Source organism: Fundulus heteroclitus, chromosome 5 (genome assembly GCF_011125445.2).
Source record: "Fundulus heteroclitus isolate FHET01 chromosome 5, MU-UCD_Fhet_4.1, whole genome shotgun sequence".
Classification (NCBI taxonomy): Eukaryota; Metazoa; Chordata; class Actinopteri; order Cyprinodontiformes; family Fundulidae; genus Fundulus; species Fundulus heteroclitus.
In genome coordinates this window covers 40,428,440-40,500,528 of record NC_046365.1, presented here as the reverse complement: position 1 = coordinate 40,500,528, position 72,089 = coordinate 40,428,440, and the positions used below count along the sequence as shown (strand labels likewise).

The following is a 72,089-nucleotide window of genomic DNA, read 5'->3' as shown; positions in this document are numbered from 1 at the left end:
CTTTGAAGTGGCCGGGAAGGGAGTGTGCAAAGCCCAAACCATGAGCAACAGCGGAATCAAATGAAATACCAGAGCTGCCTGCAATAGCTCGGTGTTTACTCTGCGCTCGTCTCCGCTGATGACCGCAGATGGTGATGAATGAGAGGAAATGCTTTAAAGATGTTTAATAAAGCATTTGGATTAGCCGTGGTGTGTTTGTGCGTCCCAAGAATCTGTCCCGTCGCTGTCACCTCCAAACTGCATCCAGTCATGGCCCATAAAGTGTAATCAGGACAGCAGCGTCTGTGCAGAGCGTCTTCCCTCCCATCAGCCTGATTGGCCTTTGATCTGCGGCCTGTAACTCTAAAGGACTTAATAGAAGAGACTGGAGAAACGTCTCTGGGCTATTGGCAGAGATTAGTTACATGGCTCTGCGTTGCATCTCTTCAATTTCCTCTCGTGCCATAATTGTTACAATACTCAGCCACGCTGGGAGGAGAGCGCTTCGTACTGTGATAACAGATGGGGTACGCCTCTCCTTGGTAATAACAGCTTTATAAAGCACTTTTACACTAATTGGAGGATAAAACAATACAATTTAAAGACATAAAAACAGAAACAATATAACTTTTGTTGTAGAGTTCAGGTGTAAAAGTGAACAATTGGATCTTTAGGTTAAACACCACAAACTTCTCACTTTCCAACCTGGGATTCTGACTGACCTTTTTTTTTTTTTTTTTTTTTCTACTTTTGAGAATAAAATGGGACACATAATTAAACTTTATAAATCAAGCTGTGCCAGCAGATACTAAGTCGGCCTTTCTAGTGTTGCGGGCCCAACGTCCTGGAGGTACTGTCCATTCTGCCACTGCACCCCACCCAGGACCCCCTCATGCTGCTACAACAGTAATTAACCAACTAATGTTTAGCTAACTATAGATATGGTGAAACCTTAGCTTGGCTAATTTAGAAACATCCTGCAAATTGGTTGATGGAGCTAAAACTAGACTGTGACAAGGTGTCTGTATTAGAAAATAACCACAGAGCTGTTCTCTGTTCAGGAAGCCGTGCAGCATAAGGACACAGGAATGACGGTTTGAGCTTTATGCTTAACTTTTTTAAGGGAAAAAACCACTGGGAAAAAAAGGCCTTTATGTGTAGGCATGTTTACATCTAATTCCAGTATAAATAAAAAGGCTTTCCTAGCTCAGACACAAGGAGCAGAAATGATACAAATATCTTTGAGTTCTGGCTGTGAAAATCTTCTTTGTATGAAATTAACTGGAGAATTTGTCTTTGGTTTCTTAGAGCTCCCGGCCAGCAGGGGGCCCTAAGGAGCTGTAGAGTCTGCGTTTACGTCAATCTGAACCCAGAACCATTATACCTCCTGAAGCTTTAGGCATGCATTAAACCCTCAGGGAACTATAATGACCCCCTTTAAAGATCTCAACTAGAACCTACAACAACTGTCCACATTTTTAGCATTATTTATAGGGACTTAGCTGGGGGGAAATACGTAAGCCACAATCTCAAGAAAATAAACAACTGTAAAATAAATGCTTGGATCAGCTTGTGATAGTTTAAATTTCCTTGAATGCTTCTTTTACTGAGTATTTTTTTCGCTTGATGCCGTCACTCAGACTGCTGCTGCCCACCTGCAGAAGTTTCTTCTCAACGGTCAGGTAAGCTACTGCCTGCTCAGGAATAGCCCACACAACCCCAGCAGAAAGGGAACAATGTACCTGCTTTAACTACCCCTCTGCAATCCTCCACAAGTTCAACGTCTTATTTGGGTTTACACAACATAGACACTTCCCTAAGTGAGACTAAAACATTCAGTCGCATGAACTGACTTGTTGTTTTTGGGGGTTTCTTCAACCACATGAAGTGTTGCAATACGGCGGAGAGTTTACTGCACAATGTTTAGATCCGGACCGAAAATTCAACTCAGAACTGTTTGGACTCATAAATCCTCCTCATGCCGCCCATACATGATTATTGGATTTCCTTTTTTTGTTTTTGGTGGTTCTGAGCAACCATGATGTATTCGGTCTTTAATTATATAATTTGGAAAGGAAAAAATAAATTTTGACAGCCATGTGTAAAAGTTCAACTTCAGGAAAAACCCAACAACTCTGTGATGTGACAGAACAAAAAAAAACACATAAAAGCATGATTTGGTAACAAAAGCTGAGACAGATTTTATTTATTATTCACTAAATATTGGGGTTGAACCTCCACAGCACTAGAAAATTACATGTATTCAATGATTAATGTGTAATTTCCATTTCTGACATGAAAATGTTCAAAATAAAGCTAAATTCGACATGTAAGAACATCTGGGATAAAAGTTTAAATCTTATTTGGACAATATGAGTTTCCTCTTCATATTGGTGTAAATAAAATGTTTCCTGATTAAGTACAGATCCTTGGATGTGTGTGGGGATCTGTCAGATTGATGAATATGTTGCTTTTCCTCATAGTTTTCCCCTAAAATAATGTTGGGCTGTTTTGTAGATACGACCTTAATCTCACAGGATCATCAGAAATGTTGGACACAATGCCATGATATCTAATATATAAAATGCTAAACCAGTTGCCCTGGTTGAGTGCCTATTTAAGGCAAGTTTATTTGTAATGCACATTTTACTAACAGGACAATCCAAAGTGCTGCACATGAACAGAACATTACGAGGGAAATCACATTGCAGTAGGATAGTAGCAGCAGGTCAAGATATAAGACAAGTTGGATGGCAAACTAAAACATTAAAGCTATAGTTGGTAATCCTGTTCAGAAACACTTTGTGTTATACTGGGTAAAATCGTCTTTCCATCCAGAAAGTAATCAATACATTGGCTCAACCCTAATACCCTTATAGAGCAAAGACTCTAACCAAAGTGGAAGAGTGTGAGCGGTCGCCATAATAAGGGCCGTCTGAATACGTCATTCCTTATATGACGTCAAACTAGTATGGCCATTTTGTGGTCATACTAGCAGAGGAGTAGCGCTTGAATAGTTGTTTGTGTCAAATAGTGAACCGAAGGTGTTTAATTGTTGAAACCCAGCTTTTTCAATAATCTTACTGATAAAGAGGAGGTTGGACAGTAGCAGCTTGTCATAGTAGCTACATCGAAAACACAGAAACATAAAGTTAAAAGTTGAAATAATAGAAAATTGGAGAGTAGTAGGAGACTGTAGAGCAGAGATGGGGAAATTTGTCTTGATGTCCTCCAGTAGCCTAAGCCTATAGCAGCATAACTACAGATAGCTCAGGGTAACATGAGCCACTGTAACTATAAACTTTATCAAAGCGGAAAGTCTAACGCCTGGTCTCGGAAGTAGACGGGGTGTCTGCCTCACAGACTTCAACTGGGAATTGATTCCACAGGAGAGGAGCCTGATACCTAAAAGATCTCTCCAGTATATCTACAAGCAGTTACTGTTTTTTTCCCCTTTGAACTTTGGCTGTTTCTTCAAACCAGTACCTGAACATTTTTAAAATACTCTATAGTATGAAAAAAACATTTTGCTTTTGAATTGCGGTGTAGAGAACCCACAACTTCCCTTGAATCTCTCAGCATTCAGCCTATATGTGCAATTTGGAGGTGGGTGCGCATATAACCCAGTATGAGTCCCAGTCCACAGGGGGTGCAGCATATACATATATCTTTATGTGCAATGAGATTTTTTGTTCTTCTTTGTTTTATTTCGCTTTGGAGATTGTAATTTTCTTTTGTTTCAGCCTCTTGGTGAGATCTGTTTGTTGCAGGTAGAATAGGAAGCCATGTAAAACATAGGTAGAAGTGGTATAAAAAGTCTTGCATTGAAGAACTTGGAGACCTTCCAGCCTGGTGTGGACATGGTTAGGTTGGTGTCCAGCATGTCCTGTCCTCCTTCAGATTCCCTGATAATGAACCATAACAGTTTCACCACAGAGGTTTTCTCACACTGTCACGCTCCATCAGGCGTCCTGGATTGTACCTCACATTCTGTCCGGCCCAGAAGACCTCTCCAAGACCCTGCAGAGACCAACCACATCGTGACTGATTTCTAAAGATGTGGCACAGTGAGGACAGACCAAAGAAAAGAAAAACCTTTTAATTTAATCTTTAGGTTCTTTTTTTCAGCATTTGTCCTCAAAGACGGCTTTTGTTGGTAATTATTTTGTGAAATGTATAAAGACAATACAGCTCATCTAATCATGGGACAGGGTTTTAGCTCCAATCGGGTGATTCCAAAGAGCAAATCTGGGATGCATTAAACACTCAGCAGAAGCAAAACTTTTTTTTTCTTGTTTCTAAATGCCATGCCTTTGATACACAGTTCTTATGCTGCAGTCTGTAATCATGGCTGGCATTTCTAACCCAGCTCTCTTCGCTTCCACTTTCCTTTCCTCAAGCACAAAACATGGTGTCCTGTTCAGTGACAAGACTGGGCTGTGGGACTGGTGGCCCAGTGGTTAGAGCCGGGTTCTTTGGTGCAAATCCCACAGACTTCCACTCTGGGTTCCTGAGCAAGACCCTTAGCCCCCTTATGGCAGCCGACATTCAATGACAACTAAAGATAAAAAAATATTATTAAATTAGTGGAAAAGTCAGCCAAAAATGTAGGAAAAACTACGAAAAAAAAACCCTGGACATCTACTGACCAGGGTCACTGCAGAAGATCTCACCTTGGATTTAGCAGCAGACAGTGAAGAAAGTTAGTATGAATTCACCCAAATAAACATCTCCGTGATGAACATGTTTGCCGGACTGAACAAATGAGAATAATTAGAAGAACAGCTTTGTTGGTAGACGGCCTGATCACGCTGAGGGATGAAACCCCCGCTGATGCGCGCTGAGAGAAAGATGAGCCTCTGCAGACACATTTTGGCTGCATTTGAAAGAGAAGTTCTTGCATGCTCCTCGCTGCGGTTTGACGCTTCAGAGACGTTCACGATGAACAAATTATCTAAGCTTCTTCTTCAACTGAAGGAAATCTGTTATCCAAGTGATGAGCTCCGGCAGACATGTTAAAGTTCTGGTTACACACATAAAACACGTTGCTGTAGCCCAAACAAACCAAGTATTTTATAGTAATTCAAGGCGCTGAAACGCTGTTAGACAAACACAGAGGCAGGGTTAGGGTCTGTCTTGGTTTGGCAGCATTACTGTGAGCTGCTATTAGCCATCTGGGAAACATGCGTTCACTGGTCTGACTTAAAGCAACTGATCAGGCCGTTTTATCTGGAATCAGTAAGAAATATTCAAGCATGTTAAATTTGCGTTAACAGAGCTGACCGAACCGTTCCAGCATCTTTTTTCTGAATGGAGAAATAACATGGTGTTTGGTTACCTATCAAAATGTTTTGCTTCATTAAAAAGAAAAGCGATAACATTTGTCCAGATAACACATGATATTCTAAAAACTGTCATGGTTTTCAGATGACGAGCCCACATGCAGATACGAACGGGAGGCAATGCACAGTTTTAAGATTTTTATTAAAGGAAAACAGGCAGGTCTATGGACGGAACTACAGGTGACTCGGCTGGGTCAGAACGTCACGGCTGGAGAGTCTGTAAGAAAGAGCAAGTGAGTTCTTCTGAAATAAGAGCCAGGAAACTTGCTAGGAGTTGCGCTGCTTACCATTAGGCTGGGCGGACCTAACCGGGAAGAAGTAGCGTCAGGAGAACTCTATGTGACTACTCAGATGGAGATAGGTGGCTAGTGGCTGAGGGCGGCAGATGTAGCTGGCGAGGAATCCGAGGCGACCTCATCGGCAGCGGTTGACAGATGGATTGACCAGAGTGAGCACAGAACCAACAGAACCCGGGAAAGGGGATCTCAGGCCTCGCTGGGTAACTTCCAGGAAGTATGAGGGGAGCGCCAGAGCAAAATCTGAGCAGACAGGTCTGCTGGTCTGTTTCTTCGGACGGGACGTCAAGACAGGTGAGTGCATCCAAGCACCAAAATCTGGAGCAACAGAGAGGTACAAAAAATTACTCAAAAACGAAGAGTAACAAAAAAACTCACAAGCTGGTTTCCGAGAGTTGGGACAGAGGCCACGTCGTACCACGACTGGTTAAGGCTCCGGCGTCTTCCATCTGCCAGTGCTCTGCTTAAGAAGCCAGAGGAAGCCGCCTGCAACGAGCTGCAGGTGTGGACCACGCCTCCTCAGCCAACTAGACACACCTGAGGAGTAGAGTTAGAGCAGCCAACACAGAGAACCCTGACAAAAACCAATTTTATATTTTTGAACATTTTTGAATTACATGTTCAGTTATGGCTTTCCTCCCAGACATCACCAAATTGTAAACCTAACAAGACCCGTTGCTTTGACACAATTTGCCGTATGTGAGGATAACTCCAATAACCTGAAACCATTGGTATTTAAAATAAAAAATATCTTCATGTTTTTTTTAAGGACAGGTAGGTAAAATAAACACAGATCATTACTTCAAAACAATACTAGGATGACATTTAACGGCTTAAGAAGTAAAAATGAACAGTTGAAAGTGATATATAGGTTGAAGGCTGTCTGTCCAAAGGCCTTCCCGCGGTATTTTACACTCATGATTTGTGGACTTTCTAGTGATTTCATTGCTTTTCTGTCTCTTAACAAATGTAGATAGTGGCTCAGGTACTAAATGACTGGTGCATTTATGGATAAATTAAAGCCCACAGAAATTGATGAAGTTATCAAAGCTCATTAGATTATGTTTCTAATGAGATGGTACTATAATGGCGATTTGTTTTTTTTTTATCCATAATTGTATGCATTGCAGGGCTGCCTGGTTTGGTCTGTAGTTTTCTGATTAGTTTAAAACAAGTAATATAACTTTGCATTGGTTTTGATATTGTCTTTATATGTTTATCAAATTTAAGTGGAAGATCTAACACCAATCCAAGATACTTCCATTCCATAACTGAGTGACTTTCTTTTTCATTTTGTAAATGAATATTACATTTTTATTTTAAATAACCTTTCCTTTTAGAAAAGTACATAGAGACTGTTTTCTAAAGAACTAACTGGTTTTGGAAGAGCTGCTGGACCTCGGACATAAAGCTTTTTCAGGTGACTTAGTGGGGACATAAAGAACTGCATCGTCTGCATAGAGCACATAGCTAGCACCTGAGCAGTGCAGAGGTAAGTCATTTATGAAGACAGTGATCTACTATAAATTGCCCTCTAGACTGAAGATAAAATGTAAACCAGCTTGGTGCCTCAGCTGAGAAATTAAAACCTGACATTTTAGATAAAAGCAAACTATGGTTAACTATATTGAATGCCTTTTTAAAGTTGATAAATACCGCTCCCATCACATTATCCCACACAGTCTTATCTGTTCCCCTTCTCCACCTGATTGTCCATGCATGTTTAGCTATGCCTTTCTCCACACCTCCCTCTGCATATAAGCTCTCTGGCTGTCATTGCTCCCTGCTGGTTTCTTCCGTTGGACTGCCTAATGTTTTATTGCTTCGGTCCTCTGCCTATTGCTGCCTGTGTTCCTAGACCTGTTCACCTTGCAATCCTGCTGTAAGTTATCTTTGTTATTAAATGAAACTATGTTTTCTATTCAGTCTGCACTTGGGTTCTCACAAACTGATTCAACATGACACTTGGTGTCCCTGAATTTGTGGTCAGTGTCTAAAGATGCGATTACTGATCTGAAAATTGAGGGAAGAGCAGCCAAAGTCCAGAAAAAGTCAACGATTTTTTTCTGGAAATGTAAGTAAGAAATTCTCAAGTCCCTTTTTGAATGACTGCGCATATACAAGGACGTCTTACCTCCTCTTCCACTCCTCAGTGGGATCTCCTAAATCCATTCTGGTATTATTTCTTTCTACTGAGGTCTTCCTCTTCTTCTCATAAACGTATAAGATAGTTTTCTTCTTGCGACTCTCAGCCATTTTCAAAGTATACGGGAAGAGCAGAGCTACAATGAATGGCTAACACCGAAGCTAACCGCTAAGCTAACCGGATACATAAAGAATAGAAGTGCACATGTGCAGCCAGCAAACGGAAATTAGCAAGGAACGAGCCCGCACACTGACGTAACGTTAGCGTGTCACATTTATTGGCATGTGGGACAGCCAATAGACGAGGCGATATCCCCGGAACATGGGCAGGATGAGACATGAAGGCATCTGATTGGTTCTTTCTATAGGGGCCGAATAAAGTTTTTACTAACTTGCGGCTTTCACAGAGATCTAATTTTTTAATCTCCTTTTTCTGCATACATAATGTATGAACTACTGTCAGGATGGAAGGACCATTTCATCCAATATAACAAAAAGTCTTTCTGAACAAGATTACCAACAACCGTTTTAAAGAGCTTCAGAAACTCTGGGGAACCATCAAACAACACCTATTCATAGATTTTCAAAGTAGACTGGCACTTCAGTGACTCAAGAGTTTGCACAAACCAATCGGCCCAACATCACACAGCTGACACCGCTGAACAGAGAATCCTGATGTCCCCAGATACCAATTGACATTTACTGTTTAGTCCACAGGAAGGCAGAACAAATGCAAAGACTGGGCTCTGTTCAGTAAACAGGTAAATGCACTTTATCAAACTGATCTTCAACACAAACTGCCTTATCTTAAATGTATTTTCCGAGTAACATGAAGGTCAGTATAAGGTAGCAGGAGGAAAGAAAACTGCAGCGACTTGTAAGGCGATGCAGGGAAGGACGAAGTATTATATGATTGACTAATTATCCTTCTGAACAAGATGCTTTGTTTATTCTCATCGGATCTATTTGTGATGCTGATCCATACGAAGTCAGTCCATCTCGCCGTCCATTCCTTATCGATGAGCTAAGTGATGAAAGCCTGCACTGGAAACAGAAATCTAAGTTTCCATCAGAACCAAGTAAATAAGGATGTGGTTAGTCTCACTAATTACTGGACCTGTTGCCAGAGAAAGGAAGAGAACTCAGAAAGCTGCTGAGACATGTGTTTTTAGTTGCAACCTTACTCCCCTCATTTGTCTTAGGAGATGACTCAGAAACAAGAAGTCAGAAGGTTAGACCTGCAGCACTGGTCGGGGATCAGCTCGGTCTTATATTTGGCTTAAAATAAAGCCCCTTGCTCATAAATGACCCCCTAAACCAGCATCTGCGGAAAAGAAAAGCCTGTGTTTGTTTTCCAGATGGGGTCATTCGTCTCTCGACGACCTGCAGGGACACTCCAACGCAGATAAGACTCCTAAAAGAGAGAGTTTGACACAGCTTAGACTCGTCCTCGTGCCTCCCTGAGACCTCATGGAGGAGTTAGGGGGCGGGAAGTTCCCAGCGGGAAACTTTTGAGGTGAGCGCCATAATTACAATCAAACAAGGACACTGCTGTCCCTTGTTTTCAAAAATGAAATCCAAGCTTACAATGAGCCTAGGTGGGATTGGGAGCCTGCAGATGAGACCCTTACCTGTTTTGGTTTTCTGATTTGTCTGCGACTTGCCAGGGTGATGGGTTCATCGGCTGGATGGTTGATGACAGCTAGAAGTGTGCGGTAAGGGTAATTTTATACCCACCAAGCCGGTGAAAGCTGTTATTTGATTTACAGAGAGAGAATTGGACACAAGGAGCTCTTGTTTTGCTGTGGTTGTTGTCTTATCATGCAGAGAATCAGTTTACCTGCCAGGGACGAGTCCAATTCACGTAACAGCTGATGGCAATGAAAAGTGGCCTATTACCATATGGGAACAAGTGATCCAGTGATGTTGGTTAAAGGTAGCATGTAATTCAATGTTGGCTTGAATAACATGAGGTGCACTGAGCGGAACATCTGTTTTAGGTATAAACATGGAGACAGGCCTCGCTGGTGCCCACAGTCCTCGGTGCAGCTGCTACATTACAGATAATGTTCCTGTTGTTTGTTCCTGATGATTCGATTTATTCGCCCGTAGCATTTGGGGAAAATCCCTCATTAATGGACAGAAAGGGAAGTGCTGATGCAGGACTTTCACATCCTCATGCTGAATCACTAAATAACCACACATGTGCACAAACACACAATAAACCAGAATAAATATTCTGGCATGTCCTACCACACCATCCAGGCGCTTTTGCAGGTCTCCTCCAGGTGCTGCAAAATGCCGGAAATTTTATGGCATGTTTTCTGCTCACTTGCTTTAAATAATTTTGAGGAAAAAAAAAATTTAAATTAAGTTTTCATCTCAATAAAGTATCTGCATTTCACTCTGCAACATGCATACTTGGTTAAAACCAGATATTTACATAGACTGTTTGAAAATACATATAAATTTTTTTAACACTTCCACAACTCACAAAAAACATCTTATAAATAATATGTATATGGAAATATGTCCAGCAAAGTATAAAATGACTGCTGTAAGAAAGCTTTTGTCTTCTGGACTTCCAGTGGTTTAGTTTCTAAACCAACAAAATGCAGTGGGGGTAGAACCCTCAGCATCATCTTTCAGAATAGAATAAACACTAAAATGATATTGTTTAAATAAATATATTATGTATGTCTAAAACACAAAAAGCAGAAGAGAAACATTTTTGAAACAATGTCGTTTTCACTTTTCATTCTCACATCACTAAACATAATGCTGGTTCTTTATAGCTAATTTACACGTTATTTCAGGTAATGAAAGGGAAAATCCTGATTTTGCACATGTATTCATCACATAAAAAAAGAATATTTATCACCACCAGAGCCTAGAAAAAAAGGCCCAAAACGGTTTGAATTTACAAATGCGCGCGTTTGTCAAAGAAGCCTGGTTAAAATAAAAATAAAAAAGAAGCCTGGTTAAATAAGACGACTCTGAATTCATATCGGTGGAAAAGCCTGAACAACACAAAAAAGCAGCGATCAGTGCGTAACTTTCACAGATGTGAATAATGGCGCAGCTTGCAGAGAAACAGACATCAGACAATGGAAACACTGAGTGTAAATGACTTCAGGGTTTCCTAACAGTCGGCTGAACTTACAGCTCACAGCCGCCGTCACCTGAGTTAGCAGCTGACTAACGCCTCTGGATCCCGGCTGGAGCCGTGACTCAGCGCCGTTAGGACAGAGAGGATGGAGGCTGTGGCAAACCTCTCAGCTGCATCCCATCCCTGCTGTCCCAGATGATGCTAACTCAAACGCGCCGTAGCGGTGATCCTCGTCTTGGATGTTCATGTCTGCTTTACTGAATGCGAGTCCAGCAAAAAGGCTTAAATGAAAGTCATGAACAAAGATGGATTTGCTGGGGAATTATTTGGTTTTCCAGATCTTTGTGTCATGTTGCTTTTTTCTTGGACTCCAAACACTAAGAAATGTTTTTCTTAAACCATGTGATGACAGACTTTTCTCTTTTTCTCTGTTAAAGAAAACGATGATGTCACTCTCATTATTATACAGAGGTTTTATGTTTTAATACTTGTTTATATTGATTCCCATTAACCCTACCCATAACCGATGAGTGGCGTCTTTACACTTGACGGCAATAACTTTAATCTTTGTGGATGAACTGCACTACACTGCAAAAACTTAACTTAAAATAAGTAAAATGTTCTTAAAATTAGTGTATTTGTCCCTGATTTGAGCAGGTAAATAAGATGATTTGCCAATGGAATAAGAGTTTTGCACTTAAAATAGCAGCAACTTATCTCCATCATCTTGTTTCAAGTGCAGGATGTCTAATTATCTTATTTTAGGGGTCAAAATACTCATTCCATTGGCAAATAATCTTATTTACCTGCTCAAATCAAGGACAAATGCACTCACTTTAAGAACATTTTACTTATTTTAGATCCGTTTTTGCAGTGTAATATCCAGATGCATCAAACCTCTGTTTTTATTTCTCAGAAATTGTGTTTTTCTGTGATGAGAAACTTCTGACCCAAAGCTCTGATCCCACGTATCTGCAAAAAGCTTCAGCTCTGGATGGCCGACAGAACGATGGCGTGTTTCACGGTGCTTAACCCCCAAGTTACGTGATGTAGAGTAGCTAAAATGAATCCGCACGTTATCTTAATCTGTTTTTTGCATGTAATCGGCCTTGATTACAGATAACTGCCGGATGTTGTCCTGGAGAACAATGCAGGCACTGCAGTCTAGTTGTTGAATGCAGCCAGACTTCCAGCAAACGTCCTGCTGAGTGGGATGAATCACAGGCTGGCGTTCACCACCAGGGCCTTTTTTCTTTCTCTTTTACACCGTTGTGTCATTAAAAGGACAGGAAACGGAATATTTCAAAAAGAAATTCTTGTTTTTGGAGAGACACCTTTTCCTATCAGAAAGTATTTCCCCTCATTTAAGGGTTTAACTCCTTTCTCTCCGCTCTGTATCAATTCTAGCCAAACCAAAGAGGAACTGATCCATCGGTTTTCTTCATATTTGATGTACTGAGCTCGTTGGAGGCATCTTAGGCGTTCCTAATAAAAGATGTGATACAATCTCTTCAACAAGTCCTGGGTCTTCTGAGAGGCCTTCTTCTCTCTGGTATACGGCTAAAACATCTCACTGGAAGTTATCCAGAGGGCAACTTTACCAGAAGCTCAAACCCTTTCAGTACAGAAGAGCAACAGCTTTGAGCTCCTCAGCCCATCCCTAAGGAAGAGTTCAGCCACCCAACATAGAGGTGAGAAAACCGCCACATTTTTGTGGTAGGTGGATTTCTGTGTCCCAAGGACCTCAGAAGGATATTTAGAGTCCTGAATGGACCGTATAAATCCTCCCTGGAGACACCGCCTTCAGGAGGCGCTGTGAGGGACCGGTGCATGGTACGCTGGGAAACAGCCGGAGGCGGAGGTCTTCTTGGTTTGATCCGTTGCTGAAACTGGCTGTCAGGAACATGGAGGTCATTTTACAACAAGTTCAAAGCTGAAGTCTTAGTTCAGTTCTCAGGACTGAGGACTCTTAGCTTCGTACCGGTGGATTCAGCGAGAAAAACAGGAAAAAGAGAGAAGAACGAGGAAACCCTGACTCTGGAGACAGAGCTGTTGGGTGCAATTAATGACACTTTCAACAACTTCACAGGTAAAAATAAAGTGAAGAAGTTTTTTGTTTTTTTCATAGACCTCAGACCAGAAATCTGCCTGAGTTTAATAACTGTAATACTTTTAATAATAACTTGTTTCTAAGGAGCTGATTTACAGATATGTTTAGTATTTAAGAATATAAAGATTGCCCTTTCACTCATCTGAACTCACAGGCCTCTAATCACGTTGCAGGAGTAAAACAAGATTATAGAGACCAATTTATCCACATAGTTTAAATAAATACACATTATCTCAGCGGACCAGGAGCATCTACTAACAGGCGGCGATTAAATGTTTTTTAAAATCAGTGGAGGAGATTTAAACAGAAACTAAATGCAAGAGAAAAAAATCCCACCTTGACATAAAAGGATTGGGATCATTTCATGTAAATGCTGATTATTATATTAAGTTTACTTTGGATCTACCTTGTTTATTATTGTGTACGGGTTTCTATGTAAATGAGAGGCGTGCTGAGCACCTGGCGGTAGTGTGAGAAGATGGATTGCATGGGAATTCAGAGTGTGCACTGAAGAGTGGCATCAGTCGGTCCCGTGGAGACGCTTGGATAAACGCACAGCTAAAAAAAGACAGAGTCAAGTTGCACCATGAGGCATTGGTGAGAGAAAGGAGGAGTGAAAAGCATTGTGAAAGCATTGTAGTCGCTCTATTTTCTCTCCCCCCTAACTTTGTCTCCCCCTTCTCTGCAGACCGGACGCCCATCATTTTCAAACAAACACAAAACAGCCTGGAAACAAAGGCCTGGAGACCCGATCTAATAATTTGAGTTGGGAAAGGGTGGTGGGTCTCAGGAGTCGATTATGACCCGAGGAAACAGCCGGACCGAAGGGGGCTTTGACCAGGTTGATGCTCCGAAACAATGAAGCGGTAGAGAAACTCGGCGCTGCTGTCATGGGAGGACCCAGCGGACAGAGGAGGCGCCCCTGAATGATGGTTTATTGTTTAAAGCACAGTTTTTCACCTGGGCTATTTCAGATATGTTGGATAAGAAATAAATAATGTTTCTTTCTAAATGCAAATGACCGAAGTCGGGTTAAAGTGTCCTGCAAAAGTATCTATGCGCCTTGAAGTTTCTCATGCTTTATTCTTTTCCAACTACAAAGTTCAATGGGTTTTATTGGGCTTTAGTCGTAATAGCAAAAGTGCAGCATTATTTGTGGAAGGAAAATGATACAAAATTAAAAAAAATGGCCAACTTAAAGTTGGGCCCTTTTTACTTCGACACACCTAAATAAAATCTAGTTCTTCTAATTCCTTTTGGAAGTCAGAGGTTTCTTAGAGATCAAACAGTATTGTGCAGACCAGGGAACCCAGCAGATGGGTCAGGGAGGAAATTCTGGTCCAGTTTACAGTCGGGCAGGTTGTGCAATCAATTCATCATCTGTACATGGAGCTCTGACGGACCACCTGCAGACCTACCAGGACATGGACGTCCACCTGGACTGACAGGACAGCATTATTCAGAGAAGCAGCCAGGAGGATGATGGTAGCTCTGCAGGAGCTGCACTAATCCACAGCTCAGGTGGGAAAAATATCTTAAACAGAACACCAGCAGTCTTGAAGAAGACAGACATCACAGAAAGAAAATCACAAGTGTCATGTTATGGTTGCAAGGACTCAAATGCAGAGCAGGACTGAAAGTCAGTTTTAATGGTAAAAGCAAGAAAACTTACAATTATAACTTACTTATAATTTAAAAAACAAGCAATCAACCAAGGAATCTAATCTACAGTGAATTATTAAAAACGGCAGCAATAAGGGAACACAGGCAACAGAAAAGAAACAGAAAATGAAACTAAGAAGATCTGGCAAGGAAATTAAATATATGGCAAAACTCAAATGGCAAAAATAACATATGCCAATATCTTTAGGAACATAAAAACATGCTGAAAACATTAAGACAAATTAAAACCACAGCATTACACCTCAGTTTCATGACAATAAGAGTTTAAAGCTACAAGTCATGTAGGGGACTGCAAACACAAGTACGAAGCTGTTCTGGTCATTTCTGGGCTACATGCAACATTAGATACCCTGCAAAAAGGGAACTAAAGTAACTAAAATATTATTGAAATTAGTGTATTTGGCCTAGATTTGAGGAGGTAAATAAAATGACCTGCCAATGGAATAAGATTTTTACACTTAAAATAGGAACAATTCATCTCCATCATCTTATTTCAAGTGCACTAAAGCTAATTATCTTATTTTAGGGGTAAAAATACTCATTCCATTGGCAAATAGTCTTATTTACCTGCTCAAACCCAGGGAAAATGCACTTATTTAAAGGAAATTATATTTACTTTTAGTTCTTTTTTTGCACTGTAGTCTCTAAATAAAACCTGTTCATAAACTCAGCACCTTAACTTTCAAAGATTAAATTAAATAGACAAGGAATACCTGAAAAAAATCAAATACTCTACTGTGGTTTACAAAAAACTTTAAAAACTAAAACTGTTAATGAGTTGTTCTATTTGCAACCAGAGTGGATGTAAGTAAGTATCTTTGTTTTTCACTGTTATTGACCCGGTTTCTTTATTCGAGAGGGACCAGTCTTACGAATAATGCAAAAGAAGAAAGAAGTTTAACATTAACGATATGTATTCCATAGTAGGCAAAATACACAATGTGAATAATACAGAGCATCACCATCCCTTGTGAGATCATGGCGCTGGCAGCATCATGCTGTGGAGCTGCGTTTCTCCAGGTGAAACAGGGAAGCTGGTCGGCACTGATGGGAAACGTAAAATATCTGAGACGGGGGCAGAAGTTCACCATCCAGCCGGACAACGATCCTAAACCTGCAGCCAGAGGTACAACTGAACGGTTCAGATCCGAACAGAATCGTTATTTAGAATGGCCTAGTCAAAGTCCAGATCTAAATCTAATGTCCTGAGCTATTTTGCAAAGAATAATGGGCAGAGCTAGCCCCAAGGGCTGTGAATCCTGAAGGCACTGAAGTATTTGTTTGATAAATTAAAAACAAAGGCTAATTTCTTTAAACCAATGCTGGAGTTTCGTGATGAAACGGAAGTCTTAGCACATTCAGAGTAAAATGTTTCTTCGAGTTCTTTGACAGTAATTGGATTTCTGAGACAAAGGAATAGAAAGTGTCCCTTTGGCTCAAAAACTCAGTAATAAAGTTCAAAGATGCAGCAGAACGAAGCTTCCCATGCAGCTCTTGTTCTCTCCAAACAAAATATGAGGTTTAAGCATTTCAGCCTGAGCGAAGAGGATTGGTGAAACCTCATCCACCAGTTTCAAAACTTTGTGCTCCACTCACACGCTGTCGTGTTAGCAGTTACAGACTGCATGTCTCTCGGTGGATGTCGTCGATTTTTTGAATATTAATTTGCTTTGACAGTGCCGGATTTAGTTTCTGATAAAAGATCAGAATTTCCCCGCCAAGTAACACAAGACTCGTGCAGCGGTACCTCCTGCTTGGCCGCGCTCGGTCAACAGAACCGTGTTATTTCTGGTTCACATTTACAAGGTGTCAAAATGAGAACTTTTCAATTAGAGGTGTCAAGCTGCGTCCCGGAACCTTTTAGACGTGTACCTGGTCCAACACACCTGAATCAAACGGCCAAATTACCTCCTCAGTATGCAGGCACGTTGTCCAGAGTCCTGCTAATGACCTGATCATTTGAAGCAGGTCTGAGGTTTGACTCCTCTGTTTCAAATAGATGTTCAGTTGTTGGGTCATAAAGCTCACAAGGCAGGTTGGAGGATTAAAAGGAATTAGTCTTCATTTACATGTTTAAATGAAAATGAAGCAAGCCTTAACAATAAGGCAGATCAGGCCATTAGATGAGCTCTATTAGGAGCAACATCTCGTGCATGTCAGACATCTGTGGTTAGTTCAACCACAATCAACCACCCAGTGGCCAACGTTTCAAATGAGCAGGAATCAGCTGTTCCTGGGGAGTGCCAGAATCTCCGATAAAAGAACAAAACATGATAATATTTCCTCAAAAGCAAAAAGAACAAAAGAAGAACCGCTGCGTCACACAAAACGAGGACTACAAGGAGCAGATCTTAAATGTAGTGTCTGCGGCGTACATGCACCACCATTAATCTCTTCTTTGATGTTGGCTGTTTTATTTGTGTATACCAGCTGCGTATATGAAAAACACATGTCCGACAGAGACACTAATCCGAACTTTTCAAGAAGACATTTTCCATTCATGGACATACGGGGTCATTAATGGTAAATAAACATGGTGGTGGCACCGAAGCGGCGGCTAGATGACATAACCTTCACGGTTTTGTGAGGATAAAAAGAAAAAAACCTCCCAGTGAGCTGCTCATAAAGGGCGACTTATGTTGCAGCAGATTGTTTTCAGACACAAAACAAGGAAATTCAAGGTCGATGTGAGGATGTTGGTGGTGCCAAGAGTCTCCTGTTTGTTGTGTTTGTGAGTTTAAAGACTCCATATGGAGGAATATTCTTCTGCTGCATCCGTTCTTGTCTTCAAAGTTCCTCAAGGACGCATTCTGGGCCTCGTCTTGTTTTAAAACCTGTTAAGCCGGTCAGTACCGGTATGAGCAGAGTGGTGCCCATTTTCATCAAAATTTAAAGGCAGGTCAGAAGGTTTTTTTTTGTTTTGTTTTTTTGCTTAATCTCTCAAAAGAAGAGGCTTTCAAGTTTCTAAAACAAGTTGGCAATTCTTTTTTTCACAAACCCTTTTGGTTTTGCAGCTCTTTAAACACACTAGATGCCATTTAAATGTCTATCAAGCATTGCTGACTTGCTGGGAAAAAATACTTTGCTGCACAGACATGCTTAGCTCCCTCCCAAGATGGTCAGTGTCGTTGGAAACTAAAGAGTCTTACCTTTCCAACGAGATATGGCACGCTTTGTCCGACATGTACCGGTGAAGTAATGTCCATGCGTAACAAAACTTGCAAAACTGCCAGTAACTGCTGCTTTGTGCATGGGTTGCTTTACCCAGCGGGGATTTTGATGAAGAGGAAGATGGAAACAGCTTATTTTGGACCTGGTTCATGAGTAAGTAAGAGTTACTTGTCATTTCCAGCTTCCTTACATTGCATGTTGGCTGTTTCAAAGAAATAGAATGGGTCAGTTAAAGCTTCTATGAAGCTATTATATCATTTATACTTATATATATATATATATATATATTAGGGCTGGGCAAGTTAACGCGTTAATTTCGCGTTAACTCATTAGACTATTAACGGCGATATTTTCTTTAACGCGCGTTAACGCATGTTGGTCACATGCTTTTATTTTGTGAAGGTCTGTTGCTGCGGTGTAGGGGTTTGAATCAGAACAGTAGGTGGCGATAATGCGCCAATAACCTCGCTGTCAGCCCAGCCTCAGATTCAAAGAGGAAGAAAGGTGCTGGCCGGAAAAAAACACTGGCTGGAAGGCGGTGTTTCCCGCAGGTACCGCGAGCGAGCTTAGGCGAGGCGAGGCGGTGAGTTGGCGGCCGGAACAAGTTTTGTGCGGAGCGGAGCGGGGGGGGTCTGCATCGACGCCGTCGGTGAAGTCGCTTCTCGTTTCAAAGTATCCATGTATTTTTGCCTGTTTTTCCCCTGCCATTCACTATTTGCGCGCGAGAAAGCAACAACAAAAAACCGCGTGTCAACGTCAAATAAACGCAAGCATATCGAGTTAGCAAGCATTTCAGTTTAAAGTTCTTCCAGCATGGAATATGACAGAAACAAGTTAGTTGGAACCACTGCCAAGTTAAACTTTGGTATTGAACATAAAATGGTAATGCTGCTCCCTGCTGTTACCTCAGAAATTGCCTGTTTTTGGTAGATTTTTTCCCCATAAAGAGAATTCCCTGTCAGTGGCAATAAGCTTTAATTTATTATTATTGCTATTTTTTGTTTTACATGTTTAAGTTGAGCTTTACACTAAATATGTGTTACTGATAAGTGCTACAAATGTTACAACACTTTTGTTCATATGGCAGCAGAACATTAAAATAAAAGTGCTCTTTACACTACTTTTGAATTCATTCTTGGAGTTTGTAAATACAATGCGATTAATCGCGATTAATCGCGATTAATCAGTGCGATTAATCGCGATTAAATATTTTAATCGTTGCCCAGCCCTAATATATATATATATATATATATATATATATATATATATATATATATATATATATATATATATATATATATATATATATACAACCACTTTTTTACAACACTGTTGTTATTATGTACATTTTGTTCATGTTGATTTTGATTTTTCAAGGCTTGCTTATAATTTTAGAAATGGTTGATAACAGTGCTATATAAGATAAGATAAGATAAGATAAGATAGTCTTTATTGATCTCACAATGGAGAAATTCACTCGTCACATCGGCTCATACAAGAAGGTGCAGAGTAGGGAAGGTGCATTCAGTTATATACAGTGAATCTTCATATATACAATGGATCAGAAAGAATACCAAAAAATACAAAAAAGGAAATAGGAATGGGCATATGATGTCTCATTTACATTCTTAGTGGTCTATATATATATATATATATATATATATATATATATATATATATATATATATATATATATATATATATATATATATATATATATAAACATATCTATATACTTAAATATATACATATATCTATGCGCCTACTTACATACGCACCTACGCGTATGTATGTGCATATACATTGTATACATTTGTACATACATACATACATGTGGGCTGACTTATGTTCAGGTGGTGATAGCAGCAGAAGTCACTACATCAGGATTATTGCACGGGTTGTAGGACAGTGTATTAAATAGATTATTGCACCTTGGTTATTGCACATTAATTATTACAGTTATGGTCACAGTTGCAGTTACAGTGCAGCATTGTAAAGTCTGATAGCAGCAGGAATAAATGACCTGCGGTAGCGCTCCTTTTTACAGACAGGATGTCTAAGCCTGTCACTAAAGGAGCTGCTCAGCTCCTCTACAGTCTGGTGCAGCGGGTGGAAGGTGTTGTCCATGATGGATGTGAACTTGGACAACACCCTCCTCTCAGCCACTTCCTCCACAGAGTCCAGAGAGCAGCCTAGGACAGAAGTGGCCTTCCTCACCAGCTTGTTCAGTCTCTTTCTGTCCCTCTCTGTGCTGCCAGGAGCCCAGCAGACGACAGCGTAGAGGAGGGTTGAGGCCACCACAGAGTCATAGAAAGTTTTTAGCAGAGGCCGGCTCACTCCAAAGGACCTCAGCCTCCTCAGGAGGTGGAGCCGGCTCTGGCCCTTCTTATACAGAGCGCCAGTGTTATGAGTCCAGTCCAGTTTATTGTTGACGTGAACACCCAGGTATTTGAAACTCTCCACAGTTTCTATGTCCTGCCCCTGGATGTTCACAGGTGAGTGAGGTGGGGGTCTTCTCCTGAAGTCCATCACTTCAGGAGACACTATATACTTTATATAGGCAGGTTTGGTCCTACAGTAACAAATGTTTATTGGTCATAAATAAATTGTGTCATGCTTTACAATACAGCTCCCTATAATATTTATACATGTTTATTAGTCCAATGCAACCTGCCCATCGGATACCGACTGCCTCAAGGCCTGTGAACCGTAAGGTACATCATAGTTGTTCTGTTGGGGATTGGTTTTGCAAATTTGGTTACTTATTGTTTTTTTGATAAGCCTCTTTATCAATGAAGTTCCTGTCGGTGGATACAAACGGACATAATTCAGCTCATTTACGCTTCATTTTATTGATTTTATGCTGTACACAATGGTATATTTTGATGATACACAGGAAATATGTCTTGAACAAAGGCTATAACATATCCAAGAGGTGGAAATGGACCCTTTATGTGACCAAAGTCCCTTTTACCCGGTGAAAAACACATTTAAAACTAATTCTGTAAAACTGACCCATCAGAGGTCATCAAAGCCGTTAAGATCTGGACTTTTGTAAATTATTTCAGAGGGAAGTGAACTTTGTGTATGAAGGTTTTATTTATTGCTCTTGTTTTTGCGTGGTTATTTTGCTCACTCTGCGATCACCTGGTGCAGCTTTTCTTTGTGTGCAAAGGGTTTTATGTAGAAAACCGGCGTTTGACAGTGTGCTTCGTTTGTGCTGAAGCAGAGACATGGGTGGGGAGGGGGATCTGTCTTTTTAAATGAGCAGAGAGAAGAAGGATGTCTCCAACTTTGACTGTGGCGTCCCTTTGTTGTTCCTAAAAACAAAGCAAAAAGAGGAAGAGGACAAGAGGGGGGTGGGGGCTGAAGACAACAATGAAGTCTTCTCTGGAACAGAGACATGATGTCACGTTCGTGGAGTCCAAACGGTGGGGGTAGGAGATAGTTTGGCTGGGTGGAGTCATACCCCTGTCCTCCTCTCCCCCCCAACCCCCCACCCCTCGCTTTTAGTGAATGAAGCTTGGGAAACATAATGAGCCGGGCTCGCAGCTCCACTTCCGCACATCCGTCAATTGAAACAGTGAGATTTCCAGGTCATTCATTCATGTTCTGGTCCCAGCTGAGCTCTGCTCGGAGAGAGTGAGGGAAGCCTGGTAAGCGATCGCCCCCCAGGGACCGCCTGGGAGTCTGAGTGTGTGCGGGAGGGGTCACAGGTGGGGAAAACATGGGAGGAGGAAGAGGATTTGTGAATGAACGCATGAAAACAAATTGCTCACATTACACGTGGAAAAATCGGCCAAGTTGAAGGAAACAATTTTGGCCACTTTCGTCATTCTGACAGTGAAGATTTCTAATTTAGCTCAAAGTCAGAAACTCTAACTTTAGCTGAAAATATAACTTTCTGTGTTCTGGTAAAAAAAAACCTTGTTGTTCTGACAGACGGTTGCCTTTCCTCAGGAATCTGCTGTAGTCAGAGTAAAAACTAAATCTGTTTCCTTAACTCCTAAACTTCTAAATTAAAACTGTGTGGGCTGGGGATACGTTGCTGCCCCAAAGTGTCTCCTGTTGTTGTTTTCACTGCTTTCCAAAACTATTCACACCCTTCTCAGCTTTCTCATTTTGTCACATCACAACCACAGCCAGGGTTTTATGTAACAGACCAGCACAAAGTAGTAAATCTGTTTGAATTAGAAGGAAAATCATAAACGGGTTTTACATTTTTACAAATAAAAATCTGAATAGTGTGGTGTGATGTGAGTTTAGACCTCTTTACTCAAAGTCCCCTAATAAAATCTGATTGTCTTCACAGCTCATCTAATTGGTAAAACTACCTGAGCCTCATGAATCCCATTGTTCTGCTTCTGGCCTCAGAGGTTTGTTGGAGAACATCCGAGAACAACCAGCATCATGAAGACCAAGAACCACAGCGGACTGGTCAGGAACAAGGTTCTGGTTCAGTTTAAAGTAGAGTTGGGTTCTGCAACAACATCCCAAGCTGTGAACACCGCCCAGAGTGCGCTGTCTGATCCATCATCTGGACCTGGAGAGAGGATGGACCACCTGCAGACCACCATGGACCTCCATTCTTCAGAGATGCAGCCAACAGGCTCAAGGGAACTCTGGAGGAATGTCAGAGATCCACTGCTCAGGTGGAGAATATGTTAACAGGACACTGTGTTTACACCCCATACCTGAAGAATATTAGGAGGAAAGAAACTCCTGAACATAAACCAGTTTGCTTGTCCCCCTGTGGGCCTGAAGCAGTATGAGAGAACAAGCAAGCACAGGGAAGTAGGAGCTCAGGTCAGATGAGCCTAAAATATAGCTTTTTGGTCTATGTGTGAAATGCTTTAGATGGCTGAAAAGTACAGCTGCATATCACCCTGAACGCACCATCCCCACAATCAAGGCTTGAAACTGGGGTTTATGCTTTAAAATAGAGCTGGGTGTCATCTAGAATGAGCCGATTCCATACGATTCTCAATACATAGCTCAGCCTGATTTTATTTGACCCTTATATTGTTATTTATTACTTTCAAATTAATGCTCAAAGTCATTTAATCAACAAAACCAGCCAAATAATATATATATATATATATATATATATATATATATATATATATATATATATATATATACAAAATATTATATTAGTTTTTACTGAACACTGATATAAACACTGAAAATAAAGTGCATTTGGTTCAATGCATTTAACGTATCATAGAAACCAAAAATGTTAGATTAGATTAGATTAGATTGGATTAGATTCAACTTTATTGTCATTACACAGGTACAAAAATGTGCCCAAACGTCTGATTTTAGAGACGAAGGCGCTTCTAAAATCCTCTCGGCTGTTCCGCAAATTCGTCTCACTTGCTCTTCCTCATGTGAACAATAATGGCGCATTGTAATAACGCCCCCCAGGGGCTGGGAGGCATATTGATACTGAAAGCCAGTATATCGATATTAAATCGCTTTTAAAAACATCAATATTAATCTTTGTATCGATTTGTTATGCACAGCCCCACTTTAAAATTAACGTTTTTCTGTAAAAGCTGACTGCAGATGATCTCTCTTACTGGAGAATGGGGATTTTTTTCAGTCTCTACATTAAGTTCTACTAAAATGGTTGAAGTTAGTGGTCTTAAGTTGAATAAATGTGGAGTAAAAATCTTTGCAAGGCACCATAAATATCATGTATACTCATCTACCTTTTTTCACGCCTACCATTTGCATCCTTTTCTCATGAGTCAGCAGCCTGACCCTAAATATTTCCAACACTGACTTGAACTCATGAGTTATCATCTAATAAAGTGCAACCACTCCTCATCCTGAGCTACGTCATGATTTTTAGCAGCTCTCTGAACTGCTGCATTTATTCCCTCTTTCGCCGTTCAACATAACATTTTTAACCGGCAAAGGAAGTCCACCTTTGCCATGCGGGGTTGTTGTATTTGCTTTAATTTGGATGCTGTGTGTTTTCAGGCTTTTGGATCGTTGTTCTGCCATTTCCTCTCCCACAGACACCTCCAGCTTGGCTGAGGAAATATCTCGCCTTAATCAGCAAACCTGCACAGATTCAAACAGTCCAAAGTCACACGGAGTTTGTGTAAAAGCACCTGGGCTCGGCTGTAGGAGCAGAGGAAATAGGAATTAGCTCGCAGGACTGCAGTTCTATTAATAGCCCAAATTAGCTGCAGTACATGATCAGGCCCAGACGGGAATCTGAATCCCAAAAGCTTCTCAGACTAATTTGGAGCAGGCGGCCGGAGAGAGAGAGCGCAGCGGAGCCTTGATGTGATGCGAACCACCCATCGAGCAGCCGTCTGTAAATGCACAACAGCCTCCCTTTTCAGGGGGAATCAGCCCCGGAACAGCGTTGGTTATGTTCGCCGTTCCCATCGTGCCTTTTCCAATTGGCGAAACAGAACAGAGCTCATGGCAGCTTCCATCGCTGCTTTACAGCAGCGCCCAAACTGTAACGTCAACACTGTGCTCAATTAGGTCTACATGGAGTGAAGGCGCTGTTTAGCGGAGGCCGGCCGGGGGATGTCTTGGTGTAAATAAATAGTTTGCGAGTAAGAGCTTGCATGACTTTGGGATTTTTTTTTTTGCATGTGTTTGTCTCATTTTCCTGATTGCTTGCAGAGTCAACTGGCTCCTGCCATCGCTTGGAATATTCCACTACCTTCATCGCCAAGGAGGAGGAGGAGGAGGGAGCCCCTGATTGATTGCTGCTGGTTTTGAACAATAGCGAGACACTTGGACAGAGAGGCAGGAGATTATGGACAGAAGGACGGACAAATAGAGAAAGGATTCTTACATCCGTCATGGGAAGGCCCCAGTGATTGTTGGACTTTATTATCAAGCTGCAGGAAATTGTACCCTTTGCCACCCACAGGCACTCAATAGTAACTATCAAGTTAAACTGCCAAAGTGCAAGGTTGTGACAAAGCCTCCTTTTAGAGATGAGGGATGACAGAGACGGGGCCGGGCGGGGGGTTAAGGCCCGTCCTCTGGGAGTAGGAGGGGCGGTGTCGGCGTTTGGAGCTGCTGAAAGGAGCACAATGAGGCCCGGCATCGGGTTGGCCTGTCTGACAAATGGATCTCCTGCTGCGGTCGTGGCGAGCGTAAGAGCTCTTATCTGCCGCAGCGAGGACAGGGAGAAATGCCGAGCACGCTGACGGGGATCCTCGCAGAATACGTAACCAAAGCGTTTAAGGCTCCGCGCCGTGAGAAAAAGGTTTGAAGCACCTCAAAATGATCTTTGTGTTTTCCCTCCAGGAAGAGAAGCTTCTTTTCCGTCAGTATTCCCCGTCAGACTTTGGCAACTTTTTGACTTTCCAGACACAGGTGACAAGAAGGGAAGCCGTATCACGTGTCCTTATATAATCTGAGGAAGCTGAACAAGTGGCGGTAGGAGGAGGGTGAGGAAATGCATTTCCAACGCCTGAACACTCTGAGAGCCCTGTCATTGGCCCCTAATGGGATCCTGAGTCATTGTTCTGTTATCTTTGGAGATCCTGCAGACTGCATGGGAACAGATCGTCTTTGTGACAGGCGGCTGGTGGCAAAGTGTCCAAAGGTCAAATTCAGAGCTGGCTCTTTGCTCTCTTTTCTGTTATGTGTCAACACAGCACTGGGTTTCCCCTTGAGCCTGGCAGCGGGTTGCGGGGCTGAAACTGAGCCGAGAAGCAGCCGAAGTCCAAAGAGAGAAGTCTGAAAGGCCTTCAGGAGGCCTGGGGAGCAGTTATCCTGGATCCGTTCAGGAGATCCCAGGAATGTAAAACATCAATAAAACTGGACGATTAAATTATTTATTGCATAATATAATTACCCAATTTCTAGTTGAGAAACTACAAAACCCACCAGCCACTTGTCTGTGCTCGTGGTGACTGAGCTGCTAAATGAATACATGAATGAAAACCCTCATTGACTTTCAGAGGGGCCTTGGCAAAGCAAACCCAAACCTTTTTTTGTTTGCATTCAATCAGACTCAATGTTCCAACTCATACTGATGTGAATTAAAGTAGTCATCACCTCAGGAGGTTCCACCCTGACGCCAGCGAGCAGTCACGAGACATTATTGGGGTAAATTGGCTTAAAAATGTGAAAATCCTCCTTTTTTATTTTTCAAACTTAAACAGAAACTGTTAAGGAAGCAGGCGATCAACAGCTGTGGTTGTGTCTTTTCCGCTGTGCCGCGATGAGACTGGAGCAAAGTGTCCAGACCTCACAGCGTGTTCGCTGCAGCTTTGGTCGCGTACAAAGAAGCGACGCCTCGCCACACACAGGCACACTTTATTTAACGTCCGACCTGTTTTGACAAATCCGACCATGAAGCGAGCGCGGCCCCTCGGCGGTCGACGAAGACACACCCTTTGAACTGCAGAACCACCGTCCCTGACTTACTCTCACCAATAAAACCGCTCACAAATCTTCAGTCCAGGCCTGTAAATCAGGGCGAGCGCTGATCAAAGCGTGACTGTGAATCTTACATGACATACGCTGCATTCCTCCCTAAACACATTCACATGCCCGACTCCTAAGGGCAGCACTTGTTTGTTGCCCCCCCCCCCCCCTCGCCTGAAGCGCACACATCTGTCAGAATGTAGAGACATACCCTAAAAGACGTGCAAAAGCTGGTTCCACAATGCATTGACTTAAGGGGGCGAATACTTTTGCACAACGCCCTTTCCAGTTTTTAATTTGTAAAAAAAAATAATAAGAGGAAATCATGTATAATTTTCTTTCAACTTCATAATTGTATATCACTTTTTTATGTCTTTTGCACAAGATTCCAATAAAATATCTTTATGTTTGTGGTCATAATGTGACAAAATATGGAAAGGTTCAAGTGGTGGGTATACTTGATGATTTTGTTCATTAAAGTAAAAAGCCGTTTCTGATCCAGTGCTAACTACTAATTCTGACCCGCTCTTTTAGGCAGAACTGATTTAATTTAGCCATAAAAGATGTCCAGACTTTGACTAGGCCACTCTGAAACATTTAATTTGCATATATCTATCCCTGCTGGCATGATCAGATTATAGTCTTGCTGCATAAAAAATGCACTTGAGCTTAACGGTCTTATCTCGCATCTACAAAGAGAACCTCTACGCTGCTCTCAGGAGATCACATGAGAAGGTCCAGCTGTACCTGCATGACCCACATCACTGGAAAACGGTTGGGTTGACTGTTTTATTCATCAATGTGATTAAAAAAATAAGATAATAAATAGAAATATTCAACTTCCATTGTCCAAACCTTTAAAATTTAAATATCTGTGTTTTTGATTCCTGTTTATTTATCTTTGTGTTGTGGTGCTAAAAATAAATCCCCTCAAAAAAGTGAACAACTTTATGTTAGCATTTCATTTTATGTTAACACATAAAAAAAAGTGTTGGCTTACATGTAACATATGTAGTGTTTAGTAGAAAAACATAAATTTAACTCAAAAATCTTCTCTGCTCTGGTTGATCGTTTGGAGTAAATGAAATGTTAACAGTATATGCCGTCTTCTCTAACTGGGGTTAGAGAAGACGGCATATACTGAGCCTGGTTCTGGTTCTGCTGGTGGTTTTTCATCCTGTTAAAGGGGAGTTTTCCTCTCCACTGTCACTACATGCATGCTCAGTATGGGGGATTGCTGCAAAGTCAACCGCACAATGCAGACGACTGTCCCTTGTTGCTATGCGCTCATTTCATTATTATTCAGGATAATAATGTCCAGTTTATCTATATAGCACCAATTGGCAACATGTCGTCTCAAAACACTCTACGGCAGAATTACCCATAATGCAGCAGCCCTTTTCTGCAACCACAACATTCAGGATACCTACGGAGATTGCTGTTGCTTGGTGCCTTGGAAAATTAAGAAAGCACATGTGATTTTTTAGACAAAAGCGGCAAAAATCAATGGCATCTCATGTTTCACAGACTACAAATCCCAAAAACAGAGGGCGTTGCTTGTTTTTGTTTTTCGTCACATCCGTGGTCATCTGACTGGTTCTAACCTGCTGACGCTGACCCTGTTAGTCCTTTGAAATCAGGCTCTACCCGCTCCTTTCCAGACGGAGCCGCCGTAATTCACTCCTCCTGGATGCATCCACAGTGGACAGTCGTCTGCATTGCTGATGGCTTTGCAGAAGTCCCTCATACCGAGCATGCATATAGCGACAGTGGAGAGGAAAACTCCCCTTTAACAGGGAGGAGAACCTCCAGCAGAACAAGAACCAGGCTCGGTGTGAATCTGCAACACCCTACAGAGCTCAAAGGTTTTCTTCTGGAAATGCAGATCCCATTAAAAGATGAAATAAAATGTTTTTTATTTTAAATGTGCGAATGGTTACAATAAAGCCTTTTAACGTTTCTGAGGTATGTTTTACAAAGCCAGAACCTTCAGCTGCTATTTGACCGGTTTGTGTCACATCTGTGATTTTTTTTTTTCCTCTTTCGCCACAAATTACAACAGGAGTCTGATCCTCCTGTGGGAGTTATTATTAACCGTGGTTGCCAGGGGTTGTAAAATGATAATTTAATAAAGAACGGGTAATGTTTGTGTTGGAACCAGAGATAGGTTGACCTCAGCCTGACTCAGAAACATAGGCGGTCTCAGCTTGTAAACTCTTCTGTTCTCTGTTGTGAAATGTAACAGAAACCCAATTGATCTCCTCTAAACATAGCCTTGGCAGAAACATTAAAACATGATTACTAATTAGGAACAGTGTCCAACATTAAACTTGTTATATTTGAATCAAACTGACTTGTTTTGATCACTCCCCTGATTGTTTTCTGCTCTCTGTCTCGTCTAACTTCCACTGCTCACATCTGAAGCTTTTTGCCGTTGTGTGCCCTTTGTCTTCTCATTACTCTCTCTTTCCTCTCGCTTTTATTCTTGTGTGGTTTCTGGAAACCAAAATCAGCGTGTATACCTACAATACGCTCTCTGCGGGCGTCTGACATATTTTAACACTCCACAGTTTGGCAGAGGCGAGGAGTCCGTGGAGGCCCGACCAGATGTTCCAAGACTGGAGCGGGAGAACAAAACCACCAGGCTGAACGTAGATTTTAGATCAGACTCAGGCAGGTGGAAATTATTTTATCATATGGATGGAAACTATGTAGAGAAACCAGTGTCTGAAACAAACGTAGGTTTAACAGATTTGGTTAATAAGAATGAAGCTTTCTCTCCTTCCATGTGAAGTTCTTCACTCATAAAAATCCTAAAAAGTCAAATCGACGTCCTAAGCTCAGTTCTAAAACTAGTTTTTTTTTATTTTCCTGCTGTTTTTATGCACAAATATACATAAACATCTTGTACTTTTTTAAATTATCCTACTCGGTACCACATTGCCTTGAATCTGAGGGTGCTATTTATTATAACTACTGTATTGTTTTTACTACATCTGCATTTCACTTTGCTGCTGCTACACATAAGTTTATCCACTGGGGGACAATAACAGTTTTATTCTGTTCTTTTTTAATCAGTGGTGAGAGGATAAAACCGGAATTTTATGTTTTTCAGGTTGTTCCAGAAAGAAGCCTCACTTTGTCTGGAGCTAATCTGAGTCGTTTAAAAGAAAAGAAGCAAAAACCGCTACAGTAATCTGAACAAGAGGACAGACAATCTGTTTTCTGACCTTTGACTAGACCGTTTTATTCATCTTTTCTTTTTCAGCCCTCCTGACGCAGACCATCGACGGCGCTGCTGTGGAAATGATGAGCAGCACCAGGTTTTTGGGAGTCCACATTTCCAAGGAGCTCACCACTTTGTCTGGTTTTTTGTTTTCATTTTAATTGTTTATATTTAAATTGTTCCGTTGCTGACCCAGTTTGGACCAAGCTTCAGCAGACAGACGGACAGAAAGCCTCACGCTTCAGGCTTGAAAACTGCAGCATCCAGATCAGTTTGTGGTCGACTTAAAGACTCAAAGTTTTAATGTTGTCTGGCTGCAAACAGCTCCAATCATCAGTCCTCCACTCCATCATTTCCCCCCCTGATGGCCTGGCATTTCTAATTTCATTATTAATATGTTTATTTGATAGGGACAGAACAAAAATAAAAACATTGTGCAACGGATGCTATGTTCATTGGTCATCTGGCTAATAGCTAATTTGCAGACCAGGTCCCTAAGACCAAACAAATAAAAGCATGAAAAACATACAGAAGATGTAATACAGACTGTATACAAACGTTGCTGTAATGTTCACAGGTCTGAGTGGATTTGAGCCTTTGTTTTATTTTGTTGTTGAGCTGTTTCAGGTCTGTGAGGGTTTTTAATTGGGCAGGTATGGTGTTCCAGATCTGAGGCCCTTTTACTGTGAATGAGCTCTGTGCAAATGTGGTTCTACGTCTGGCTGCCCTGCAGCCATCGCTGGCAGCGCCTCTGGTAGTGACACCTCAGTGCTTACAGCACAGAGTTTCAGGAGCAAAGTTATTAACACAACTAATTTTAAGAAAGAATATTTTTATAGTTGGTGCTTTTCTTGAATTCTGCAGGAGTGCCGTCGTATGGCCTTTTGGTCCAACACTTTTAAAGCTTGTTTAGAAAAAGAGACAAGATTTTATTTGCTGACTGGTTAGCCTGGGCCCAGACTTTATCATAGAAATCCTCTGTTTTGTTTGCAGCTTTGCTAATCCAAGCCAAGCTGCTGTATTTCCTGATGAGGCATACTCCTACAGCGTTCTTCTTCTTTTATTGTCATAAAACGCAACAGTGAACCTGAAACCTGGGGCCAGCAGTGTCTGCGATGGTCTCTGAGCTTCCCGCTCTGACATTGGGCTGAATCCGCTGGGACGTCCCCGCCTGGGGAGATGTTCTCCGGGTGGGAATAATCTCTCTCACAGTAGAAGGAAGAACTTCAGAGAGGCTGGAGATGGCCTCAGATCCCATCCTCAGATCGATGGGCAGCAGCAGCTGCTTCACAAAGGTCGTTGCTCTCACCTTTCCATTTTGTCACTGCACAAACCTGAAGTCATGATGAGGATGATTAGTTATAAAGTCCGTTTAATCAGCAACTCATGGATGCTTCTTTTCCTTTTTAACGCGGTGAAGATGTACTTAGCTTAGCCCACGATCGTCGCCACTGAAAGCTGAATGTGAGCAGCAGCTGGAGGCTGATTAAATGCCTCGTTGAGCTTAATGGATGATTCTAACCTGTTGCCAGAAGGGCTGCAGAGTTTCCTCCTAAAATAACCATGAGTGCTATGAGCAACTTTGATTTGCAACGACCCGCTCCTTCCGGGTCAAGTGGGCACAATCACAGAACGGCCGGATCTCCCGACCTCAGGGGTAATAATTCAGGACATTGCTTTAATTTATCCCTCTCATCTGCTTCAGAACCGGCTGGGTTCTGATGCAGATGTGAGGCCCTGGAAAACAGGAATCATCGGAGCACATGTTGTTAATTCATGCCTTATCTATGACATAACTGCATGTATTATCTGGAAGTCCTGCTAAATGTCTTCAGGAACTGTGCATCTGAAGACACGCGTTGACAGTCGCTCTGATGTTCTTGGTTAGTTTTGGACTCTCTCATAATGTTTCATTACCTTGACGTATCGAAAGGGAATTAAAAAAAATAAAATTAAAGACGAAGTAAATACGAAAATGAACTGTTCTGAGGTTCTGGCGCGCCGGCCAGCATTCCTGCCTCCGCTGCTCAACCTGTTTCTGATGGGAAACGTCTCTTATGTTATCTTCCTGGGCCGGCTGAGTCTTCCCAGACCCACAAGTGTTGGACTTTTAAATGAGTTTTAAAACAAATATCAAACTGGCTCAGGTTTTAAAGTGATTTACTGAGAAATCTGTCAACCAGATGATTTGTGACAACATTCGTAGGAATAAAAAAAAGCTCCTAAAATCTTAAAATTAACATTCATGGGCTTTTGAAAGAGGCAGGGCGGCTTTAATTATGGGTAATAGCGTGTGACCAAGTTTTTAAATTATATTAAATTAGATTATGTATAAAAACACAACGGGAGTACAAAGAGGGACGTTTTGCAGGAACAGAACTGAGGCATTAAAATGACCGTGATCCACGTTTATGGAATGTCTGTAAAAGAAACGTCTGCCGAGAAGTGTCTGGTTTACCGTTACGTTTCAGTGTTTGTTTATATAAGCCAACATTTATCGGATCAAAAGCAGCTTGGAGGCTCGGTCACGCTCTAACGCACAAGTTAGTACGACGTGGAAACACGAAGCCTGCAGACACACAGCGGCGGCCAGGGGGGAAAAACTCCCCAGCATCTTGCATCATTTCGTTTGCACATTTATTGGCTCTTAGTTTGCTTTCAAGAACGTGTTGGTAGTTCGTACAATCATGTGTTTCATCAGACGGACTTTAAAAGAAAACATATCTAATTCCATATTTACAGGAGCCTGTCTACGACAGAAAGCAGACTCTAAGTAATGAGATGAAAGCAGTAGGCAATGATTCCCCCTAAAAAAAAACTAAAAATTTCATTAAATCTCCTAAATTTCTTTCCTTTTCCACTGTCTAATCAAGTGTTATTAATTACTGGTAACTGTGAGCTCTTTAAAGCATGCGAGTTACTCCCAAAGCATCACAGATGTGTGTGTATCTTATCAGATATAATGTATATCACATATCTGATCCCAGTTTTTATGGTTTTTAAATTTCAGCTGTCTTTAGACGGATAAAAGACAACGTAGCTGAGTAATGATGCCGAAGGGGCATATAGCTCCGATTCACAGCACATATCATCCTAAGTCACTTTCCAAAGTTAATTACAGAGTCTAATTTCCTCTCTAAGGAAACCCAGCAGGTTGCATAGAGTCTTTTTCTTGCAGCGTTTGCTCCTCCTGAAAGAGCGTAGAGCCACAGTGGACAGTCGTCTGCATTGTTGATGGCTTTGCAGCAATCCCTCATGCCGAGACAGCACAATACAGACCTTTGCTGTCTTTAGAAAACTAGAAGTGACCGTAAGGTGACGTTCAGTCTCAGCTGAAATCGGGACTTACCGGATGTGGCAAAAGTTTCTAATTATTGTCCGATGATAGCTTTCCTGTGGCGTCTTTAACTGTGGTTCTGCTGTCGCTCATCTGCTTTAAGGTGCTGCGTGTTTGGTTAAGGTTCGGTTGAACTCAGGAATTATTTGAGTTGCTGTTTTCTGTTTTCTATCATCTCAAACCTTCTCTGACCATCAATAACATTCATTCCTGTAACGGCTACTCACTGAATGTCTTCTCTCTCTTTTTTGGATTATTCTTTCTAGAGCTGCTGGATGGTTGTGAGTGCAAATCCCAGCAGATGAAATAAATGTCACTTTCAATGTCACCTGAATCTTCGCCATTGTGATGCTCGCTTTAAGCTTCAGGAAGTCATCCTCTGCACGTCTAGATTGGCTGATTTGTGTCAACAAGAGCTCAGATCTAGAAAACTTTTTTTTCTTGCTTTACAGGAGGAGGAGTTGATTGATTTTCTTGGGTTATTGCCCTGGTTTTATTACATTACTTTTAACACCTACTAAAGGAATGAAGAATCAGATAATATGGTGATAAACGACAATTTGGTTTCAGGTGGGAGACTAAATAAAGACAACAGGACGAAATATTCCTTATTTATTCAGAATCATTGTTATTTCAAAGCCTAATCAGAAGGAAAAAAACTACTGATGAAGCCTTAATTGCATCTGCATACTTGCATCTTTATTTCAAACCTGACAAGACATGAAGTCATAAAGTGGAGACATCCAAACATCAAAATAAATAAATGTGCAAACGCCCAGTCTACCTTGGATGCTGCCATCTTGAATCAACGTTGCTGCCATGCATGAGTCGAGGCAAAAGTACCTGTAACAGTGTTATAGAGGGATAGTCTCTACCATGTATTTATAAAAGTCTCTGTAAAAAGCAACTCTCAAACGGAAAACCCTCAATAAACTTCAGTTGGTTCAGAATATCATCACCCTAACCTCCAACACATGTTCAACTACAGCCACACCAGCTTCCCATCCGGTCCAGGATACAGTTTAAATTACTCCTCCTTACTTTCAAGGCCTTCCATAACCTGCCCCTCCTTATTTGTCCCAATTTCTCCATATTCACACCCGTCTCGCCCTCCCAGGTCTTCCTCTTCAGTGTGTCTCGCTGTCCCGTCTTCCAGCTCCTGACCTCCGCAGTGTTGACTCCATTCCTCATTTCAAAAGTCGCCTCAAAACTTAAATTTTTTAAGCTGCCAACTCTCTATGAATGTTTGATAACACTGATACATAAAGAGAAGTACCCTAAGAGGTGCAGCTTAGTGGATAAATAGAGAAGAAGGCTGATGCTCGGGGCCACACTCTGGCTTAGCTGTGGTCCGGCTCTGGGGGTAAACTTATTCTCTGTATCATTCACATTGTGTGTTTACCTTGTTATTTTGCCTACTATGGAATTAATATTGTTAATGTTGAACTTCTTTCTTCTTTTGCATTATTCGGAGAACTGATCCCTCTCGAAGAAACAACAATAACAGTAAAAAACAAAGATACTTACTTACATCCACTCAGGTTGCAAATAGACCAACTAATTAACAGTTTTAGTTTTTAAAGTTTCTTGCAAACCAGAATTGAGTATTTGATTTTTGAGGTGACCCTTGTGTATTTAAATTAATCTTTGAAATTTGAGGTACTGAGTTTATGAACAGGTTATATTTAGTGACTACATTGCAAAAAGAGTAAAATTTCCTTTAAATTAATGTATTTTTCCCTGATTTGAGCAGCTAAATAAGACTATTTGCCAATGGAATGAGTATTTTTTACCCCTAAAATAAGGTAATTAGATATCCTGCACTTGAAATAAGATGATGGAGATGAATTGTTTACATTTTACGTGCAAAAACCTTATTTGATTGGCAAATAGTTTTATTTGCCTGCTCAGATCAAGGAAAAACACTAATTTCTCTTACTTTTAGTTCCTTTTTTGCAGCGTAATCACTTGACAGACCTACAGTTTATATTTTAATCCACATTGCAGACTAGAAAATCTGTACAAACTTGTTTTAACCAGAGAATTTGCAGTTGCAGACGCTGCCACTGAAAACTGCCAGCAGTTCAGTGTATTGTTTGCACAACAATCTGGATTTTTTCTTCCCTCGACAGCTCAATAGAAATAGACATTTCTGGTTCTGGTTACCAGTTGTCTTTATGTTCAGCAGAGATCAAGCTGGTTTCTTTATCTTTACCGTTAGACACATAATTTCAGTTTTATTTGTATAGTGAGAGTCAGTTCACACCTCAGTGAAATTTATAAGACAGGCTAAAATGTCTGGTTAATCTTAAGGCTCTAGTTTAGCATAATTTCTGCTGTAAACACACTAAACAGGCCTGTCAACAACAACAGATGCAACAAATTTATACCAAATTTGCGCCAGGTTGGAGTTATCATCAGGACAAGGAAACACTCTTGTAATTGAATATTACAAAATAATAAGGTTTGTATTGCAAATAAAAAAAAGCTGTTATAATGGGGCTTAATGCAGAGTTATACAAATGTATTAGGCAAGGCAAATTTAATTGTATAGCACATTTCAGTACGAGGACAACGCAAAGTGCTTTACATGATTAAAATATTATAAAATAAAAATAGAATTAAAGCAAGTTAAAAATGATTAACGATCTTATTTTAAGTTACAGAAATTGTACTCAACAATTTCATAAAGTCACACTGAAAGAGGATTAATTTTACTTTCTCAGATAAGCAGCTTTGGAGGTCCTCTATTTTATTTTTATTACTTTTATTCTGGGCTAAGGGCTAAGTTTAGCACTATGGTGTCAGTTAGATTTAGGTATAAATCGGTAAAGGTTAAGGTTTGGGCTACCCTGCAAAAAAGGAAATAAAATTAGGTAAGAGTTTCTCAAAATGTATGTATTTGTCCTTGATTTAAATTACATTATCTGCCAATGGAATGAGTATCTTTCCCCCTAAAATAAGATAATTCTGTTACGATCAGAGACTATGGACCTAGAATTCAAACCAGTCAAACAGTGAACGATTACAGACAGTTTATTGACTGGTAAACTGCGGCAGGTCGCGGGATAACCGTCAGCGTCTATGGTGGGAACCTCAGGAAGCAGAGGCAGCAGGTTAGTGACCACACCAACAGAAGAAATGGTCACTAACCTTCTCACGGTCCGGGACTGGTGGGAACAGTGAGTGCTGGCTCTGGCCGGTTGGTCGGTACGCTAACGGTCCCCGTTCTGATCAGGGAAGCCCTGAGGTGGGCTCTGGCTGGTACTGGGTGGTCAGGGGACAGGCATAGGGTCAGAACCGTGATAACGATGACAAGCAGGAAGAACTGGGGGAATGTCCAGAATACGTAGTCTGAGGTGACGTCCATTGTCAGAACCGGGTGATCCGAGGTCCAGAGAGAATCCAGTGGGAAATCCAAGGCAGAGTCAGGGCACAAGTTCAGGTCCGGTAACAGTCAGGCAATCTGATCAGACAGGGGTTAGGCAGGCTCAGAGAAACAGGAGGCAAATCAGGTCAGAAAACAGGCAGGAAGGCAGGAAAAGATCGCTGGAATAAGTCTCACCAATGGCTCGAAATAATCTGGCACTAGTGTCTGGTCTGAAGGCTGAATTATATGGCAGGCGGAGCAGCTGGATCTGATGAGTGATGATGAGAGCGGGGCGGAGCTGCAGATGTATGTCAGGTTGTAATCAGACCAGCACTAGTGCCGAGATCATGACAAATTAGATATCCTGCACTTGAAATGAGAAATAAGATGATGGCGATGAGTTGTTCCTATCTTAAGTAGAAAAAATCTTATTCCATCGGCAGATAGGTATATTTACCTGCTCAAATCAAGGGCATTCACAAATTTTAAGAAAATTTTACTTACTTTTAGTTCCCTTTTTGCAGTGTAGGGTCAGGATCAGGCCATAGAAAGTATTGAAGATAAATGGAAGTCTATGGAAGTCAAGGCACGCTCCTGCTCTTCCATTACAAGGTGTGACCTACAGGTGATTCACCTGCAGGCTTTCTAGACCAATCAGGAGGAGCTTAAGAGGAGCTGCTTCCCCAGAGGCAGATGCCGTATTGTTCCCACAATATGTCCTATGTACTTCTGTTTGCCTCCTTATTTCCTCAGTTCCAGATAGTAATAATAGTAATAGCCTCGTCTCCAGTCCCTGAAACTGTCCAGCATGTCCCTCCTCTGTCTCCTGGTCCTCAAAGTTCTTGGAAGAACTCGCTCTGGAAATGAGGAGTGAGGAAATCTTCCCAGTGCTCCTCTGCCATCACCACCTCCTCCTGGGAAACAAAGCCATCACTACAGACCATTTACTTTCCTGTTGCTGCCAATAAACCACTGAAACGTCCTCAGCTGTCTGCAGCTGTTGTTACAGAACACAGCCATGATACCATGAACTGGTCTGACGGTGTTTTCCAGTTACTCCTGCAAGCCTTGATCGCTAAAACCGGTGCGGTTGCCACCTAGCTGAGATGTAGCTCCAGTAAAAGACACCATGCATGCATGAGCGGAGTTCATTTTCCTGACGTCACAGAGGTACGCCGGCCGTGCCGAGCTGTCACGGTCGCAGCTCCCCTCAGCCTGTGCTGGTCTCCTTTTGCCTCTTCCAGCTTTCTCACGTGTTTCTCATTGTTTATGTTCTGTTTAATATCAGTCAACAGTCTTTATATGAGGCGGTAATATTTGCTCCACTAACAACAGTAAATGTTTCACACTTTTATGCGGCAGTAATAAAAGAAAGTATGATGTGATTTGGAGGAAAGTATCAGAGACAGATGGTGAACTCTGCAGAGCAGCTGAGGATTACAGCCGACTAACAGAAGTTATCTTTACTTCTTTAGGGGTTTTTTTCTGAGCTAAAAGTGACATTACGTTTAAAACATTCAGCACTTCAACACTCTCTTGAATATAAAATAATATCAAAGTGTTATTTCGCCTCGTTGATTTTTTTTGCGTCTCTATTCAGTGACAGATTGACGAATGTCAGGAAACATCGATCCGCGTTTGTTGTGGTTGTCAGATTGGAGTTTCTCCTCAGGGCTGTCTTGAGTTCTGCCGTTGCTCGGGATTATTTGTTTTTGTGGTCAGAAAAGACACGAAGACTGGAAAAAGCATCAGACAAATGAAAGTCCCCCATGAAAGCCGATGACATCTTCATTTTCATCGGCTGGCAGAAACCGTGAGTCCGACCCAGCGTCTGTGACGCATGAGAAAGTGAATAAAAATCATTCTGCCTGCCTGCCTGACAAGACTTTCCCTCTCTGCCACGGTAAATGATATGAGCCATACAGAACCAAATTACATTTATGATTTACATAACGCCAACGCAGGCACGAAATCAAAGCCTTCCACTGAATCATTTAGCATATTTATGTAGCTGGCAGCGGCGCGGGCAGTCAGAGCTGCCTGTCTGAACCCCTTCATTCGTATTCATTTGTGTTTTCTGCTGACACATGCTGGAAAGGGCCGACACGGCGACAGTCATTCGCTCATTAGCAGCTTTTTGATGGAGGCCGAATAAGCTGTGGGTGGCCTGGAACCAGACAAGAGGAGAGAAGCGCTTTCTTTCTGTTGCGATCTCCTCTTTCCACGGAGACCTGGATTCTTTAATGGCTTTGGATGCAAGGTTTCTAGTATCTGTGGAGATTACACAAAAGCATCCGATACTTTAGCAAATATGAGCCCAATCCAAGCAAAAGGTATGGTGAAGTTATTACTTTAAATCAGAAAAACATCTGAGGAAAGAATGTATTGGATGTTAACTGCTGACTCATGCTGGAAAAGGGCAGACCCGGCTCCAGGTTTTATTTTAAGGGATTTTAACCGTTTTGTCACTGAGAGGAACCCTGAAAGCCTTTTATCAGCGTGTCCAGTCTGGATAAAACTTTGCACTCGTGCTACGAGACCAGAGCCGTGTCCATATTCTTCCCAGATTAAATAAAAACAGCCTCCAGAAGGTTAAGGTTTAGATTTGTCTGCAGGGATGTTTTCCTAATAAAATTATCCTCTTTATTTATCACTGTAACTTTGTACATTCCAGAGAAATGTGCCCCCCTCATCTAAGGGATTTGCTCAGGGACCCAGAGTGGCGGTACGGGATTCAAACCTCGGTACGAACCAGGAATTGTTTAAATACCCGTGCGAGGATCGGAAAGTTTCAACAGATGTGTCGTGTTCATATTGCGGCGCTCTCTGCAGAGACATGATTGCGCCCAGGGGGCTGAAATCTACCCCACTAATGAGCTGGAGATCCGGGTATTCAGACAGGGAGGCTGATCAGATCTCCATAAAGTCACAAAAGGACTGAAAGCAGAGATCTGCTCATCCTGAAGCCGAGCAGAGCTGTAAAATACGACCGGAGACAAAATGGCTCGGCCTGGGCCGGCGTGAAAACTACTGCTGCCGTCCAGAACCAAAATCATAGCACAGCTTTTACTTTAAACGGCTTCAGCTCAGATACTCATTGGCCAATCCTCCTAAATGTTTAATCGGTTTAATTTTAGCACAGAAATACAAGAGCTCAACTGGGAACTGAGACAGTCAGCATTTTTCCTGTAACAGTTACAGGTCGTTGAAAATGTATTTATCCAAACAAGGGTCAGCAAACACCAAGGACCAGACAATGATTGGGGTCTGATAATTTGGTCCTGCTCAAAGGAACAGGGACCAATTTTTTATTTTCTTTTTAATTGCTCTTTACAAATCCAGCTTGTTCCTGGCTGCTTCGCGGGGCCTGGGCTCCATGGCTCTGTTGGGGCCCCATTGGGGGGCGGGTGCTTCAGGGTCCCTGGGTTTCTGGGCCCATGGCTGGATCCAGTCCAGTGTAGCTGGCTCCCGGTGGAACCTGCGGGCTCGTTGCTACAGAGCTGTGGCTTTTGGGGGGTTTCCGGGGGAATCTCTCTGCTCTACTCTGGGATGGGGGAGGCAACTTCCCTGTGTTGGTCCCTCTTGGGCACCTTTGCTCTGGGGGTCCCTTCAGGCGTCTGCCTTGGTTGCTCCTCACAAACACTGTTGAGCATTTTTCTCATGGATAAACCTAACAGACACAAACGCACTCTCACAAACACCTACAGATGTTTGGATCCAGGTACTTAAAGATTCCCTTCTATACAGATAAACCCCTGTTATTATCTTCAGCTGTCACTTTATACATGTTGTATTAATTAATCCTGTATATTCTTCAGTGATGGTATCATTGTGTTGGTTGTTTGTACCTGTAATACTTTATCGGTTGGTATTGCTGTTCTTTTTATATCTCTCTTTGCAGGTGTAGAAGCAGACTCAGAGGAGGTTACATCACTCTCCCCCTTTGTTCTTCTGTGTTTTTGTCACCTTCTCTCCATTTTAGCATTTTGTCTTCCTTTTCTGTTTTACCTTTCTGTTTCTGTGTCCTTAATAATCCCAAAATATATGCATATGTATCCAGCAGAGCACTATGGAGAAAGCAGTAATACTCAGCTTTTGACAGTAGAATCAGTTGGGCTATTTTTGGCATTAAGACAATTCTTAAAGCTACGCTGCCAGAAAGGACATGTAAAAAAAGAAAAAGAAACCCAGCCTGTTCCCAAAACCTTGACATGTGCTGTGGTTGTAATTTTTCCTAAAATCAGTTGTCCTCAAACATTGAAACGATTTCAGACTAGGGACTACAACCGTTGAATCTAAGCCGGGCGCGTTTAGATTTAAAGCCCAAAAGAAGAGTGGAGGACAAAGTTCTGACACACCCGGAAGAAATGGGAGTCCTGCTCTGCTCTGATTTAATGACTATTCCTCTACTTTTACCATCACTGAACCACACATCCTAATTAAACAGCTTTTAGAACAGTTTAACCTGAGTTTTAATCTAATTAGGTGGATTTTAGACTCAGACACAGAGTCAGATTTTATGGGTTTTTACTGGACAAAGTGTGCAAAGTCTGGTTTTACGTTCTTACATGTTCTTTATTAAGATTTCTTTTTATTATATATTTTTGTTTCATGTCCATTGATGTTTTAAATATTTCCGGTGATTTGTCTACCTGTAAGAGTGTCTGAAAGTCCATCTAAACAGCGGGAATGTTGTTGGGACCAGCGGGTTCATGAATAACCACACAGTCTTATTTGTCCAGAACCACAGAGCATCCTGCACATTGTCCCTGTGACGTTAAGGGGATTCTGCAGCTCGATGACATCTGCAAAGCATCGGCTGGTTTTGGCTTTCATGAGGTTTTGTTTGTGCTCATGAAAACATCTCAGCTGCTGAGTCTGTCACTTGGGGTTTCGTGAACCTTGGCTTTTTAAGGACTTTGTTTTTTAAAAACTACAAAAAAAAAAGTCCACTAACATGGCATAGCTTTATAACAAGCCTTTTAAAGTCTCCTCCTATGTTCATATTTAATTTAATGACAAACAGATTGTTTTTCCTTCTTCAGCCAGAAGAAAAATGACAACATCACATCATTATTTCCTAGTTGGAACAACACGGGTCAAAGCACAGCAGAAGGTGACCAGGTTCTTATTTTTTATCCAACAAATTAGGATCTGTGTTCCTCGTGAGGCTCGTTTGTCAGATTGAAAGTAACTTTTATAAAATAATAACCTTTAAGCCGGCATTAAACTGGATTTTCACCAAGCCAACATTTCTGTTTACAATTTTTTTAAATTACATTCTAATCTTTGGAAAAATATCATGATTAACGGAAAATGTTTGAAAACATCAGTTTTAGTTTAATATGATTCATTTAGTGATGGAGTTACTGAAATAAATTAAAATAATGCTTTATTGAATCTGACTGGTCTTTTTTATGGCTTTTTTTTTTTTTTACACATCCCACAAAGGAACTTCCATCCGTCTGTCGTCTATAACCGCTCATCCTTGCAGCGTTGCAGGGGGCCTGGTGTTCATCTCCAGCAGTCACTAGGCAAGAGGCAGGGTCGCCCCAGACAGAGACACACAGCACAGACAACCAGGTACGCACACCTGAGGATAATTTAGAGAGTCCGGTTAATCAAGCAGTCATGTTTTTGGACTGGGGGAGGAGGCTGGAGTACCCAGAGAGGACCCATGCATGCACAAGGAGAACATGCCCCTACATCCAAAAAGACTCCAGGCAAGGATTTGAACCCAGGACCTTCTTGCTGCAAGGCAACATAGCTACCAACTGCAGTCCACTAAGGAACTATATATATATAAACTATATACATATACATATTTATATTTTATGTACAACAGGCAGGTTGAATCTACAGTAAAGTTTTTCTATTTTTAGTGAAAAGCTTTGGCAGCAGTGGTTGCCAGAATCTTTCAGTAAAAAATACAGTAAAAATGTAAATCAGTTTCCAGAACCACCTGTATATTTTACATGATAAAACTATGGATTGCTTGTTATCCTTACATTTTTAAATGTATATTTAACAGCTATTTTTTTTTCAATTATATCTTTTTAGGATTTTTTTTGGCACTAGTGGTTATTCTTGCAGAACGCTGGAGATAGGCACCTGCAACCCCCGCGACACCATGAGGGATTAAGCGGTTCGGAAAATGGATGGATGGATGGATGGTGATTCTTGCATATTTCTTAAAAAAATAAACACATTATTTTGGAACTAGTAGAGCTTGGTGACATATGTCTAGTACTATGCAAAATAACAGATTTTAACCACCATTTATATCTGGATAACTGTTTTTCTTTTTTGTCATGTCCACCTTGGCAGCTAGCTGCCATAGTTAAGCCAAACATACGTGCTTTACCAAGCGAGGCTTTATACCCATAAATCCTCCCTTGACGACCGACCCTTTATGATTTATTGTATTGGTGCTTAGGTATTCTGTACAAACTAATGCCAAACATGACAGGGGGCAAGGGGGAGAGCAATAACAAGAAAAAGAGAGAAAGAAGAGAGACACAAGGAAAACATTTAGACAAAAACTACAAAGCCCAACAATCAGCTGCTCCTCTGGCCACAAAGGGGAAACCTGGGAAAAGACAACCACGAACTACAGCAAAGATACAAAACTAACTTAAAAACAGAACAAAACTCTGGAAACATCTGGAGATTTCCTTCCATGCATTCAGACTTTCTTGTAATCTTTGGTTTTAATCAATAGTTTTCAAGCCTTTCAAAGGAACAAGTTTGAATTTAGGTACTATTGTGTTTTTTTATGCTGCATTTGGGACATATGTCCTTGGAAAATGAGAACATTGAGCACATTGGTCTAAAAAGGAGAGAAAAATCAACCAAAGTCCAAAGAATCAACAAAGTAGACATTCAGAAATGCCAGAAAGTTGTTGACTAAAACTACTTTAGATGAAAAATGGCTGCTGTGAAGGAGAATGCAAAACGTGACAGAGTGTTTAGACTGTTACAGAACGGCCCTTATGTTACGCCTTACTAAGGATTTACATCTTTGCCGGCTGGTAGCGACGATTTGAAAAAGATGAAGACTTCTCCTGATGAACAATGTGTTGGATTTTACCAGTGAGCCACATTTAAAGCAGGCGACCTTGCTGACACTTCTCAGCTCATAATTAGTATTATGTGCATTTTTAAGGCTTCAGTGACCTAAAAGTCACCAAGAAACTTCCTCTAGGAGACAGGAAACATATCATATTGTATCGTATCATGCTGTATGATATCGTATCATATGGTATTGTGTTGTACTGCCGTGTATCGTATAAAAGATATTGTAGCATGCAGGTCCATTGGGCTGATCCCTTTCTCATCATATTCTATCATATTACTTAATAAATGTGTAACCCTGGTCTTGGCTTGGAATTTAAGATAATTCAAAAGTTATGGACCAGTCGTTAGGATTCGGCAGTATTACATAAGGAACTAAAAGGAGTGCAAAAAAACGCAGCTGGAAGCAGGAAATTAGCAAAATTCGGCTGTATTATGTAATGTTATGTCATGCAGTATTGTACTATAATTATATTGTATCATGATGTACCATATCATCAAGATACGTTTGTATCATTTTCTGCTGTGTTGTATTGTTTCATATTTATTGTGGTATGTCAGTTTCTACCGTATCAGTCATTTTGTATTCATCTGTACATTTTCTGTTAAATTGTATTAAATGCATCATATAGTATGGTGTCGTGATGTTTGTATTGTACTGCGTTGTACAACATTATTTTGTCTTTTGTTCCATTGTAATATTGCACTAAAATTGATTTTTATGACAACTCTTTGTTGTACAGCATAATATCTCAAAATTGTTCAGTAATGTACTTTATCATTATTGTGTTGTATCATCTTGTGTCAAATTATGTTGTAACATAATATTTTGATGTATGATATTATATAGTCTCACAGCATTTCACATTACATTGTATCATATTGGGTTGTATTGCACCATATTGTCGTGTTTTATTAAGCTGCACATGTATTATATTGCAGCAATGTTTCACATTGTCTCGCATTATGCTGCAGCGTAACAAATTGTGTTGTATCATCTTCTATAATTGTCGTCTTGCAGCACATAATATCCTATAATATCCTATCATATTATCGTGTAATGCCACATTGTGTTCTGACATAACACATAATATTGTCATATTGTATCATTTAGTATTTTTATGTTATTATGTTGTTAATTTGATCACCAGATTTTCCAACGGCAGCTTCATTCTGGGCCTCTTATGCCACATGTTTCTCTTTTGTCTTAGTTTTTTTTTTACCTTGGAGGCTTGCAACAAAATTTCGCTCAAATGTACATCATGGAAATGCAGTTGAATGACAATGACGTCAGTCTATGTCTATCTATTACAAAATATTATAATAAAATCAAAATTTTTACACAATGTCTATTTATTGTAATGATAATTTAAAAAAAAACAACACATCAATCTGTGCACTGAAAAGAAGAAATAGTTTCAAGTACTTAGGGAAAGTAATAACAATGTGTAGATTCTACATAATATGAAAAATTTGCATGTTAGCACATTCAGTTTAATTTGATTGAAAGTTCAATTGACAAAAAAGTGCCATCATTATATGCTGTGTAATGATGTGACTTCATTTTCCTTTTTTTATCTGTTGCCCAGGTGGCAAAGAATGTGATGTTGGTTCGCAATCCTCACAGGCCTGCTGCCCACTAAAATTAACATCACGATATAGAAATATACCTTAAATTGTACCATATCATGGTAAATCGTATCATACTGTTTCCTATTTTATCATACCATATTGTGCTGTCATATCATACTGTATAATAGGGCATTGCTTTTATTATGTTATTGTGTAACATTGTACCACGTGTTGTATCGTATCATATTGCATCATCATATCCTGTTGTACTGTGTTGCACATTTTGTTTTTTTAAGTTCATATTGTATCATAATCTGCTCCCTTAGAAGGAGATTTTGAATGAAACGTCCAAACAAATCCAAACACGCCGCGTGTGATCAGTGATACGAAATACATTCCTTTTATTCTTCCATCATTTCAAGAACACAGAAACAAACCAATATTCACACAAATCATTTTAGTGGGATATACATCTTCACACCATTTACACACCTTTTGCGCAAAATATTTGGGAAATTGTTGTTCTAGCTGTTACAAGCTGTCCTTTTTTTTTTAAATGCAGGCAGTCTGAAAAACCAGCCAAACATTTTTGTCTCCTCCTTATCCACCGTATCGCCTCTCTCCCAGATCATTTGGCTATGTATGTACATGATATACATTTGTTCTTAAATATCGCTTCCAGTCTATTTACATAAAAGAGCTTATTGATATTTCAAAATGGTTACAAGATGTATGCTTTAAAGCGATACTATGAGTGTCAGCTTTGGGGCTAGGGCTGTTAACAAAAAACAAAAAACATCCAGAACAAAACGAAGGCCCACCATATTTCATGAGAAGAAAGTATGTGGTGGTATTTAAAAGGCTGAAAAATAAACAGGGCTCGGTGCCGCCCGCAAAACAAAGAATCAAACGGCGGATTCTCTTTGAACACATCAGCTTTATGTAATCAATCTCCCCACGTCTCCATTCCTACGGGCTTCGCTAATGGAAAAAAAAAAAAAAAAAAAAAGTATCTGACTTGGAATCCCTTATATCCCTGAGCCTCGTTAATGTGATTGGGAAAGCAGAGCCGCTTTCCGTCTGGTATCGGTACCGCCGAGTCTGCAGCCGAGCTCCACCTCACACACCAAGGGCTCCGGCTCTGGTCCCGACGGCTCGCAGCTGGATGTGACAGATCAATGGAGGCCTCCAGGGCGAGCGCCATCAGGCTTTATCTCTGGTCTGCCGAGCTAACGCGACACATGAAACTCATTAGCCTTCGGCGTGAATGCGCCGTGATCCTTGGGCTCATGCATGAGGCGTCACATCTGAGCACATTAACTCCAGAAGCAGTCTGAAGGAGGCAAACTATATGGCTTTTTAAATATTTATGGGGGAATAATTCATTTAAAATATGTTAAAGTGATTTGAGAGGCTTATAATGATATATTTTTTTGGTATTTTGGCAAAAAAAAAAAAAAAGAAAGTCTGCTACATCTGTTGTCTCCACCTTGACAAAGTGCACACCCGTCACAGCTTCTGCCGGCTATCTCTGTGGCTCCCTGAATATAATCCGGACATGTTTTATTTCTATTTTTTTTTTTCTAATGGTGCAAAGCTCGTCCATCTCTCAAAGCTGCGAGGAGGAATGCGTGCTTGTGTGTCTTGAAGATGCGTGCTTGCGTGAGCGCGGGGATGGCGGCTCGCGGCAAACACATCAGAGCGTTTCCCATTTGCTGCCCGCTTGCGAGTTTTTGAACCCACGCCTCAGAAGTCTGTTCTGTCTCTTGTTAGTCTCTGTCTCTTGCTCCCTCTCAGTGCAGCCACAAGCCATTCTTTTCCTAAAAACTTTCCGTGGCAGATGGAGACAGAGGCCTCAGCGCCTGTGGCAGCTGCCTTGGCTTCAGATCTTCTGGCACATGTGGAGCCGGGACTTGGACGAGGAGGTGGCATCTTTCCACACCTTGCAGGAGAGGCCCTTGGCGCAGTCGCAGCGCTGGAAGATCTCCAAGCCGTGAGAGCCTTTCTTCCTCTGCTTGGTGCACACCTCGCCCTGCCGCAGCACCGGCTTGCAGATCTTGGTCCAGAAGTGACGCGCGCAGCAGTAGCCCTCCGAGCAGTCGGACGAGCGTAAGCAAGGATCCCCCTCGTGACCTTAGGGGGAGACAACGGGAAACACAAGACAGACGGGTCAAAAACGCAGCCGACAACAAACCAAAACGCCGTCTGAGTGAAACTAGAAGGTCTGGCAAAAAGTCCTCAGACTCCTTTTAACCTTTTTGACATTGTGAGGACAAGCAGCGCCTCTATTCAGACCCCTGGAGCCGATTAGAGAGAATCGTGTTTCATTGCAGGTCCAGCTGCAGGTCTCCTGGAGTAACTAGTTACATTCACTCAGTTACTTCTACTTGGGTAACATTTTGAACATTATGTACTTTTAGGTGGAGTTTTAATTTTACTGGGGTAGTGTTTTACTTGAGTAAAATGTCTGGCTGCTCTCCTCGCTGTGAGTAACTTAATTGAATAAAGAACAAACTGGTTTTAACCAAAAATGCAACAGAAAGACACATCTACAGTTTATGTTAGAGTGAGACTTCTTGTCTTATACACAAGCTTTGCTGTTTAAACCTTATTTTCTGTCAACTAAGCTCATTGAGACATTCGGAGGTCAAGTGAACACGAGGTAAACCAGAGAATGTGTCAGAGGAAGTACTTCTGACTTACTGTGCATACCTTAAATGCTGTAAATGTTATTTTCATAAGTTTTATGTTAACAAAAATTAGTTAGAAAAGTGTTTATTGTGCCTAAACTTATTTTTTTTATATATATAGCCTATTTTCTTATTTAAGTTTTTAAAATACCTGAATTTGCATCTAACTTTATAAGTCTGTCTGTCTGTCCGATTACATAATTTTTTAATTTTAAATCAGAGGCCAGATTAGTTACTCAATACTTAGGTAGCTTTATGTCCACATTCTTTTTCAGTCCTACCGGACTAATTTCTTGATTGGCTACTTTTTACTTTTGCTTGAGTAAAAATATGTTTAAGTAGTCTTAAGCTTCAGAATAGAAGTCCAGTTGTTTTATTGTTTAACCTTTTTGGTACTGATCATGACTAGTGGTTGTAGTAGTGCTACTTTTACTTGAGTAAAATGCCACAAGAAGGTCTGGTTGCCGAGAAAAACGCATAAAGTCATACAAGTATGTTTAAAACCTTTGTCTAGTGCTATACTAGTGGCAGTATTTCGCTTTTCAGCCGGGTGCCTTGTGCATTTAGATATTTTATTCCAGGGTCTTATAATAAATTGAATCAGGTGACATGGGTGCTAAGCAGGAGTCTCAGTGAGTTATTACCGATGAACAAACCAAACCTCCATTCTGTGGTTTTACTTGAGATTCACACGGAGCGTGCTGCTCTCACAGAAACCGCCAGCATGGCTCCAACTAGGTGCAGAAACAGCGAGGCGCATTGTGGTTTCTTCTCGTCTCATAATGTTATGCTTTGGGTACGCCATTGCTGACACATGAGCGGAGAGCCAATTATCAACATAGTTTGTGGACTGGCAGCGTCCATGAATACTTAAAGACCAACCAGAAGGAGAACAACAGACAGATTTAGACACTTAGAGCGTCTAAAGGTTCATTGAAGGCGTCATGTGTGGTGAGATCTTACCCTTTGGCACAGGCTTAGCCTGGCCCCGGCCTTTCTTCCTCCAGGTTTGGTCTTTGGCGTTCAGCACGTTGGGATTATCTATTGCAGAGATGTGAGGTGACAGCACACTCTCGGAGATGGAGACACATATATCTGCAGCGAAAAGGAAAAGATAGACGTCATATAAACAGCAGAGATTTGAATCAGTGTGCCATGTTGACATCATTCCTGTTCTGCAGGATTTCTCCATGGAAGCGATAGAAAATCTTAGAAAGACAAAGTAAAACACAAGGATGTATTAAAGCCCTTATTTTAGGAATACTAAGCACTTGGGCGTGTAAAGTGCTGCCATTTGACACTTTCTGGTCTCAGGCAGTCTCTGCAATGATCTATGGGATCTGTAGGATTAATCACTTCTGTTCTAAACACAGCAGAAAACCTTTATGAGTTAAAAAAAAGCACAACTTAAAAAAAAATAATGATATGTGGGTCTAAACATGGAGGAATTAAGGGGATTTTGTGGCACACCTAGTCCTGTCACGTCTGTAATGGAAGTCTGTTGCTTCTGATGCACTCTGGTTTGAACCATGATCTGTTCTGGGATAAAAACTGTGGAAATCACAGTGTCCTGCTGTACTAGGACAGGGTGCATTACATTTACCGGGACGTCACCATTTTCTTTTATTAATTTTAATAAAATGACCCGCTTCAGCCATGCAACATTTAATGACCTGCAGAATTGAGGCCTAACAATATTCTGCACATAAACATGTGAGATCCCAGAGGTTAAATAACTTTCTACTGTTAAATGACAGCAAGTCAAAGACGGTTATTAATGGTCCTTAAAAACACGTCTACAAACGCCGCGTCATGCTTTGCTCCACTGTTATTCAAGCTTCAAGCCCAAACTATGAATTTTGGTTGTGTCTGACAACTAGTTAAAAGTTTAATGAACAAATGATTGTTTGATCAGAACTTCAGTCCACTCCTAACAACAACAACAATAATAATAATAATAATAATAATAATAATAATAATGATATAAAGACCAGTGGGCCAGTCTCATCCTCCAGTATCCTCATCCCTTACTGATAATACACAATTTTAACATCTTGTTTGTTCCTAAAAAGGTTTTCATGTTTTGTAACCTGGATATATTCCTGAACACCTTCCCTACTTCTTTAATACCAGATCTTGGCTCATCTTACTGCTGCTTGCTGTGTGTTGGAGGACCAAAGCTGAGGGACAGCCTCTCACTGTCTGCCACGTATGATTCCTTTATTAAAGTGATTTTTAAATAGCCTAAAACTCTTTTATCACAACTGTCCTGTTTTTAAGCATCTAAATAAACTTCTGTTTTTGTAATTGTTGATGTAGGGCTGGACGATATAGGAAAAAACTATATCAATAAAATAGAAATCTATTTTTGATTCCTGGGTCTGCGTTGTGATTGGTTGGGAGGATGTAACAATGTAATATTTATCTACATGACTAGAATGCATAAGGAAGGAAAACTTTTTTTATTGACCCCCATCGATATATGTCTATCGATCGATATATATTGTTACTGAATTATCATCCAGCCCTGTGTTGATGTAAATAAAGTAAAGTTTTTTATTTGTCATTACACATATAATGAAATTACATAGGGGGATGGAGGGTTAGCTCTATAAATAAAGTTTATACATGTAATCTGTTGCTATATGAAATATATCTTTTGAAAATGCGCCTTAGGAGACACCAGTTTACTCCTGATGATCTACCCTTTAGTTTCAGTTAAATGGCTCCTTTTGCTTGAGCAACTTTCCGCTCTGTAAAAATGGAGAGAATGTGCAATTGATTATTTCTGCCTCGACAGGGTCATGGTTTCGTGTTTACTTTCTACTCTGCATGTATGTTAATGCTTTCCTCTGTAACGTAATCTTGTGCGGTCCTGCAGCATGAAGTTTATTTCTGTTTGGTCCGTTCACTGATTTGTTTGGATCTAAGAAACGCGGCTCCGTCTTCTCTGGTTCCAGCCCACCGAGAAGTTTTTACTGATAGGAGGAAACCTCTCAGCTCAGCTGTAAACCTCTTTGTTCTTGTCAGAGCCACGCTCTGATTCTGGGTTGGGTGCTTATCATTTGTAAGCAGGGGCCATTAGGCAGGCCAGGGAATTGCTTGGGGCCACCAGGGGCCCCCAGAGGGCCGACAAATCTTCAACCAATTCAGACCCACAACAGCAGAAAAGTTACATCTTTCTCTGAAAGTGCTGCTTAAGTAAGCAAACATGAGCATGAGACCCTCAACTCTGTTAAAATTAAGAGAAATTATCCTTTTGGAAGTGAAAAAAGACAGAAAAGACAAAATTTAACACAACAGTGGTGAGTTTAGCCTTGTTGCTTATAATTATGCTTTGAGGTGAAAAAGTTTATGTTGTTTGCTGCATAGGCACGGGCTGACAGTTGCATCAACCTCACTCAAAATGAAAAGAAATGATCCTTCTGGAAGCAAAAACAGAAAGTTAAAAAAGGAGGAAGAAGAAAAAACAGGACAGTTGTGAGTGTGATAGCTGATTGTGACTTATTTAGCTCAAAGCAATAGATCTTAAAGCAGTTTTAACCTAGTCAGACCCGTGATATGAACCTGCCTGTAAAGACTGTAACTTGTTAAGCAAGTTTGCTGTATGTGAAAAACTCTATGAAACTATAACTTTCCATTTTTTTACTCATCAAACTAAATTTGAGTTACGAGAAAAATGGACTTGATCATCTTTTAGCTACATTTCCAGAAAAGAAAATCCTCCACTATGCTTTTTAATGACAGGACCTTTAAAATTCTGATGTGCACTTTGTAATTATTAAAATCAAAAGTTTAAATGTTTGGTCATCCTGGTCTGAGGCCCCCTTGGTTTTTTTTGTCTTGGGGCCCCAATAGACCTCTGCAGCACCACTGATTGTCACACTTGGTCATAAAGAGGATTTTTATAACAAAGGTTTGACGCTCCATCCTGGAACTTTTATTCATCTGATTAACCCCCATTCAGTGCTGCCATGCCAACAGTTTCTTACTCTGATTATTTTCTGTGTTTCTCTTTTCTTCCAGCGCAGCTTTCCTTGGTAGCAATGTGTGTTCAGAAAAGTACGTTTCAGGAAAAGGATTTGGTCAACTGTCGACTGAAATGCATTAAACATAATGACCACACTGACATGAATAGATCTTAAAGGGCCTACATCATGCAAAATCAACATTTTTTTAGCTTGTAATAATGTTATTCCTTCATCAGAAATCATGGACAAAGTGATGTTTTGCATGATTCACGCCTGTCTGAGTAATTCTCATGAATTCGACTCTCTGCGCAGCAGCCCATCCTCGTTGTGGAAAAAAGAAACTGCAGAAAGATCGCAGACAGCCACCTTATTCTACAGCTAACCCATCTTTTAGGGGTACACAGTTTCATTGTTGATGTTTTTTGTTGTCAGATTGAAAGGGAATCTAAGAGTCCCGTCACTCTATTCAATGTTGGCCACTTATTTCTCTGGTGTATAAAATCATGCAGCTTTAAGTGAATAACGTTTCAGCTGTTTCTGATTCTGTAGCATACGGATCACAAGCTAAGCCAGGCTGCTGAAGATTTATTTTGGCAACTAAAAAAAATAATAATTCTTGCAATGAAACACGAAAACATGGAGAGGAACCACTTGTTGCAACTTTGAGCTGTTATTATCAAATCCTTGCTTCTTGAGTAGTACTTACATACTACTGTTATACTATGCAGACTCTCTGTCTGCACTGATAAAGATTTCCACATCTTTACATGCAAAATGCTAACACAGACGGTGTGTAGAGCTTTGAACTGCAGCCCAAGATATAAAAAAACAAAGCAGTGAAAGCAGGCATGACCAATGCTCTTCATTTCTTTATGTTTCGACCCACATTCAGAGTATTCCTAGATGATAAACGGTGCGACAGCAGCTGGAATTAGGTGTTTTATACATGACCGCCACAAACATTTTGATTGGTTGTGCCACCAGCGCCTCGTAACCATTTATTGCTCGGCTTCAGCTGTGATTCGTTTCTGAGGTGGTACAGGTTTTTTATTTCACTTACAGGAAACAGGTAAAACTTTTATAAATAGTTTAGTATTTACTTTATTTCTTGGTTCGATGTCTTTTGTTTACCTTATTTTGTACAACAGTTAAGTTGAAGTTGTTTTTTTGAATGAGGTTTATAAATGACCTAGACTTGGACTTGATGTTAAGCTAGCAGGGGGTTTCCAGTCTGAGTCATTTTGGTTGGATAAACCCTTAAAGAGATGAGGTCAATGTCTTGCATTTAGCTTTGAATTTCTGGATAACTGAAAATGTTGCTCACAGTTGCTGCAGCGGTTCCCGGGGCAGCACATGGCATCTCGGTGACAGCGCTTCTTCTTCCTGCGGCAGGACAGGCAGCGAGACGGCGCCTGCTGGGGGCTGTGGCAGTAGCTGCCAACACTGCACTCCTTGTCATTACTGCACGGATACACCTGCTGCGGACAAAAAAAACAATCAGTTATCGGGTCAGAACGTTTTCTATGGTAAAACAACACAAGACAACAGATAATATTTGATGAAACCTTGAAATCTTTCTTTAAAACATTGAATTTTATTTAAATAAAACCTGAAAACAAAAGTACATTCCTCAGCTGATTATATTAAACATTAAGAAAGCTGTTTTTTTAATCAAATTTCAAAAATTAAATGCAAAGTATAGTTATATGGTGAAGTTTGGTTTGTACTGAGCAGGATTTTAAAATAAAATACAAAATACTTAGAAGAAAAACAGTAAAATTGGACTTGTGTGCTGGACTTCATTGGATCAACTAAATCCGGTCCGGTTTGATTACAGTAGCATTTTAGATAGCCTAAAGGCAATTAAAGAAAGTTAAAGAAAAGCCATGGAAACTTCCAAAAAATAAGTAAGTGTAAACATTTTAACATAAAACTACAAATATAGAAATATAAAGAAATTTACTTGTTAAGTAACGGACAGTGTTAAAACTTTCAGCAATTGTCAAAGTCAAACAATCAACCAAAATGTAAAGAAATAGCAGGATATGAATTCTTAATATTGGGGAATAAAATTCACTATGATTTTGTTATTTTGATAAATAAACTGAATTCAAGGCATAGCGTCCATTTTTCACATAACTGACCCATCCCTTCTAATCTTTAAGACAGTGAAATTGTTTAACTGACATTACATATCAGAGTATAATTGCAAAAAGCTATTTTTCAGTGAATAATTCATTCATTAGGAGTGAATAAATGATCCACACCAACCAGCGCATACGTGAAAGCATCATTTTTCCACTGTTTTTTATTCAGAATCAAGAAATCACTTAAACAGAACCTGTCTGGCAACATGAAGCAGGCTAAAAGACATCAGTTAAGAAACAAAGAAGTCTCTGACAGCCGTCGACATAGGATTACAAAGCCATTTGTTAGGCTTTTGGACTCCAGTGAGGCAAAGCGAGAGACATTATCTACAAACGCAGAAAACATGAAACCGTGCATCAGCGACTCATGCAGGAGGTCAGAAAACAACACAATACAACATTTAAAGCTCTGCAGACCTTATGTTTCTGTTAGGGAGCTCAGATAAAAAAATGGCCTCCATGGGAGAGGCTCCAAGGCCAGAACCACCGCTGGTCCAAAATGTACATTAAGGCTGTTCTTACAAGAAAACATCTTGATGATCCGCAAGACTTTTGGGAAAAATATTCTGAAGACCAATTAGACAATTAGTGGTTGAAAATGAAAACAAGATGCAGGTTTCAAAGTGGTCTAGCCAAAGTCTCGACTTATTTCTATTCAGATGATTTGACGTGATGTTAAACATGTGATTCGTTCTTAAAAAAGCTCCAGTGGGAAAGAATTCAAACAATCCTGCAAAGAGGAGTGGGCCAAATTTTCTCACTATCACTCTGTGTTAAAGGCATTTGTTGGCAGTAAGATCAGTTATTTGGTTTAGTTGAAATTACTTTACGTTGGTTTTCAGGGCAAGTTTGTTTTCCTGCTGTGGAAAATCAAACCGGTTCTTCGATATGTTCTCACAGAACCAGTTCAGAACCATGTCCAGAATCTGTCCCAGATGAAAAGTGGAACCTGAGAGAAGGAAAAAAAAAAAACTTTTGCTGTGTTCTGTGATTAGGTGGGAACAGTAAAAAAATTCATGAAATATATGGGAAACGATTAACTTTGTGGCTGCTGAGGGCTCATCCTTTGGGTTGAAGTGTTCAACTCCAGAAAGTTGCTCTCATGCCTTTAATATGCCATTAGACAAAATGTATTCTTTAAGGCATTGTACTAAAGGGAAACCTTAACCAAACCCAACCGTCTTAGTTTTCCATGATTTATTAGAGATAATTGCCCTGGACTTTGTCTGCGACGCTTGCAGGAGTTTAGCAGACGGTTTTGAGGATTTTTGTTCAATTTGAATAATTCCAACATTTCTTTTCAACATCAAAATAATCTTTATTGGAATTGCTCTTTCCCAAAAACTGTAGCCTTCAATTGAAAAATAAATGTCATTAGGACTGCTTCTCTTTCACTCAAGCCTGACAAAGTGTTCAGAGCTTTAATGAGCTGGAACTGCAGGAAATTTTAGCAAGCAATCATGCTCCTTCATAGGTAATTTAGCTGAAATTCTACTTTGATGCCTTGTACTGAAAGAGCAAATACTCTCCAAAGTGCAGCAAAGGATACAAGGAACTCAAGTCACCACAAAAACAAAAAGACACACCTTAGCAAATATAGCGTCCCCTTCTTTTTAAAGTTAAACGCACGGTCAAGGCCGACTCATGTTTTCCACATACAGTGAGGAGTTTTATTGGAACCAGCGTCTTTATGAAATTCCTTTCGCATGCAAGTCCTTTTGTTCTTGGACTTGGAGCAGGAGCAAAGGCGTTTGCCGTGAAATGCGCCACAAATCAAATAAACTTTGTAGGCATATGAAATAAAGCGATGAAATTTGCAGTTAATCGAGAAATAAAGATGTAAAAAAAACAAAACAACAACAGCTGCATGAAAAGGCTGCGAGGCGAGGCACGCTCTGTGTTTTCATGTCTGCGGGGCCTTTTCTCTCTCTCTCTCTCTCTCTCTCCATCCTGTCGTTTCTATCCAAATCTTCCAGAAACAATCAAAGGTGTGAAGTTTTCCACACAAACTACCAGCAGGGTAAACACACAAACAGCCGAGGGAACGGGAAACCCAAACCAACGGCGCAAACTGTGTAGCTCTGGAGGCCGGCAGCGGCGGCGCTTGTTCAGCTGCCACACCAGCAGCTCCACCGCATCCACATTCAGCTGGCACTGCGCTGACAGACCCCATTTACTGTGGCTTACCACTGACAAACATGAAACGCTCAACATGGGACCCAGCATGACATATCCCAACGATCTGGCTAAAATAATTAGATCCACAATCTTAACAAAAACAACAACAAAAAAACTCGGTTCAGGGTATCAACGTCCAGAAGGATGGGTGGTCATGCCAAACAAACAACAAAAAAAACAAAACCAACAGGCATCATTTCAGACAAGAATGTTTAAATCAACAGCGTCAATATTTCAGTATGTTATAATTTCTTTCTCCTGTGCTTCAGCTTTGGAAAATTAACATGATTAGACTTTTCTGGATGATTGCCAGTCGGACTCACTGGGCTGAAAACAGATGGGAGTCGGCGACGGAGCCAAAGAAAAATTAGCCTGAATGCAAGCTGAGTGCTCATCCATCATCATGTCAGATTCCAAGAAATCAAACACTTAGCATGTTGATGAAAGTACCAGAGCCCCGATGTTTTAGAGATTTTCACCAATTCATCTTAAGCTAAGAAAAAAAAAAAAAAAAAAAGACGGCGCTCAGGGCTTTATGTATTAGGAGAAGAAGAAAAAGGAGGGAAATTATTTAAGCTGATCCATTCACCTCAGATTTAAACATATTTGCACACGAGTTAAACGGTGTGACTGTGAAGATTACTACACTCCAAACAGTTCTCCATCCGTCCATCTATTATCTAGACTCGCTTTTCTATGTAGGGCCGTAGACAGGGATGGGTGGGTGCTACAGGGCAGCATAGAGACTCACACATCTGAGGGCGATCTGGAGAGTCTAATTAGTCTAACAGTCATGTTGTTGGGCTGTGGGAGTGAACCCAGCGAGAACACACGTTTGCACAGGGAGAAACATGCAAACGACATGCAGATAGACCCCAGGCTGGGATTCGAACCGTGGACCTTTAAGCAGGGCCACAGTGCTCCCACCTGCTCCACCGTGCAGCCACTGCTCTGCGATCCGTCGACAGAGAATCCAGGGGAGGATCAAACGTTTTGCTGAGAAAGACGTTGCACTGATGCGCTCTTTGTTTGTTTTCTGGCTGGATCCCGGCCCAGTTCTGGTCCAGCACGGACACTTCATGAGACACTGATACGAGCATGTGGGATCGATCTGGCAAACTCACAGTCGGCAACGAAACTAAACACGCCCCGTGATTCACCAACATGCAGACTCCAGTCGGTGGGAGGCGTTCCATCTTTCTCTAGCTTCCCCGTCGTGAACGCTAACGTTTAGCGTGCTAACCGAGGCCTGCGGAGCGTGACATTCAGCTCTGTGTGTGTTTTTTATTCTTTTATTGCTCTGAACGCTGTACGCTCTGACTTTGGCATACGTGTCTAGGGTTTCTTAAGAAAGATGACTTTTTAACTGGCCTCCAGGTTTTCCCCTTTTGAATATTCTTTCATTCTGCAGTATTATGGATGTGAAAATGTACAAAACTCCAACGGAGGCTAATGATGTGGCAATGACAGTTGTCTCCTTTGTCTTTCCGTCTTGGCGTTGTGTTGAAAGACTCCTGGATCATCATCAGACCTGCCTTGTATCTCTTTCCCAGATCAATGGGCAACGACTCTTTGATTACTGCTCATATTTTCCCCTTTGGCATCCCTATCAGACATAAATTTGGGTTTCAGAGCTGGCTGCTTTGGGCTGGCTCTGGATGATGGAGCCACTCACCCTGTCCCTGATGCTGAGCCCAGCCACCCTGCAGATGAAGCTCCTTTCCATCCCTTCAGTTCAGGATCTTGGTATTTTCTCTGGTGGAGAACCGCGGCCTCAAACTGATTTATCGATATATGTAGATCAAGAGGATTCGATCCACAGCGGGTCGCTATAATGTCCTGTTAAAATTATCGAAGCAGCAAGGCTGTAGCTATGTTTTCCCATTGGAAGCTTTATTTTTCCCAGACTCTAGACAGCCGAATTGCTGCTGTCCTGTTTGTTTTTTGGGAATCTGACCTTTTTCCTGGTGTGAATCACAAACACACGCAGACAAATGTGGTCTTTCCAAACCACTTAGTCTGCAAATCTTATCCCTGTTTAATTATAAGTTCCAGAAATCCTCTAATCATTTTGTTTAATTAGTTCTTAGCCATTAATGTGTTTAATGTAAAATCGCGGAAGTGGTTTCCACTTTTCTTAGACCCTTGTTTACTATTTAAGTAGATTAATGCAGTAAATGTTGTGCATTGCGCAGCATTATGAACTGCAGCTCTGCCATGTTGCATAATACATAACAACACATTCAGGGCAGGTAATGATACTGGATACCTGGCTGCAATTTAAAGAAGGTTTAAAGGCATTAAAAACTGAGAAGAGCCCAACCCTCTTGTGCCACATCTGTTCTGTTTGTCAAGCAACGTCTCTGTGTAGAAATGAAGTGTTTACAACCCTCAGCCGTCTCTTAAAGCATAAACTATCATTTTAAATTTCTGTTTGAGGATGGATTAAAGGTGCAATAATCGGGTTTGGAGACTCTGGTGTCTGGAGAGGACCAGGTTGGCTGCCGTCGTCCTAATCACCCCGCGGCTCCAGTCCCATGCCTAATAAACAGACATTAAGATGGTCCTCATCCCCCTCCTCAAGAAGACAAATAGTCCTGCTGCCTAATTACAACAGTGTGTCGTAACTCCGGTTACTGCCTTAATCTGATCTAATACTTCTCAGATTGTGTGAAAATACTTTTTTTTCTGAATTAAAGCATGTACTTCAAAGCTGGAATCTGTGTATTAAGAGAAATGCGCACATTCCCGAGGGCCGCCGCCGCCGCCGCAAACACGAGCGGGAGGCGAACTGGCTGGAAATATGAGGAGAAGTTTGGGAATGTACAGCTGGAATTTTTCTCCCCCTGACAAGAAAAATGTGCTGTTATCTAAATACGAAGACAAGCGGGGCCAGCCGCATGCTGGGCCACTTCAGATGTGTCCGTCCGGCGAAGCGGCAGCTTTAGATCAGTCAATGCACTTTAAAGGCCGGCGTAGACGAGGACCGGAGGACACCTCTTCCATCAAGACTGAAACTGAAAGACGGATCTTTGAAAGCCGGCGCTGCCTGAACCTCAGACCACAGCTGATAATCTTGCCACGTCCTGTCGTGTTTTCAAACACCTCGTCTGCTGCTTCTGAGGGACATTTAGATGCATCATCCTCATCTCATATCTGCTCCCTTATATTTACCTTCACACATAAAAGCGCAGGCCTGGATCCTGCACAGGAAGTGGGTAAACACGCCGTATGCTCTGGATCCTCTCCTGGCATGCTGGTGAGGTGATAAAGGAAGAGACAGACGGCGATCCATATGGGAAACCTCAGGTCTGCTGCGGGAGCAACAATCTACAAGGGATTTATTGCAGGATATACACGGCTTTGAACAATCTTCCCCGGTCTCTGAGATCCCGTATTTACCTCCACACACCCATACCAAAGTGATGAGGTCATTTCCAAGGAAGTGCTCCGCATACAAATAACACATAGAAGGTATTTTCTACTTAGGTTTAGTCTGCATCCTGGACTATCCTGGAGACTATCCTGAACAGACTGGACTATCCTGGAGAAGAACAACTAAAAAGTCCTGATGTAGTCTTCTCTTCATTTAATAGCTTTATGAATTTATTTCTGTACGCAACGAGGCTGTTATCTTGGAGGCTTATTGCATTTAGAATGGTGGTAGCTCCTTCAACTGACCGTGCTTCATCCATCCATCCATCCATCCATCCATCCATCCATCCATCCATCCATCCATCCATCCATCCATCCATCCATTATCTAGACTGGCTTAGCTGTCCAGGCTCATGGGAGAGTGGGGGAGAGGGGCTGGTGTTTATCTCCAGTGGTCATTGGGCGAGAGGCGAGCTCCACCCTGGACGGGTCATCAGTCCATGACAGAGTATGAGCATTTTTCATCAGTCCATCCATCCATCCTCTTCCTCTTATCCGGGGTCGGGTCGCGGGGGTAGCAGCTTCAGTAGGGAGGCCCAGACGTCCTTCTCCCCGGCCACTTGGGCCAGCTCCTCAGGAGGAATCCCAAGGCGTTCCCAGCAGAGAGACATAGTCCCTCCAGCGTGTCCTGGGTCTTCCCCTGGGCCTCCTCCCGGTGGGACGTGCCCGGAACACCTCACCAGGGAGGCGTCCAGGAGGCATCCTGACCAGATGACCGAGCCACCTCAACTGGCTCCTCTGGACGTGGAGGAGCAGCGGCTCTACTCTGAGTCCTCCCCGGATGACTGAGCTCCTCACCCTATCTCTAAGGGAGAGCCCAGACACACTACGGAGAAAACTCATTTCAGCCGCTTGTATCCGGGATCTCGTTCTTTCGGTCACGACCCAAAGCTCGTGACCATAGATGAGGGTAGGAACGTAGATCGACCGGTAAATCGAGAGCTTGGCCTTTTGGCTCAGCTCTCTCTTTACCACAACGGATCGGTACAGCGCCCGCTTCACAGCAGACGCTGCACCAATCCGCCTGTAGATCTCCCGCTCCATCTTTCCATCCTAAACTCCTCCAATTAGGACAGGAAATCCTCTCCGATCCAGAGAAGCCACTCTACCCCTTTTCTGGCTCAAGAATTTTTTTTATGTAAAACCAAACCCAAGTTTACAAATCATGGAAAAATTTAAAATGCCATAAAAACTTAACCACTTTGATCACTTCAGAGTTGGCACCTTCAGGCCATGGAAGTTACAGTCAGTTTTAGACGACATGTTTAAGTGTTGTTGTTTTTGCTCTTTTTAAAGAGACGCACTAATTTTGGAGCATTAAATTGTCAACAATTAGATATGAATAATCAAGAGAAGTTTTTTTGTATTGGTTGGAACCCAAGAGCACCATGTATGTAACTAGTTTAGGATATAAAGACGGTATAAGAGCAATGCACCACAGAGTCAGTCAGTCAAATTAGGAATTTAGTCTTACTCATCTCTGGCTGGCTTTAAGGAAAACTGTATTTTTGTTTTCTTCTCTTCATTAAAAGCATCAGAAATGAAATCTCCATCTTATTCCATTCAATGAACACATGCATAAACAGCTGTTTGTGGATGTCAGAAGGAGGTTATGGACATATGGAGATGCAGAGACAGTGCCAGACAAGATGCGCACCGAGATTTTAAAAGCTCTGTACGTTGTTAGCCTGCCTGACCTCCCGTTATAATGTAGTAGTAATAATAATAATAATAATAATAATAACAATAATAATAATAATAATAATAATAATAATAATAATAATAATAATAATACATTTTATTTGCAATGCACTTTACATGATAAAAAAACTCAAAGTGCTACAAGTGAGATTCTCAGGCAAACAAAAGCATCAATGTAAAATATATATATGTATGTATATATGTATAAATAGTGCAACAACATTATTGAGTGAGGTTAAAACTCAAGTTCAGCTAAAAATAAATGTTTTTAGTTCTTTTTTAAAAGTTTTGTCTTTGGTTCTCTCAGACGGTCAGGGAGGGTATTCCAAGTCCGGGGAGCGGTCGAGCTAAAGACCCGATCATGGTGCTCAGCTTAGTTCTGGGGAGTGAGAGGCGATTTGACATTTCTGAGCGGAGGGATGGTGTTATAGTGAGAGGGGTGAGCATTTCTTTTAGGTATGGTGGAGCATCTCCATCGATGCATTGGTGGGTGAGGATGGAGACCTGGTATTCAACTCTAGCAGAAACAGGAAGCCAGTGAAGTGAGTGGAGAATGGCTGTAATACGGTCGTACTGTCATCAGGATCCTTGCAGCGCAGAGGACAGGAAAAAACATGTCAATGAGGCGGCCAGCATCGCTGTCCCAGGTTTTAAAGAAGGGGAGATCACACGACTCATGAGGAAAGATCCTGGGTGCTGTGAATGCAGTGAATCTGTATCTAAACCTTCTATAACCAAAGTAAGAGCTTTCTCAGCACAGAGTTTAACTTGTTCCCAGTGTGGGTTGCCCTCCTCCAGGGCTACCACGTTCTCCAGATCTTGTTTATGGCGTAGTTGTTGAGAAGAGGTTTCCTGGTTTAGGAAAATCTGGGTCTCATCTTTGCTTTTTGCTGACATGAGAGTTCGGGCGATCAACCATTGCCTCTGACAATGGTTGATTGCTCCCTTCGGTTCAGGGATGCTCTTCTGTGAATCACAGTAGTAGCTCAGTGTGTAGTTCACAAGTTACTGTCGGATGGTGCGGAGGATGGATGGAGGCACCGTTGCTTCATCTGCAGTGACGTTCAGGGCAGTGAAGAAAGACAGAAACAGCTAAAGCAAAATGCTTTGAGTGAAAGGACAATATAGCTGGATAAGGTCATCAGGAGGGCCAGCTGGGTCCTGAGACGCTGCCTGGACTTTATAATCTCTGCTGCTCCCAACAGACATGATAAGTGTTTACATCATGCTAATGGACGCACAGGTTCTGATCCGATCATTGATTGTTTACACTGTTCCCAGATGCTAAGGTACCTTGCCTTATCTAGGGATGCTGCTGCACCATCATGCATGTTGCATATTCTGTTATCGAGTGTTATGTAAATAGGCTGGAGGTTTTGTTTCCACTGTTAAATATTTTCCACTGTACAATATTTCTCTGCTATTTACTTTTACCTTCTAATCTTGGTGTTTCTGTAAAGCTAATTTTAGATCAGACTGGTCTGTTCTTCTTTTCATTGCTAATAATTGTGTGCAACTGAACTTTTCCGTTGACAATAAAGGAATTCTTATCTTATCTTATAAAACTTTAGAAATGGTTGTTTGGGCATTCTTTCACCTTTCTGCTTCTGTACACATCCATTTGTGTAGGAGGTTTGCTTTGCCTCCTGCTTTGAATGACGATTTAATGATAAATTTGTAATCTTTGTTATGAACGATCCATATTTTGATGTTAGTCAACATTTTTTCCACTGTTAATACCGATGGCACTATTTAAAGTTAAGTGGTCTGGATCTAAATTAAAAATCTCCCTTATTATCCCACGTTTACATTTAAAAATTAGACATGCTGCACACATGGGGCCCTGGGGCCTTTGTATCTGTGATTATCTTCTCAGAGTGTGGGTGTGAATGATTTTCTTGATTAAATGGGGCTAATATTATGACCAATATTGTGTCAAAGTATGTCTAAACCAAATACAAATATTTTAGTTGTGCTTAGGACTAAAGCTGATTAAGGAAGGAAGAGTGAAAAGAAATTACGAGTTATGTTTTTAAGCGTGTTGTTCTGCAGGGTTGAAATGGTGAGCTTTTCTTAGGAGGGGAACAAGATAGTTCATTCAGAAAATTTCAAGACTAGTTAGCAGACCAGTCATCCATTAACAGTAAATTAAGTAGCAGTTTAAAATGTGATGGGGATAGTTCTTAATTTATATAATACTTCTCCAGTCATCCTGACCACTCAGAACCACATTTCTGAGGCACAAACTTTGATTTGGTGACCTAAGACTTGACTTGGTTGTTTTAGAAATGACTTTGACTTGAATGTTAATGACTTAACTTGGACTTGAGCGTCTTTATTTCAAATAACTTGAGGCCGGCATTGAAGTAAAAGAATTGACCAAGTTAATAATAGCAGTAAAAATATTGTCATCAACATTTCAGGAATAACTCATTATGAGTTGTTAATGACTTAAGACCTGGCAGATCCTTTAGCTATCAGGCTCCTCTCCTGTGGAACCAACTCCCAGTTTTGGTCCGTGAGGCAGACACCCTGTCTACTTTAAGACTAATCTTAAAACTTTCCTTTTTGACAAAGCTTATAGTCAGAGTGGCTCATGTTACCCTGAGCTACCTCTATAGTTATGCTGCTTGGTCACCCCTGAGCCTGGTTCTGGTTCTGCTGGAGGTTCTCCTCCCTGTTAAAGGGGAGTTTTCCTCTCCACTGTCGCTTCGTGCATGCTCAGTATGAGGGATTGCTGCAAAGCCATCAACAATGCAGACGACTGTCCACTGTGGCTCTACGCTCTTTCAGGAGGAGTGAATGCTGCTTGGAGAGACTTGATGCAACCTGCTGGGTTTCCTTAGAGAAGAAACTTTCTGACCAACCTGGAGGATCTGATGGAGTCTGACTTTGGAAAGAGCCTTGAGATGACATGTATCATGAATTGGCGCTATACAATATAAATAAAATTTAATTGAATTTAATTGAATTTGAAACTTAACCCTAACCCTAACCCTTTACTTATTTGTGACTTGGGAAGTAATGACTTGTTCCCATCTCTGCCACATTGACCAAAATAATCTCACTAAGGCTCACAAATTCACTGACTAATGGGAAGGTGTCTTGAGGTTAAGTGTCTTGCCAGGGGGCACGTCGAAATGTGATGGGGTGGTGAGCTGGAAACAAACTCACAATCTTCCAATTGCTTCCAAACTAGTCTGCCCACTGAGTCACAGAGGTGAGATCTTTACTCTTCCTGTTATTCTTCTACAGAGGAAAGCTGTGATAAAGCGTCAATGACAGACGTGTTCCCTGCAGCCGTGCTTTTCACGCTCCGTCTTGGACGGCAGGAGACGCGTCAGAGCTCCGGCTCGTAACCTGAAGCCATGAATGGTGTTAATGAGCGCCAGGGGCCCGGAGGAGTCAAATAAACAATGTCAGTGAATAAACAGACTTCATATGCCCTGGAAGCACAGACGGCCTGTATCGGATAACATAGGGATGACTGCGCACCAGTCACTCACACTAACCATGTCTTCAAACACTGCTTCTTTCATCACCCAAAACACATGTGTTTACAGCCAGGACTCCAGAAAGTAGACCGTCTTTAGCCTAAGTATACGCTCTGAGTTGATCCAACACAAGGAAAAGGTACCTCTTTAAACAGCATCATTGGAAAAAAGGAGGAGGCCTTCCCGGGAATCTGGGAAGTGTGTTTGCTCCTTTTTCAGTAGATACACAAAGGTCTCCTCGGTCATCAGAGGGAACGCCACACACAAGCGTCCCAAAGGGAAGTGGGGTTTGGGGGAGTAGTCCTGAGCAGTCAGTATCTTACCTGCAGTCAGAAGGGTCTGAGGCAGGGAGAAATTCTCATAAAGTCTTTAAACAACCGCTTGTACTAAATCAGGAGAGAATCTAAATCGTTTAAAATAACTCAAACTGATTATTATTTTTTTTACAGCACTACACTTTTGCATCATACTGGGTAAGATTAACACACGTCATTAAGGAAAGCACTCAGGGTGTGTGGCAAAACTCACAGACTTGAGTTTAAGAAATCATTTAAAACAAATTTGATGCAGTATGAACTTGACCTGGACAGCTAGGGAATGTGTCTGATGTGTCTTAGATGTCTCAATATTGTGCTTTGGAGCGGTTCGCTGCTGAGAAGAGAGTCCTCCACCTGAAAAAGGCAGAGACTGCCCCCTCTGGGTCCGGGGTCAGTCTCTGCCTCAGATGGAGGAGTTTAAGCATCTTGTTGTCTCGCTCACCAGTGATCAGAATCAGAATCAGAATCAGAAATACTTTAATAATCCCAGAGGGAATTATTAAAATATCTAATGGCAGGATGGAGGAGATGGACAGGCGGATCGGGACATCATCTGCAGTAACGCGGGTGCTGCTCTGGTCTGTTGTGGTGAAGGAAGTGCTGAGCCGAAAAGCAAAGCTCTTGATTTACCGGTCCGCCTACGTTCCGACTCTCACTTATGGTCAGGAGGTATGGATCATGACCGAAAGAACGAGGCCACGGATAGAAGCAGCTGAAATTAGTTTCAGGCTCAGCCTTAGAGACAGCGTGAGGAGCTCTGTTTTCTGGAGCCGCTGCTTCTCCGCATCGAAAGGAGTCAGTTGAGGTGGATTGGACATCTGATCAGGTCGGGCCGGACAATAATTCAGTAACAATATATATCGATCGATAGACGTATATTGATGATAGAAAAAAAGGGTCAATAAAAAGTTTAATAGGGTAAAAGTTTCCTTCCTTTTATTAACTGTTTAGGTTAATATTACAGTCATTACATCCTCCCAACCAATCACAACGCAGACCCAGGAATGTTGAGTCACTAAGCCCCGCCCCCTTCAAAGAGTCGAGAGAGCACATGTTCTTTTTCCTTTTTTGAAAAAGCTTTGGTAAAAAGTTGGTTGAATAAAGGGTTTAGTTTGAATTCAGTGTTTGTGTCTGTATACAGGTCGCTAAGCAACAGCATAAAATGGCCAGGGCTGCACTTGAAATCTCCGTTTTGAATTTGTTGATAATTATTGATATTGATCAGTATGATTTCTGTTTTATCCATGTGCTTTTTTTCCAATGTTGTCCAGCCCTATGATCAGGATGCCCCCTGGGTGCCTCTCTTTGGAGGTTTTCTGGGTACGCCCATGGCTGTAGTCCAGATTTGCCCTCATGAGTAAAACACCGTCTTATGTGGAGAAAAGTGAGAGTTACGTAATCACTGCATGGCTCATTGATATAAAGCATTCAGGTGGCATGGTACTCACATGTTTCTCTGTTTTACAAGTGTGATATTTCTAAAGCCCTACTTCTAATACAGCGTAGTCTAAGCATATTATAAAAAGAAAAACCTTCTACTTTCTTTCTTTCCTTTTCCTAAACAGTCACCTTCTGTTGCGAGAGGACAGGCAGGAAGAGCCGTCCTAAAGGGACATCTGCTGCACAGATTGTTCAAGAAAGTTAATCTTTGTTTGCACAGAATAAAGCAACTGGTCAGATCTGATCGCCATGATGCTTCCTGCACCAGCTGTTTGTCATCCCTCTTCTTATGTGTAAACGTAAATGAACAAAAATAAAAGCTATTATAGAACTTCCTCTGTATCATTAAACTGTCTCTGGGACCCCAGAGCGCTGCACAGCTGCCAGTAAACTCCCAGAGAAAGGTGTAACTGGATCTATCTTTATCCTGCGAGCAGTGGTGGTTCGTGCAAGAATGGCGACCTGGGTGAGCCCCGTCTTACGCACACACATGCCTGACAAAGCATGTTCTCCAAGACAACTAACTTCTCACAGCGCAACTTCCCAGAACCACGAAGAACTAAGAAAATGCCGCTCTGGTTGACGTTAGACCTCCAGCTTCCACGTGGATGTACAGAGACACACTGATCCGTCTATACGTCGTGTTTTACTCACTTGTTCCAGCGTAAAGTGGCCCTAAAAATAATGAAATAAAATAAAGGTATCATGAATCCCACACTGTGCTTTAAAGAATCCGAGTCAAGCAATCCAGTTCAGGAGAGTCTAAGAAAGTTTTCCTTTCAGCAAGAGTCCAGATTTCATTAAATAATTTAACTTAAAGGTGCTAATCGCATATGAACTTTATCCTCATTAGGCAACCCCGGAGTACAGCCGTGTTGTTTTACGCTTTTATTCTGTACCTAACTTACAATACCCGCTGACTGGGCCTACAATAAGCCATAGAAAGGCGCTAACTTTTTTATTTGCAGGTAATAGAGGGACCTTCAGACCTTGACGCCTTGGGTGGCAAGCCACGGTGCAGAGGAGCGATAATACATTCACCCACTGACTCACAGCCAAAGCAAAGCAATGCAACGCGACAGCTTAGCCATGAATCAGTTTGTGGCATACTGGCACCAGGGGTTTTTCTAAATTTCAGCTTCAGCGTGCCCATTTTCCAAACCTGCACCCAGAAACTTTAATCGCAATAATTAGCTTCACGAAATGACGGTGAAAATGTATTTAGGTGCCCACCCTGAGGCGCTTTGGGAAGAAAACCCCACAGTGATTAGTTCCACAGTAAAACTGAGATGATTAACCATATAAAAAAAAAAAGACTCTGAATGATGAGATGCAGCAGCTTGAGTCCACTGGAAAAAAATATTCTACAAACCAGAACAAAGATGCACAACGAGCGTATGACGTCTGAACCGTCAACCTGCCATAAAAGCTGCGAGGCGTCTTGATTTGGATGAAACCCGCCGTGGCATGGTGATGGTCTCTGCGCATGCATGTCCTTTCCCCATAGTCCACTTCTCCAAAACCACCGAGGACCACTGCAGTCTCACCGACATAAGCAGCCGTTCAATTTGCGGTTTGGCAGCGCTGCTTGAGGTTGGTTTTCCACAAAGTGTGGCTTTTCTAATAATTCCTCCATCTGAGCTGGCCGCCCCTTGCTGTCAGCACTTAGCAGGTATTAAAGGACTTCACCGCAACAGCAAATGATATCGCAGGAAAAACAAGAATAAAATTGGCATTTTTAATCTGAAAACAGAGCTGAGAGGGAGATGGAGAAAAGCCACGCGCTGCTCACAGAGACACAGAGAGGCGGTTTTAACAACCCCGACTTTAACTTTGAAATCCCAGCGATTAGATCTGATGTTATACAGCAATTGAGTATTTAGGGATGTAAACCCGATCAGGACTGATGGGACTTTGTTGAACCAGTGTTATCGGACCACATTCTGCGCCGGTGTTAGCGTATCCCTCAGAGGCCCCTATAAGAGTCCCATAATCCCAGCAAGCGTCTGGACCGCTTTAATGGCACTAAGACCCAGACAGAAAATTACCCCAAGTGTTAACTTTTTCTCCCATTTCTGCTGCATTAATGATTTACTGTGGATGTGAGCGGCTCCCGACGGCGGCGTCAGGTTTGAGAAGGCAATTAGAGGTTTACGAGGGATCCGATGCTCAAAATTTCCACTAACGATTCACACATGACAGGAAGAGCTTGTTTTGATTTTTAATTCTGTGATTTCTGGGTGAGATCCTGAACCAAATCACAACTTCCACATTGGGAACTTTAGTAAAATTTGATACAATGGTTTTCTAAAGACTTTGGACTGCACTTGATCCTTGCTACTTAGCAATCTAACACAGGAATGTCAAACCCAGGCTGAATTATCCCACAAAGAATACATTTGAAATGTTTTATCTTTTATTTTATTTTTAAGATACAAAAATTAGGTCATTGAAATGTTTGTTTTTTTGGCACAATAAAATAAATCAAGTGTGAAAACTGACATATTTAGGCTGGTCAGACAAAAACTGGATCATCTGATTCTGCAATAGCGGAATAAGCTTTAAAACACATCTTATGATCTCTGTTCATGAAGATACCAGAAAAATATCTGTTACAGTGGTATTAAGATTATTAAGAGCACCTTAAATGGTGTTTAGAGTAACAGTCACAGTGTGCAGACTGATTAAAGCTGAACTGAATTATTATCAGAGAATTACGGTTATTGGAAAATAAAACATTTACTCTTTATGTGAAAGAGGATAAAAGAGCTACTTCAAAGATTTGGGGGATTTAAGCCCATTTAAGAACGACGGCTGTTTTAAAACTTCTTAGACCACTCAGACCTAATTATTTTTACAATAAAGACAGATTTTTGATAAAGAACTCTCTGATTTATGACACATTTATTCTTTTTACAAAAATAAGTGAATTGAATGCTTTTCAGAAGATTAACACTCAGTGAAACATTTGCTTCAAAAAACTGCCTCAGCATTAAGGGTAAACAAAAAAAAAGCTTTGATTATTAGATTAGTCTAAATTATTACAGATTGAAGAACGTTTCTTTACAAAAACGCATGAGACGTTTTTTTTCATCTTGTGAAAACTCAAACATGTTTTAGGTGATCAAGACTACTTTTAATGGTATCTGGCATAAAAGCTGGAAAAGCTGGACAAGTTCAACCTGAATCAATAAAATTATCTTGAAAGTTCAAGTTGTGAAGCCTGAAATACACCAGAAGGGTCATTTTAGTGACTTTTTTAAAAAAAATGCGTTGACCATCTTAAATGCTTTAAAGCCTGAAAACCATGAAATCATCCCTAGACTGATTTATTCTACAGTGACTGAAGAATCTTAGAAATACAGTTTTTAATGTCTGAGACCCTTTACCTGATTTCTATTTGTGAAAACACCCCAAAAAAATGTCAATTTCAAAGCTTTTTTAGAGCATAAACACACTTCAAAAGGTGTCAAACGTAAGACCGCAACGCTTAAATGGAACCCGGACTTAATTATAATAAACTCACTGAAGTTTCAGCAACTGTTTCTAAGTGTTTGAAGACGGATCCCATCAAATTTGATCTGAATCCCCCAAAAGCAATGAAATCACAGCGTGTTTGTGGTTGTTTTAACAGAGTAAAGGATTTTCAAACGCCAACCAGCCTGTAATCAGAGCAAACTGTCCATATTTGAGGCTAAACGCTTTAGATTCTAAACCACGGCGGATTAAGTGCAGTCCAGGCTTCCAAAAAGCTGAGACAGCCCTTAAAGTCTCTCAGTTGCATTTGTGGAAAAGAAGAAAAGAAATGGATTGATGATTTTTATACCAGTCTGTTTTATTCCTGTGAGTAAAACCACGGCAGGCATTAGATCCTGATAACCGGGATGACAGAAACCTACCTGCGGATGGATGCGGTGCTTCCTGGCCACCGGGGCGGAACGGTTCGCCGCCGGGGTCGGCGTCTCCTCCAGGGAAGAGGGCCTGATGGAGTTCGCTTTCGGACGCGCCTCCGACACCTGGGATGCCTCCGTCCTCACAGAAGCGGCGAGAAAGAGCACAACGCAGCATCTACTCCAAACTGAGACGAGCATCCTCTAAATGATTACCGTGGCTTAAAAACAAGAACAAAGCTTTTTTTTTCCCGTGGAGCGGCTTAACGTTTTTGTTTCTGAGCGGGGAAGCGTGCGCCCCGGCACTGTTCCTGCGCCGCGCACAGAGCGCACTGATGGAGCTATGCGAGACGCGCAGGGAAACGGGAGAGTTTCAGGATGAAGGGGTGTGCGAGGAGGTCTCCACCGGGTCCCCGTCAGGCTCTGAGTGGCTCTCCGTCCTCCAGCAGACTCCTTTATGACCTCAGATACTTTCTTTTTATAGGAGTCTAATGAGTTTTCTTCCTCCGCCCCCATTCAGCATCTGACAAAGACTGAAACTGATCTGTGCGCCGCTGCTCCTCCACCCCGACTGCAGGAGCCTCCGTCAGGAAAAGCCTATAAAATTATACACTGTGTGTTTTAACTTGAGCACTTGACCCTTTTTACTAGGAGGCAAAATGGGGAAAAAGGGACTTAAAGAAAAAGTCCGAGTTTGGCTGGTTTAAAAAGGGTCTTTGTAAGCGCAGAGGAAATGTTTCCGCCTTCACAGTAATAAATACATTTATATTTGAGACTCAGCACTAATTTAACGTCCATTCTGACTCTGGCATGAAGTAAAAACTATGATTTTTTCCCTCCGCTACAGACATGGTGATAAGGGATAATCCAGGAACCGTGGAGGCTGATTTTACAGTTCCTTACAAATTACATCTTGAACTTTTCCACATTTTTTCCCCGTTACAAACGAAACCTTTAATGTATTTTATCCAGATATTTGATGTGACAGTCGGAAAAAAAGTTATTTATAAGAGTGAAGTAGGAGGAAAATGATACATGATTTTCAAAATGTCTTGCAAATAAAACTCTGAAAACTGTGAAATGCATCCCCTTCACTCTGAAACCCCCAATTAAAGCCTGAAGCAACCAACTGCTGTCAGAAAACTCTTGGTTACTCTGTAGGAGCTGCAGAGTGCTACAGCTCAGGTGTAAGAATTTGTTTACAGGAAAACTCTGCTTTGTATAGTGCAAAAATCTGGCCTTTATGGAAAATCTGCAAAAAGGAAGTTGTTGTTCTGAGAAAGCCATAAGAAGCATCTATTTGACACAAGTCATGCGGGGGACACGGCAAACATGTGGAAGGAGGTCTTCCAGGGGTATAAGATCAAAATGAACCTATATGAACATCAGACACTGACTTTACACGTCACCCTGAATACTCAGTGCCTGTGATGAAACATGGTGATGGTGGCAGTATGCTGTGGGGATGCATCTCTCCAGCAGCAACAGGAAAGCTGGTCAGGGTTTAAAGAAAGAACGATGGAGCTAAATAATGAGCTGTCCTATAAAAGAAACCTTTTAGAGGGTGCAACAAAAATTTAGATTAATGTGAATATTTCCAGGACAACCAACCTAAACACACAGCCAGAACTGCGTGCATTCATGTGTTAGAATAAAGTTCAGACCTAAACCTCATTAAGAATCTGCAACAGGATGTATAATGGGCCTTTGGCTGATACTCTGCATCAGTTTCAGATCATTTCAGATAACTTATTTGTAAGGCATCTAAAAAACCCACATTTCATTTTCCTTTTACTTCGAGATCAAGTTCTACTTTGTGTTGGTTTATCACGAAAAATCCCAGTAAAACACATTGAAGTTTGTGTTTTAATGTGAAGAAATGTGGAATAGTTAAAGGGATCTGAGAAGATTTGAAAGGATTTCCCCGTCAGTATGACTCCATTCATGTCATTCGTCTGGGGAAACAAGCATGAGTTCTTTTAGCTTCCGGACGCTAT

General features: G+C 41.3%; 2 protein-coding genes across 4 annotated transcripts in view; one reads left to right on the top strand and one right to left on the bottom strand.

Annotated features, from left to right (window-relative positions):
• Positions 1-185, top strand: part of aimp1a (aminoacyl tRNA synthetase complex interacting multifunctional protein 1a) — a 21,779-nt gene extending 21,594 nt beyond the window's left edge. For both annotated transcript variants that reach the window (XM_036137597.1, XM_036137596.1), the window contains exon 7: positions 1-185. This exon is cut by the window's left edge and continues 103 nt beyond it. In XM_036137597.1, the coding sequence (XP_035993490.1) occupies positions 1-64 (64 nt within the window). In that variant the 3' untranslated portion in view covers positions 65-185.
• A 45,021-nt stretch (positions 186-45,206) lies between these two features.
• On the bottom strand, positions 45,207-70,622 carry dkk2 (dickkopf WNT signaling pathway inhibitor 2). 2 transcript variants are annotated; one of them, XM_021310728.2, is made up of 4 exons: positions 70,102-70,622; positions 52,815-52,965; positions 48,483-48,614; positions 45,207-46,962 (listed from the first exon to the last, which is right to left on the bottom strand). In XM_021310728.2, exons 1-4 carry the CDS (start codon positions 70,291-70,293, stop codon positions 46,712-46,714), a joined length of 726 nt encoding a protein of 241 aa, XP_021166403.2. In that variant the 5' UTR covers positions 70,294-70,622; the 3' UTR covers positions 45,207-46,711. The 2 variants fall into 2 exon arrangements, with proteins under 2 accessions (XP_021166403.2, XP_012708185.2); XM_012852731.3 differs by having other exon boundaries at positions 52,815-52,968; positions 70,102-70,621.
• Between the last annotated feature and the right edge of the window lie 1,467 nt (positions 70,623-72,089).

Coding starts and splice junctions, on each gene's coding strand:
- dkk2 (XM_012852731.3), bottom strand. CDS start 70,293: ATGCTCGTCTCAGTTTGGAGTAGATGCTGCGTTGTGCTCTTTCTCGCC. Junction 52,969..70,101: donor AGCACCGCATCCATCCGCAG/GTAGGTTTCTGT, acceptor TTTTGTCCGCAG/CAGGTGTATCCGTGCAGTAA. Junction 46,963..48,482: donor GGCTAAGCCTGTGCCAAAGG/GTAAGATCTCAC, acceptor TCTCCCCCTAAG/GTCACGAGGGGGATCCTTGC.